The 60,948-nt window shown below is 48.7% G+C and overlaps 2 protein-coding genes across 2 annotated transcripts; one reads left to right on the top strand and one right to left on the bottom strand.

The window, feature by feature from the left end:
• Positions 1–294: 294 nt before the first annotated feature.
• LOC112880924 lies at positions 295–1,369 on the bottom strand. Its single transcript, XM_025945651.1, has one exon. It carries the CDS (start codon positions 1,337–1,339, stop codon positions 440–442), a length of 900 nt encoding a protein of 299 aa, XP_025801436.1. The 5' UTR covers positions 1,340–1,369; the 3' UTR covers positions 295–439.
• A 1,675-nt stretch (positions 1,370–3,044) lies between these two features.
• LOC112883234 (phosphoglycolate phosphatase 2-like) lies at positions 3,045–8,256 on the top strand. The gene is made up of 11 exons (XM_025948505.1): positions 3,045–3,217; positions 3,338–3,405; positions 3,868–3,960; positions 4,034–4,105; positions 4,633–4,704; positions 5,397–5,456; positions 5,543–5,595; positions 6,896–6,993; positions 7,076–7,175; positions 7,669–7,772; positions 7,857–8,256. Exons 1-11 carry the CDS (start codon positions 3,118–3,120, stop codon positions 7,955–7,957), a joined length of 921 nt encoding a protein of 306 aa, XP_025804290.1. The 5' UTR covers positions 3,045–3,117; the 3' UTR covers positions 7,958–8,256.
• Positions 8,257–60,948: the final 52,692 nt, after the last annotated feature.

Below are 60,948 nucleotides of genomic sequence, written 5' to 3'. Positions count from 1 at the left end.
CAAGTACAACAAATACATCATGGAAAACATGCATCTGCTACTCTACCATCATAATACACTGACGAGCAACCCAATTTAAGCATTCCATAGAGCAATTCCTGTCGTATGAATTGGCATGGAAAAGGGGAGGCATTCCTGATTTTTTTGAACGCGCAGGAGAGATGTGCATCAATATATTAAGAAGAAAGAAAGGGGTAGAAAACCCCAAATGATACAGTTATTAGGGGCATGTATCACGCCCTTACACAGAACACCTTAAAACTATTACAAACGAAATAGAAAGAGAGAGACCTGACTAGCTATCAAACTAGAACCTAAACCACCTAAGAACCCATGGCGAGGAGGTATGTCACTCCTCAAGCCCCGGGCTATAGACCACTGGTGTAACTCCTTTGTCGATGACAGAAACCACACGACACATCAGGTGAGGCATACCTGATTACATGAAGTATGCAAAGATTGGGTGCCCGTACTCCTGGCCGTCATCTGTCATTAGGCGATCCAACTTCCCAGTGTCCATATCGTAGGAGAAATGCCCATGTCCAAACGATCTGATGAACACCTTGCCAGTGCGCCCCGGGTCAATGTCGCCGAGCCATGTGCAGTCCATGGGCAGGTCCGTGACGGAGTCGAACGCCTCAGTCAGGCTCGCCTTTCTCTCCAGCACCCACCCGTCGACGCTGCCCGCTCGTCGCGCACAGAGCCGAAGCACCTGGCTCTCCAGCGCGGCGAAGCACAGACGGCCGTCACCCGGCGTATCTCCGATGCGGTAGTTCGGAAACCCGAGGTCGTCCCAGACCATGGGTGGCGCCCGCAGGTAGGACAACTGCAATGTGTTCGGGTCCAGCGCGAGCGCGGAGTCGTTGATGATGTGCCAGTAGATGCTGCCGGCGGCGCGCACGCAGTGGTTCTCCGCCCAGCTGAGGGGCCACTTGATGCGGAAGTCCCGCGACGGCGGCAGCCCGAGCCAGCTGCCCTCGCCGTCGCGGGACCCCGCGAGCCAGAGGCGCGGTCGGTCGGCGTGGACGGTGAGGCAGACGGCGCAGAACTCGAAGCCGCTTCCAGCGGCGCGTGAGAGGATCGCGGCGCCGAGGAACTCGCCGGCGGATAACGCGGCGGCCGGCAACGACGGGAGATGCGCGTGGCGGCGGGAGACGGGGTCGCAGACGAGGAAGCGGGGCCCCGCGCCGGTTTCCTTGAGGAGGAGCAGGAGCCCGTTGTGGGAGTCGAAGAGGGTGAACCCGGAGGTGGCGGCGTCGGCGGAGAGGAAGTCGAGGGACAGGCGCGGGGAGCCGGCGGAGAGCGGCTGGAAGACGAGCGCGGAGGCGGAACGCACCATAATGGGGCGGGCCGTCGAGGTGGGGTGGTGGAAGTAGCCGAGGAGGGAACGGGAGGCGGAGGCGGCGGACGAGGAGGAGGAGGAGGAGCTGCTGAGGAATCGGCGCGTGAGGCGGCAGGCGGCGACAGCGGCGCCGGATGGCAGCCATAGTCGGCGCCGGCGAGAAGACCGGGAGGTGGTGGGTTTTGGTGAGGCCCTGATTGCGAGTGCGCGCGATTATTAGCAAGCTCTGGAGATGGGGTTTCTCTTTACTTTTAGCAGGGAGAAGACCGGTGGGTGTCCGTAAACGAGTCCGGTGCGGTCAGCTGTGTTGTCGGATTCGTAACTGTGTCCAGAAGGGAATTAGAACTACAAGTTTAGTCTTTATCCGATTACATTTTAATTATTATCGGGACTCAAGATTTAGGGTCGTTTGGATGGATAAAGTTGTGCGTTAAATTTATAGTTTATATAATCATAGCACTTGTATCTTTGCTAAAGTTTTAGTTTTAGGGCCTGTTCGTTTCCTACTCTCTAAACTTTAGACCCATCACATCAAAAAGAAATCTTACTATTTAGAAGTATTAAATAAAATCTGTTTATAAAACTTTTTGCACAGCTGGGTGCTAATTCGCGAGACAAATTTAGGGTTTGTTCGTTTCACCCCTCTAAAATCCGAAACATCTAAACTTTAGAGATCCGGCACCGAACAGACCTCTAATTCGGCCTCTAATAACACTGCGATTCTTTAGAGGGGGGAGCACTCTAAAGATTTTAGAGGGCTCTAATGACAAACGAACACACCCTTAATGAGCCTAATTAATCCATAATTTGCCACAGTGATGCTACAGTAATCATCCGCTAATCATGGACTAATATACCTTATTAGATTCGTCTTGCGAATTAGCACTGGGGTTCTGCAATTAGTTTTATAATTAGATTTTATTTAATACTTCTAAATGATAAGATTCTCTTTGATGTGATCCCTCTAAACTTTAGGCCTCAGGAAACGAACACACTCTTAGCTTAAATTTAGCCTACTCCATTAGCACCCTCGTTTGGATAAGATAGTGCTAAATTTTAATATTCTTAGGTATTAGCACTTGGATCTAAACACCTCGTATATATAAAAAGTATTTTAATAAATAAATTATTAATATTTACAGAATCAATAATAATCTCTTGTATCTTCTGTATGTATTCATGTGCTTCCTGCAAGATACGTGAAAGGGAGAGCATTCAATTGTTGACGTCATGTTTTACAATACGTTGTACGGCTACAGACTATTAGTGTGATTTCTAAGTCTTAGGAACATAACTGCACGGTTCCAATGGAGCTGAGATAGGAAATGAGTTTAGGAAATTTTATTGACAAAAATGAACAAAGAGAAGCAATGTGTGTTACCTTTTTCGTAAAATTTAAGTGTCATATTCGGCCTCACGTATATAAGTACACCATACCATCTTGCCTACCTGTAAAAGTACATTCTTGGGTTCTCTAAAAAAGAGTATTTTCTCATAATTTCTCCTTTACTCTTCGTTCCTACTATATTCATTCAGGAACACTCTACCAATAGTAAATTTTCTTGCAAAAAAAAGGTAAGGAAAAAAAATCAAACAATTCTGAGCTTCCCTTCTTGTCCTTGAACGGAGAAACCTGTGACCGAGTTCAAACAAGGGCAAAACGGTCATCAGCCTTCGCATACTGGAGGCGGCAGGGGAGTGAATATTCGCATTTTCGCATCCAATTCCAAAACCAGCGGAGAAGAGAGCAGCCGCGGAGAAGGGAAGAAGCCGCCATGGCCAACGGGCTCTCGGACCCTCCCTGCGGCCTTCTCACCGCCGACGCCGCTCGATCCCTCGTCGATTCCGTCGACGCCTTCCTCTTCGATTGCGATGGTCTGCGATTCGTTATCCCATTTTCCCCCATTTTTTTGGGGATTTTTCCCTTGAGATTTTGCTCCCTGTTGCGTTCTGACCGTTGGTTCTTGTTACCTCCTCTGAATTTGTGTCTTCTAGGGGTTATTTGGAAGGGGGATAAGCTCATTGAAGGGGTCCGGGAGACGATGGAGCTGCTGCGGAAAATGGTACGCGGGATTTGAGAGCATAGCTTTATCACAATTTGTTAGAGAGTAATGGCTAAGTATTGGGTTCGTTTCCTTGTTTTGTGTTTAAGTTGATATAGTAAGCTTATAATAGACAGGCCCTAAGTAGAGGCACCAGGCTTCAAATACCATAATCAAATGTAAAGTATTGATGCGATTATACGTTTTAATATTATTCTGGTTTGATCATGCGAACGAACAGGCTTATTTCTTTTCTCTTTGTACGGAACTCCTACCTGAAATAATCATAACAAGCTTATATCTTTTCTCTCAGTGAATTCTGGTATGCTAGTTGAGGAACAACATTTCATTAACCAATTTTTAATCTTCATTTCCATTATTTGAGGCATTGCTCTAATATTCTGAAGCTTAGTTTATAAGAGCTATATACAGATTTCGGAACTTACTGATTAAGTAATGATACTTGTATTTGGCTTGGTGCAGGGCAAGAAAATAGTTTTTGTAACAAACAACTCTAGAAAGTCAAGAAGGCAATACTCAAAGAAATTCAGATCACTTGGACTTGAAGTTACTGAGGTAGCTTTCAATATGAGCAGACTCTTCCAACAATAATTTGTTGTGTTGTAATTATTTGTTATCTTCTTTATAGGAAGAGATTTTTACATCATCATTTGCGGCAGCCATGTTCTTGAAGTTAAATAATTTTCCCCCAGAAAAGAAGGTATCATGAATATTATAATGCCCTTTCCTTTTGTCTTATGTGAATGATTTATAATCTCTTCAGTATATGATAGTTACTAAAATTATCATCAAGAGGAAATAAGTTAAGGCACTAGCATATATGTGCTTGAGGAACTTAATAACACAACAGCCTACACATTACAATAAGATCGGCCGCCTTAAACTATCGTAAGGATTTACGATAAGATTGAAAAAGCTATATGGAGACCATATGGTTGCAATTTTGTGCTAGAAGACCAACCAAAAAGCACTTATTTGAGCCAATCAATACCTCACCATCTGATTTTTCTGGCATACCTTCACAAGATTAAACATTGAATTTTTTATGATTTTTCTCGGGACATAATTAATGATGCTGATTGAGTTCTGGTAGCAGGAGCTTTTAGCACTGCTCCTTGTACTCCTTCCACAATACTTAATGCCTTTGCATGGACATTTAACTTAATTTTCTATTTAGTTTATGTTGATGTGGTTGAGGACAAAGATTGAATTGCTTCATTTATTCAGGTTTATGTTGTTGGTGAAGACGGAATTTTGGAAGAGCTCAAGTTAGCTGGTTTTGAATGCTTTGGTGGTCCGGTAAGACTTGTTATCCTTTGCCCCCCCCCCCCCCCCCCCCCCCCCCACAAACACACACACACCCCAGCACCACCACTACCAACACAGTTACGTGTGCCTTAGTTTAACAGATAATAAATGTTTTCTTTCTTTATACATGGAGACAATGGTTTTTCTAGGGGATGAAAACAATGCTAATTTATCAATATTTTTACGGAAATCCTATCGTTTTCTTTTTTCTTAAAGTTCCTTTACTAAAATGTGAAGATGTATGGTATTAATTGCTGGTGTGATATAGTTCTAATGATGCATCCATGCTTCTTAACATTGCCATTAGCAAATTTTGTATTTTTGCATAATCATACTATGAGAAATCAATAGAAACGAAGTGGATCATTGTATGCAATCTTTCCTGGATCATTGGCCACTTCAAGGCATTACATACTATTTTCCTATGGTTTTCTATGAATAATGCAGTAGCCATCTTTTTGTCTGCTGTGCTATTTTGAAACAATACAGGCCAGAAATAATGACACATAATTGATGTTATAATATCTACAGTTGGCCAAACATGTCATACAATGCTCGAGCGTACCACTACATTCGAACAGTTAGAATATATTTTTTCTGTGATACTAGCTGAGGGCTTGAAAACATAAATATTATTAAGGTATAACCTACGTGTTGGTTTCAACTAATGATATTTCCTGCAGGAGGATGGCAAGAAAAACATAATATTGGAGGCGGACTTCCACTTTGAACATGACAAAAGCGTAATGTCAAACCTGTTTATCTGATTTTTAAACCATCTTTTTAGTTACATACAACAACTGCTGAGCTCTGATCATTTCGTTTCCAGGTTGGAGCTGTTGTTGTTGGACTTGATCAGCAATTCAATTACTACAAAATGCAGTTACTTCCCTAACCTTGGTGTCTATAACTTATCTTTGTTGTTATGCATGCTGATCAATCTATACTTTACTTTTACTCATGGCCCTTTTTTTAGTCTCAATGCGAGTCCTGATACTTTTTCCTGTGAAATATTATAAATTCAATTAAAAATGTGTGGCTTTCATAGAATATAGTTCCCTCTCACTTCTGGAAACGGAAAGGAGATAAACTACACTCAGTTCCATTAAGGGTAATTGAGCTTTCTTTTGCCCAGTTTTTTTCTGCACGTTGGATACTCCACCCTTGTCTAGGCAATTGAAAGTTTGGCCTTCCTTTATCACATAATTAGAACATGGTATATTACTATATTAAGACTGATACTTTTTTTTCTGTCATTTTGAGGGAATATGTGTTATGCTTCCTGTGTATATCTGACATGTGCAGAGAGATGGAGAGAGAGGGAATATGTGTTATGCTTCCTGTGTATACCTGACATGTGCAGGAGTGTGTGTCTCTGTGTGTGTGTGTGAGAGAGAGAGAGGGAGGGAGAGAGAGAGAGAGGGAGAGAGAGAGAGATTGTAAGGGGTGTGTGAGAGAGATGCATCTGGTAGTGGTGTAGTTTCATCTAGATTATATTGTTTATTTAGCTCTTAAAATGATTCCATATTTTGTCATCCAAACAAGATATGTAAATTAATTCATGGAAAAGGTGTTTCACATTATCCAAACAAAAACACTAGAATTGAATCACATTCCATCAGATTCATTTTCGGTTGGAAATTGAATTGGAATCTGATTACTAGTATCAAATTCATCAGGGTAATTGACCTTTCTTTTCCCCAGTCTTTTTCTGCATGTTGGATACTCCACCCTTGTCTAGGCAATTGAAAGTTTGGCCTTCCTTTATCACATAATTAGAACATGGTATATTACTATGCTAAGACTGATACTCTGATAGCTTACTCACACATGTTTGTTTGCTTAGCATTGTGGTTCTTTTTAGCATTGCTTGAAAGTTGTTGAAAGAATATTCCATATGTAATTCGGATCTGAAATTCAGAAGCTTCTAATTCAGATAATTCAGCCAAGGAGCTACAAAGATGAAACCTTTTATCCACCTTATTTTGTGTTTTATAACTCAATACATCACATAACAGTTCCAGTTTTTAATTTTGTTGCAAGGAGCCTTGTTTACCACAATAGAAGCAATAACCTTTTTCGTGTTCAGCATTCATCTTAGTCCTGACTTGTGTCCATGAACACTATTTATCTTTTGGATCATGAGTTTTGTGATGTTCCAATTATAGTAATGTTCTTGCAGGTATGCAAGAACATGTATTAGTGAGAATCCAGGCTGCCTTTTCATTGCGACCAACCGTGATCCAACTGGACATATGACATCTGCCCAAGAATGGCCAGGTACTGTTATTGAGAAATTAATTGAATTTTTTGAAGTTTCTCTCAGTATCACAATATAATTTGCAACCACTTACCTTCACAGGAGCTGGAACTATGGTTGCTGCAGTAAGCTGCTCAGTACAGAAAGAGCCCATTGTTGTTGGAAAGCCTTCAAGCTTTTTGATGGACTTCCTCTTGAAAAGGTTTGCAAAGTGTAATATGAGAAATGTACCATTTATTTGCCATCAAAAGAGCATAGTTTTATTCTTTGAGAGAGAAAAAAGAGAAATCTATTGAAATTATTCTCAAGCCCTGAATAAATTGGCAATAGATTGAATGAGAGTTTTCCAAATTTCCATGACAAATAATCTTTCACATAGCCATCCGCTTTTGTTTTCTTCTGGAGCGAAGCATGTCCTATTGTTTTCTAAAATCATTCACTATAATTCACTTTACAACTACACATAAAAATAGAGATGAAATGAATAAGGAATATTGCCATTAGGGCTCTGTGAAGTTTCCCCGCACATATCTATCTTTCCATAAATGTTTTCCTGTTCAAAGACAGCAAGAAAAATGTGCGCAAAGCATAATATGACGGGACAGTCATTGCATTCTTTGTATTGATTTCCAATGTGATAATAGCAGTAGTAGTTATGGTTAGTGATGAATTCCCTTCTGTTTCAATTACTGCAGCTTCAATCTGGAAACATCAAGGATGTGCATGGTGGGTGATAGACTGGATACAGACATACTATTTGGCCAGAGTACTGGCTGCAAGACCCTCCTTGTTTTGTCTGGTCAGAAGCTCGTGGTCTTATCTGCCCCACAATCTCTTTCACTTGTTCAATGATGTCTGACATGCGTGGGATTGCAATTTGCAGGTTGTACTACCTTACCAGAACTGCAGGACGCTTCCAATAGCATCCATCCAGATGTCTACACAAATAGCGTGTATGATCTCGTTGGGTTATTGCAGAAATAATCTGTCGGGCGTGGCATTGCAGTGACAGTGCAATGCCAGAGCTGAGTTCTGACTAGACGAACCGATTGGGCTATTGAAACGACATTAGAACGACATTAGTGTATTTTTGGGCTACCTGTTTCATTCGTAGTAACCCAGGACTGCATATTAATTGAAGTCAACTCCGGTACTCCCATTTCAAATGAAACCAGCTTCACAACCTCATAACTGTACCACGGAATTTGTTAAAGCTTCAAATTTTGCAATGGAACTGTGCTTTCCATCCCTGAAAATATATTTGACTGTGCAGTATGGAGTTGCACTGAATTGAAATTGTGGTGACTGAATTGGCATGAATTTAACCTTGATGTAATGAAACGTCGTCTCCACGGTGAAGGGAGTCCAGAAGGCTATTGACATGGGATGATTTACATGTTTTTTTTTTTTGTGAAACTAAGAGCTTGCAGTGTTTTATTGATTCACCTCTGGTTCAGTGAGATCACGAGCCAGTCATAGATACAAAATCCGGGAGGGTATCAACTAACACAACAGGTTGATCCGAGCCCCCATGACGACCAAGCTGAGCGAGTATGTGCGCACTCCTATTGCAAGATGTAGGAGCATACAGAACATGTTAGAATATTTGGGCTAGGTCCATTTATTGAAATGATAAATTAAGAATTAAAAGGCACATGAGTTAATGCTAGGCAGTTATAAGGTGGTTAATACCACATGGGTAATTGAGGAGCACCATTTGAGAATAATGGCTGTTAATGGTGTTAAATCTTGAGAATAATGACTGTTAATAGTGTTAAATCAGAGGAATGATGACTCGCTGTTAATGGTGTTAAATCTGAGGAATGATGACTGGACAATAATAACGTGAATTGATTCATCTGAATAATTGCAATTGCTATTGATGACTGTCCAGGTTCATCTCCCCTCACATCATCCATCGCATATATAAGCCAGCCTCTCCCTCTTCTTCACCACATTGAACACTCAACGGTACTCCTGTTCAGGAGGTCTCTCCTCTTTCCCTCTATTTTCTGCTTCTTGCTTCGCATCTCCATCGGTAGTGCTGCACGCACAGTCCTGTGGGAGTAGGCCTCTGAAACTCTACACACTGAAGGTCCTGCACGGGATAGCAGACAATTAGATTTAGATTTTTGGGAGTGTCTTCACATGACTGCTTGCTTGCTCCTCGAACGACTACATCATCCGCATCCCGGTGGCCCGAACAACTACTTTATCCTCAAGCCGTATGACTACTTCCAGGTGGACGTAATTGTGTTCCCCAAGTGACCATCAAGATCATCACGACTATTTCCTAACAGGCAACGGTGCTACATCGACTTAGTTCGGCTATATCGAACAGCCCGGACCGACACAATGTACGGTCCTGCCTTCGGCACCAGTCCTGCCTCGCGGTACTTTCTAAACCTTCTATGGTTTATTTTCCTGTTCGTGTTAGTTAGTGGAATTAATATGAATACAAGCACATACTTTATCATTACAAGATCACTAATTTACATTATGGAATTATTAATAATATTCAGAATTAAACTATGCCGAAATTTGCCTAAATATCTAACAGAACATTCACGGAATTAAAATGCGTCGCCATGATGAACTTGGCCTCTCTGAAGATTACTCCACCTGGTGCTAGATCATATTCTATCAACTTTAGCACGTTCACGAGAACCTGCGAATAGCACTCAAGAACAATACTCGGCAGACCCTGGTCCTTTGCTGCATTTAGGGCCGCCGGGCATGCTTGAGCTTCAGTATATAAAGCATCACTAACCACATTCAGTTTGCCCAGTCAGGACAGCTCGACCACAATGATCTCTGACTACAAAACCTCAAGCTCCAGACTTCTCCTTCTCCAGGAAAGAACCATCAATGTTAATTTAACAAACTTCCGGTGTGGAGGACACCAGCCCGTATTAGTCTCTACCTTGTTTGGGTGCATCATCCTCTACTTCATTGTCATGGATCATCGCAGCACGTGCTTTGTAGACAACTTCTTCAGCTGACTTCAGTGGCTCTCCTGCATTTGCCTTGTTCCTGGCATCTCACCAGGACCATAGCAGCCCCAAAGTTTGCCTCGTTTCCTCCTCCCGAAGAGATAGAATGTGTCTGACCACATCCATAACCGAGTCAAGTTCCAGCAGCTGCAATCTGAAAATCTTCAAGTTCATAGCCCTCCAGCACCTTTTTGACATGTTTGCACTTGAAGAAACAGTGCCCCCCATCCTCATCAAATCTCCAGCATACTGGCCTACTGGGCATCTTGTATCGATCTCATCCCTCGACGCATGATATTTGTTCTAAGTGGAAGGCTGTTATGTGAGAGCCTCCGCAGGAACTGTTTAATCTTTGGTGGACATTTAAGCTTCCAGATATCCTTCCACCTGAACTCCAAAGAATTCGAGCCTTGCACTGCTTTCACCCTGCTGGTTTCGAACAGCCTGATCCTCTTATCATCTAACACATGGTAAGCAGACTTAACCGAGAACACACCTTTCTTGTCAAAATGCCAAGCTAGTAGATCATCCATATCATGCTTCATCGGGATTGCCAGGATGCGCTTGACATCTACATCCCAGAAGATTTCTTGCACTAAGGCTTGATCCCATTTAGCTGTATTCGGATCAAGTGACTCTGAAACTTTTGTAATGACTGTTCTCCCTCTCAGAGTAATCAGTCTTCTTGACACATCATCACGGATTCAAGGATCCAACCATATGTTAATCTGTGGGCCATCTCCAACCAGCCTTCAGAGTTTGCACTCCTCACGATATACTACGCCATGAATATGAAACTCCCGGCTTCTCCACTGCATTCATTAGGTTACCATCCGGAATATATTTGGTGTGTAACACCTGAGCATAAAGGGACTCTAGGTTCAGTAATAAGCGCCAACCTTTTCTGGCAAGCCTAGCCCGATTAAAGAGATGCAAATCCTTGAAACCCAAACAACCATGCTTCTTTCTCCTGCTCAGAGTTTCCCTCAACAGCCAATGCATCTTGCTGTTCTTGTCTTGTTCAGCCCACCAGAATTGGCAACTCAGATCATCACAGAGTTTTGGTGAGATCAAAGGATGACATTGCATAACTAGGAATTGCTTGAGCCACTGCCTTTGCCAGTGATCAAAGGATGAGCTCCTGGCTAAGCAGCGCACCGGGGTCCAGCGGATTGCCAACTGGGTCGGTGAAGCAAGTACCGCCCTGGAATCCCTTGGACTAAGTCCCATCCAGGTCGCAGAGGCCCCTTCTTCCATCAGCTCCGTTCTTCCAGTGCTGGAATCCGCTGCCGAGCGTCTGCAATGCCTGGAGTCCACCCTAGTTGCTCGCCTCGAGTCCGAAGGGTGGGAGCTTGCTCGGATAGTGGTAGACCACGTCTTGACCTACTTCCGGAGCCACGACCCCGCCATCTCCTTAACTCCAGTCCTCGAGGGCCCAGTGCCAGAAGCAGAGGCCGCTGCCCGGGAGGGAATACAAGAGGTGGTGGAGATTGTGGCCTCCCGCTTTGAGCGCAACGTGGAGCCGGACCTGTAAAGGGAGAGGGCCCCTCCGGACTACCGAAGGAGTAGGAGTAGTTTTTGTTGTTTTTCTACACATTATAAGATCCAGACAAGTTATTCTGCGTACGATATATAATATAAAAACCCGAACTGAGGGGCGACATATAACTTAGCTGTTTTTCCATTTGCTTATTCTCCCTTCTGTCGTGTACTCTCTGGCCCTGAGGTCCCTTGGCCCCATAGGAGATAGTCGCAAGGGATTGGGGCTAGCTACCACGAAAATGAGGTTTAGTCCTGCACATGACTTAGGATCGGCGCTTAGCAACATTCCCACGGGGTCCCGGATCTCGCTGGCAAGAGTCCTTTGAGATGTAAAACTAAGCTTAGTGAATCAGAGCACCAGGACCCAGCCTTTAGGATTGAAGGGATCCGGACTTCCGGATCCGCAGTTCTAGGTACTACGGTACTTATCCTAGGGAGGTAGAGCATGCAGGCTTAGGGTACGGAACCAGGCTAAGCGGCTACACGACTCCGGGCCCCCCCGAGGACAAGTACACTTCCCTGGAGCCGGTCCCTAGAAGGCCGGACCCCTCCTTCCTGTGAAGGAGGGGTCTTGTGCGGAGACACAACCGAGCAACTCAATTCGGGCCTCAAGCACGGCGCAGGAATAAGGGACCACATGGGGGTTAGGGTAAGCGGGAGGCAAGAAAAAGAACTGAATTGCATCAACCTCAAAGACAGACTGAGAATAAATTTTTTCTTGATAAGTTGGTACAGATAGAATGTGCGATGAACGCTAGGGGCCGGGTTTACGAGGGCGGACCTCTACCTCTTTGGTCCGCAGGGAGGTGCTACCATATTATAAAGGAAAAATTTATTCTCGGCTAAGCCCCTAAGGATAAAACTTACGGAGGTACTCAATGTTCCATGGGTTGGGTAGTTGCACGCCCTCCTCCGTAGCTAAGCGAACAAAATCGGGTTGGGTAGTTGCACGCCCTCCTCCATAGCTAAGCGAACAGAACCAGGTTGGGTAGTTGCACAATGGTAGAGCTTGTGGAGCCCCTCTCGGTTTAGGATTCACCGCAGGACTAGGTCCCCGACCCGAAGCTCCCTACTATGCATGAACTGTTGATGGTAACGCCGGAGCACTTGGCTATGCTGTGCATTTCGGACTGCTACTCGCCATCTTCGCTCGTTGACGAGGTCTACATTTTGACGGCGCTACTGCTCCTGCAATTCCTCATCAAAAGCTTGGACTCGTAGCAAGCCCATAGTGATCTCCGGGGGAAGGCATGCTTCGGCCCTGTAGATCAGGAAGAAAGGGGTCTCCCTGGTTGCTCGGCTGGGTGTGTTCCGGTTCCCCCATAGTACGCTCGGAAGCTGGTCGACCCATTTTGCACCATGCTTTTCGAGATCGTTGTAGGTGCGAATCTTGAGCCCCCTGAGTATCTCAGCATTAGCCCGCTCTACTTGGCCATTGCTTCTGGGGTGTGCCACAGAAGCGAAGCAGAGCTGAATGCCGATATCCTTGCAGTATTCTTGAAAGTGCCGGCTCTTGAACTGGGTCCCATTGTCGGTGATGATTCAGTTCGGGACTCCGAACCAGCACACAATTGACTTAAGGAATGCGATAGCAGATGCTTTGGTGATGTTGACCACAGGGGTAGCTTTCGGCCACTTGGTGAACTTGTCGATGGCAACATACAGGTACCGGTACCCGCCGATGGCCCTGGGGAAAGGTCCCAAGATATCCAACCCCATACAGCGAAAGGCCAAGAGGGTGGAATCATTTGCAGAGCCTGAGCCGGAGTGTGTATCTGCTTTGCATGGAACTAGCATGCTTTGCAGGACTTTACTAGCTCAGCTGCATCCTGGAGCGCTGTCGGCTAGTAAAATCCATGCCGGAAGGCCTTACCGACCAGTGTGCGGGATGAAGAATGACTTCCGCACTCGCCTCCATGGATTTCTGCAAGCAAGTCGCAGCCCTCTTCCTGGGTGATGCACCGCATGAGGATGCCATTGGCGCCACGGCGGTAGAGATCCCCTTCTACCACCGCGTATCGCTTAGCCAATCGCACTATACGTTCAGCGGATACATGGTCTTCAGGAAGGATGTTGTCTTTTAGGTAGTCCCGGATCTCAGAGATCCATGCATCGGGACCCCCCTGAGAGTTTGGATGCGGCTCCTCGAGGTCTTCAGGACCCTCAAAGGTGCACACAATCTTTGGCGGACCCCACGGATGGAGCACCACCGGCACCGCTAGCTTCGAGGTGCTAGACTGATCCCCTTCGCCCTGTTCGGCAGGCTGGGCGGATGGCTTCAGCCGCCGTCTTTGAAAGACTCCCTCCGGCACAGATGCCTGAGTTGATGCCCTCGTGAAGAGTGCATCTGCCGCTGATTTGTCTTCACGTGGAACATGTTGCAGTTCCAGTATGTCGAAATCCTTCTCCAGCTTCCTCACATGGATGAGGTATGCTGCGAGCTGGGGTTTGTTGCAACTGCACTCCCCCCGGAACTGCTTGATGACAAGCTGGGAGTCTTCCTTGACCAGAGCTGCTGGACCCCCAGGGATAGAGCCACAGCCAGTCCAAAGATCAGGGCCTCGTATTCCGCCATGTTGTTGGTGGCCTCAAAGTCGAGGAGTTCGCCATTTGGGTCGATGAGGACCACACCAGCTCCAGCCTTTTTGTTGCGTGCGGACCCGTCAAAGAAGAGTGTCCAGTGGGGTCTGGTGAACACCGGAGCCCTGGCTTCTGGAAGTGGGGGCCCGAACCATGGTCCGGACCCCCAGGAACGCTTGGTGTAGGAGTCCACTCTGCTATGAAGTTGGCAAGGACTTGACTCTTGATGGCGTGGCGGGGCTGGAAGTCGAGTTGAAATCCAGCAAGCTCTGCAACCCACTTGGCAATGTTGCCCGTGGCATTGAAGTTGCGGAGGATGGCCCTCAATGGATAAGAGGTCACCACCACAATTTTGTGGGCCTGGAAATAATGGCGGAGCTTCCGGGACACAATGAGTATAGCATAAAGGAGCTTATGCGTCTCGGAATACCTGGCCTTTGCTTCATGTAGGACTTCGCTGATGTAGTAGACTAGCTTTTGGACGGTCTTGACTTTAGCAGCGGGACTGGGCTCTTCTCCCTGAGCTGGGGATTCTCCGGACCCCAGGTCTTCCGGCTTTTTCTCGGATCGGGACCCGGCCGAACCCCCCAAAGCAGGGTCGGTTGTTAGATTGGTGATGGTCGGACCTCCACTTTCTACAGGGGGAACTTTGGGGCCCCCTACATGAGTTTCTCAAACCTCTTTGCGACCAGCACCATGCTGATCACCTCAGTCGTTGCTGCAAGGTACAGAATAGCATCTCCCTCGACTCCGGAGCTACCAGTACTGGCAGGGAGGTGAGATAGCGGTTCATTTCTTGGAAGGCTTGCTCCGCCTCCTCAGTCCATGTGAATGGACTGGACCTCCTCATCAACTTGAAGAAGGGGAGAGCTCTCTCTGCCAGCCTCGAGATGAAGCGGCTAAGGGCTGCAAGCGACCCCGTTAACTTCTGCACGTCCTTGAGTCGAGCAGGGGGCCTCATTGCTTCGATTGCCTGGATCTTGTCCGGGTTTCCCTCGATCCCCCGGTGTGACACCAGGAACCCGAGGAGCTTCCCCGCTGAAACACCAAAGACACATTTCTCGGGCTAAATTTTCTAGAAGGGAATTCGCTTCTCTAGTCTTGACTATGATATCATCAACATAAACCTCAACTATCTGTCTAATCAAGTCACCTAATGTAATGTTCATTGCGTGAGAAAAGGTGAGCAAGGCATTAAGCAGTCTATGTGGCATTACAACATAGCAATAAAGACCATCCACTGTTACAGAAGCTGTATGCTTCCTATCTGCCTTAGATATCTTAATTTGATGAAAACCAGAATAGGCATCTATGAAGGATAGCAATTCACACCCGGAGGTGGAATCTACAATTTGATCTATACGTGGAAATGGATAGGGATCTTTTGGACATGCCTTGTTGAGGTTGGTATAGTCGATGCACATCCGAAGCTTCCCGTTGGCCTTTGGGATGATGACCGGATTGGCCAATCACTCGGGGTGGTGGACCTCTTCGATGAAACCAGCTTGTAGCAGCTTGCGGACCTCTTCACAGATGAAGTTCTGCCACTCGATGGACTACTTCCATGGCTTTTGTCGCACCGGCTTGGTGTCGGGGTGGATCTTCAGATGATGCTCAATCACCTCCCTAGGGATCCCGGGCATCTGTGACAGCTCCCAGGCGAACACATCGACATTTGCCCGGAGAAAGGCAATGAGAGCGCTTTCCTATTTCTCTCCCAAGTTCCCCCAGTGCGGGTGGTCTGGGAGGGCTCTGCTCCAACTTGGTTGGTTTTCACGGGGACATCATCCGTATCAGACCGACGAACTTTGAGCGCCCTGGCTGGTGCCCTAGCGCGTGAGGTTGAGGGCTCGGACCCCCCTGCGTTGGCAATTGGGACGAGGCCCGTTGCCAGTGCTTGTAGCTTCTCAACTGCCACTACAGCAGCGGTCCGATCACCCTGCACGGTGAGGATTCCTGCAGGGGATGGCATCAAGTGGACCAGATACCCATAATGGGCAACGGCCATGAACCGGTACAGAGCCAGCCTGCCAATGATGGCATTGAATGGGAGGTTCACCTTCGCAACATCGAACTGTACGTTCTCTCTACGGAAGTTTTCCTCAGTCCTGAATGTGACCGGCAGGGAGATGGTCCCCACCGGGTAGACGGGATGTGGGCCCACTCCAGAGAATGGGCGAGACGGGTCCAGCTTGGACTCTGGGATCTGCAGCTGCTAGCTGCATAGCTGATGACATTGAGACCGGCACCTCCTCGATCAGTATGTGGTGGAGCTTAATGTTGGCGATGGTGGGGGCGGTAACATGTGGTTGCACCCCGGACCCGCCATGTTCTCCAGGCAGTCGGATGGCCCGAAGGAGATGGTGGTGCTCCTCCACCGTTGGTGGGGCGCCGCTTTCGGTGCCCCCGGCTTCACCAAGAAAACTTCCCGGCGAAGAGTCTTGATGTCTCTCCGGGAGACGAGCTCCGAGCTGCCGCCATACATGATGTACAGCTTCTTGCGGCGCTTGTCACCCCGGACTCGGAGTTGGACTGGGCGTAGAGGCCCTTAAGGTCCTTCTTTGGGGTTTGGTACCCCAACTCCTTCTCCGCCGTGGCAGCGTCGGCGTCGAAGACCTTCTCCTTGCCAGACCGCTGCGGCGGGGAGGAGTCATCCTTGGAGGCCTGCTCGCGCCTCTTGCTGACGCGCTCCGTGAACTTTAGGATCTCGCAACATTCGGAGGTGCTGTGACGGGCTCTAGGATGAACAGGGCATGACCCAAAGTCACCACACTGCTGGCACGGATGTTTGCCGCGCAGGTTCTGGCCCCCGGCTGCTGCCGCTGCAGCGACCGGAGCTCCAGTCTGCGGCTTGTTTGCGCTGTGATTCTTCTTGTTCTTCTCTTGCTGCCGCCAGGGGTAGTGACACTGGAGCCCCCCATCTGGGTGGGCCCTTCTTGAGGGGCTGAGTGCCATGCACGGCCCTTAGCAGCCCTGGCGCGCTTGTCCACCAAGGCAAATAAGGTGGTGACAGTTTCCACCTGATGGGTCACCAGCTTCTCCAACATCTTCCTGTCACGGACCCCTTGCTGGAAAGCCATGATAATAGATGCATCGGAAATACGTGGAATGGTTCCACGTACCTTGGTGAAGCGGGAGATGAAGGCTCAGAGGGTTTCCCTGGGTTGCTGCCTCACAGCGTGGAGTTGGGCCTCCACACCGTGCTGCTGGTATGCGCTGGCGAAGTTCGCCGAGAACAGCGCGCAGAGTTCTCCCCAGGATTGGATGGATCCCGGGGTGAGATTCATGAGCCAAGTCCGGGCTGGCCCGGTCAAGGCCACGTGGAAGTAACTTGCCATTATGGCGTCGTTACCCCCAGCCGTCGTGATGGCGGTAATGTAGACTTGCAGGAATTCTGACGGGTTGGTAGACCCATCTTACTTTTCCGGCAGGTGGGGCCGAAACTTTGTGACGCCCTGGAAACTCACCAAATTAAATCGCGCGCTAAAGTGTTTCAATGAAAAACCACTCGCCGTCGAAACCCTAAACCTAACCTTTCCGGTCCAACAGCGGACTAGACCGCCGTCACATCTCGCACCGCCTACGCGCGACCGCCTTCCGCGATCAGCGCCGGAGCAATACTGTTCTTCTCGCGCAGCGCGAGAATCTCGCACGCGTGGCCACGGTCGCCGCCGCGATCGGCGCCGGCACCCCCCCCCTCCCTCCTTTTCTTTCTCTCTTTCTCCCTATTTCTCTTTCCTTCTTCCCTTTCCTTTTTCTTTTCCTTCCCTTTATTTCCTTTTTCTTCTTTTTTCCCCCCTTTCCCTTCTCCTCCCTGCTTTTCCTCTCTTCCCTGTTCCCGCGCGCCGAGCACCGAGCGTTCGAGCCACGACCACCCCCCCCCCGTGCTCGCGCCGTGCGCCACCCGCCCCGGCCGTGCCGCGACGCGCGCACGCGCACCGCGTGGCCGCGTGCCGCGCCGCGCCTCGGGCCCGCACCACGCCGCGACATCCGGGCACGCTCACGCGTGGCCACGTCGGCCGTCGATGGCACCCCGTTCTCGCCGCCGCCCGCCTCCCTGTGCATGCCACGCGCGGCACAGCTGCCCGCGCCGCCCGCCGACCGGACGGCCGCGACGTCGCGCCGCCCGCTGCTGAGCCACCGCCCCACGTGCGCACGCCGTGACACGCGCCGCCACGGCCCTCTTCCCTGCGCGCGCTCGCCGTGCCCCGCCGCTGACGCCCCGCTCGTGCCGCGCTGTGCCTGCGCAGCGCCGTCGCGTCACTCCGTCCTCGCCGGCCGCGCTGTCGCGACACGGGCGCCATTAAAGCGCCACGCCGCTCACCGGCCCCCCCCCCCTCCGCCGACCTCCACCACCGCCGCCCTTGTGTGCCTATAAATAGGCCCCCCCGGCATCCCCGGCATCCCCACCACCCGCCCCGCCGTCTAGCCACGCCTTCCCCGAAGCTCTGGCGCCGCCCCACCGCGCTCTGCACCCGCCGCCGTTCGCGCCCGTCGCCCCGCTCCCACACGCCACCCCGGCCCGAGGTGAGGCCGGGGATCGAACCCCCCTCTCCCCCTCCCTCTTTTTCCCCTCCACCCCGAGCCGCCCGGACCCCGGCCGCCGGGGATTGGCCGGCGCCGTACTCCCCCTTCCCTCCTCTGTTCCTTACTGGCAAGAGGAGGAAGAAAAGGGGCGGTTTTACACAAAACCCCCCCTTTTTTCCTGTGTTCCCAAAGAGAAACCCCCCCCCTCTCTTAATTACTTCTTTTGGTTAAATAAACCTTACTCTTTCTGATATTTCAAACCAAGTCCTTATTACGCAAACCCAACTACGCCCGACACCCTTTTGCATACTCCGGATATTTCTAGGATTCACAAATAAACCCCTGCCCTCTTTAGATAATTACGACCAAGCCCCTGGACCCCCGTTTAAGCCCTGAAACCACCTTTAGCGCGTCATTTTATGTGCGAAACGACCTCCGATTGACCCGAAACTTTACCACGCCCCTTCTAGTATAGTTTTAGCCATGCCATTAAGAAATCACCCAGAGATATTGCCCCGACCTCCGTAACTAAATTATTTCCGATTCGAGCTCGACGATAAAAGCTTTTACTTCTTGTGCTTGATTGTGCGCCTGTTTGTCTGCGTCGTAGGACACGGAGTGAACGACGAGGTTCCCGACCGCGACCAAGCAACTGAGGACTAGTACTGCGACCCCGAACCCGAAGGGCAGTGCTTCGATCAGGACTTCCCGCAAGGGTTTGACGATGGCAAGTTCAATTCCGCCCTTTGATGCATATTTCTGTCCTAGTTTTTATAAACACGACCCAATGGCCTGTTTTATAAACTTGCATTGTTTTGTGTGCTGGAAACCCGGTAGGATAGCCACCCTTGCTTGAAATAACCATACCTTGGCTGCCTGATTTATAAAGAAAATGCGTGTGTGTGGGAAGGGATACAATGTGGTTTTGAAAAGCGAGTTAGATGAGATGGATGGCATTTCTGTGTGAATTGCCGCTGGTGTGCTCGTACCTGTGTGGTTGAGCGTGGATGGGAGATATCCATCTTGTCACCCCTAAGGACCGAGTTGATGTGACATCTCACCTAGCTTCTCGTAGTGCGAACCACTTGACCGTTGTATGGGCAACGGCTTGGCCTAACCCCACTAGTTAGTCTGATAACCATCAGGAGAGCTGGGAGCAACGGGTGATCAAGGAGACGGGATAAGCTCTGTGTGACTTATGCCCCGGTTAAACCTCAGTGTTAGGTCGAATGACCCCTTGATAGATCCCGTGGTGGCTAGTCAGGCCTAGCTAAGGTGGGTAAGGGCTTCGATGGGATCTGCACCGGCACTAAGGTGTTCGTGCTGTGGTACCCCGCCTGTGGGTAAAGTTGCACACCTCTGCAGAGTTAAAATCTATTCGAATAGCCGTGCCCACGGTACTGGGCAAGTTACGGTGTGGTCACATAACTAGTGTTTCTCTGGGAAATGGTTGAACTGGTGTGAGTTGTTTGAAAAGTATCCGGCAATGGTGCTGTGTGCTACGACAGACGGGGAGTCCGGTAGCGGCTTGAAACTTGGATCCGTGAGGGTCGACATCGTGTGTTCTTAGACACTTGAAAACTTGTTTTGAAAAATGCTTTTAAAACAAACCCTTGCATACAATTGTGTTTCCGTAAAAGAACCGTAACTTTATCCTTGGATTATCCTGTGCATCTAATTCTGTTATAACCCCCCCCCCCCGTGGGTGTGATTGGACTTGCTGAGTACGTTTGTACTCACCCCGTTTTTACTTTACAGTGGAGGATCCCGACTACATCCCCGAGAACGACGAGTAGGGTCCCGTCCTGCACCCAGTCTTGCCTGTGGGTGAGGTCACCGTTGGAGCTCCGCATGGCGCAAGACTCTGATGATCCTTTGTTCGTAGCTAGTGTAGTTGTGTGGGTTCTGGTTGTAATCCTCGCGATAGTGGCGCTTCACTGCCCATTACCGCGTAGAGTTGTACGGTGATGTACCATCTGATGTAATAAAAGTGTTATCAGCCTCCTGGGACTGATAAAGTGACACTTTTAAGTCTTCCCTGATGGGGGGACGCTTCAGGTGGTATCAGAGCCGTAGGCTGGCCGTAGGACGTGACCCTAGGAGCGAGATCCCTTTTTAGGCCCTAGAGCTTGTCCGGATTTAGAAACTTTCTACACAAACACTCACCACTGGTTTTTACCCTGTTCCAGATGGCTGACAACGGATGGGTCAACGGAGTCTGCTACGCAGAGCCTGGCCTTCCTAAGTTATTGTTGCTCAGTCTGGAACGCGTTGGGGTCATGGAAACGCCGGAGTACGCCTACCGAGAATACATCTCCGGTGGCACCCTTCGGTGCGACACGATGATCTTTGTGGAAAGAAGCCCCCGTTACCCTGAGGTGGACCCTTGGTTCATCTCCACAAAGGGCTTCCGCTTCCCCGACACCTACCGAAAGGCCGCCCGTAAAGCCCTACGCCGACTGCGTGTGCTCTACAGGCACCACCTTCAGCGGACTCCTATGGGATTTTTCCCACCCGCTGAAAGAAGTGGACGCACTTGGATTGCCCGGATGAGGGGACTTGGACGAGAAGAAGAAGATTTAGAAGATGCGGTCTCCCACCTATCCATCTACCTTACTGGCTTGGATGCACTCTGCCGCGAACAGTCGGCACAAATGAAGAAGCTGATCCATGGGGTCGAAAAGTTAACCCAAGAGCTGGAGGAACAACGGACGAGAGCCGCAAGCGCCGAGTATTCCTTAGCCGCCCTCCAAGCCCAGATGCAAGAATACGAGAACCGCAACGGGATAGGCGGATGGATCGAAGAAGAAGAAGAAGAACCCATGGAAACCCATTGGGATAAGGGTACTCAGACCGAAAACGAGATGGATCGGTTCCTTCCAATAAAGAAGCGCTCCATCAGGACCGAGGAAGAATCCCCATGATAGGATTAGCACCCCTAGCAAAAACCCTACCCTAATGACCACGTATCCATAAAAACTGTACCACCCTTGTTGTAATAATAAGTATCATCTACTCGCTTTTGCACCTATACCATGTTGTTTACCCTACTCTGTTTCAGATGGCTGAGGAAGGATGGACCCAGGGCGATTGCCAAGCTGCACCTGGATTCCCCAGCCTCTTGATCAACACCCTGGAGGACCTTGGCGTGACGGAGCGCCCAAGGTACTACAGCCGAGAGTACGAGCACCAGGGTACCCTCCGCTGCAGGGTGATCCTGGTCATCGCCAGGAGCAACCGCTACCCCGACATCCAGCCCTGGCGCGCGACCGCCACAGGGTTTAGACACCAAGACACCTACCCCTTGGCCGTCAGGAAAGCGCTCCGTTATTTGTGCCAGATTTTTGAAGAACACCTCGCCCCTACACCAGCGAAGTTCTTCCCGCCGGCCATCAGAACCCCAGTCTGGGAAGCACGTATGAGGAACCTGGAGCGACGTCGCCACGAAGAAGGCCCCCTGTACCAAGTAGCGACTTACCTAGCCGCCCTGGACCAACTCTTTGACGAGCAAGCCAACCTTCTGAGGAAGCAGACTCACCGAGCCGAGCAAGCAGAGCTCGCGGTGAGGATACAGCAGATCCGAGCCGCCCATGCCGAGGCGAGAGCCGCAGCCGCGGTCAGTAACGAAGCAGTTGCCCAAGAGAGCCTCAGGCAGGCCCGAGACCGGCGTATGCAGGATTGGACCCAAAGTGGAACACCAGTCCCGGCTATAGGGGAAGACCACGTGTTACTCGGGACACCCGTCATAGGGTGGGGATCACTTTTCAGGAGCGCACGAGCCCCACCCGAGAACCCTGAAAGCTCTGCTGCCGCCGTCGAGGGAGATGCTGCAGCGCAACCCATGACCAGTGAAAACCCAGAAGACGGCGAGCAAGGATCACTCACGCTTTCCGCCCCAGAAGAAGGCCTGCCCGCGAGTAGAATGATCGACGCCACCCTAGCGGTGTACACCCCAGCCCCTTTTGTCTAAGTCGTGCCCTCGAGCGTGACCCTGGACGAGTAGTGCGAGACCTAGCCTACCCCAAGTTGTACCCCCTTCCCGCAGTAATAAAGTTGTTTGTGCCTGTTGTGTGTGATGTTGTGTGCTGTGTGCTGCTTGTTTAATTATCTACTGGCGGGAAGTAGATTCCGCCGTATATACGTATTAAACAATTTAAACATCACCTAATCGTAGTCCCACTCTACCCAATCAACAGATGATTCCCCGGAGCGTCACGAGGGCCTCCCGTAGCCGGAACCCCGCAGCCGCTGGTGCCAGCGCACAGCCTGCTGGGCAGAACCCTCCTCAGGCAGAACAAGAAGTAAGCCAGAACCAAGGGGGAAGTCAAGAAGGAGAACAACTACCGCCACCCCCACCCCTCGGAGACCTGGCACAAATCATCCATAACCAGACCCTCATACTGGAGACTCTGGCGAACGCCCTCATTAACCGGCAGCCGCGAGGGCAGAATATGAACGACAAGCTGACGGCCTTTCTAAGGACCAAGCCACCAACCTTCGCCGGATCCTGCAACCCGTTGGATGCTGACGACTGGCTGCGAGTAATTCAGAGGAAGCTTGAACCCTTCGAATGCCAGGACCGGGATAAAGTCCTTCTGGCAGCCCACCAGCTCACCGGAACGGCATTATCCTGGTGGGAAAACTATTGTGCTGCAGCCGAAGATGCCTCTACCATCACCTGGGGAGAATTCGTAAGGGAGTTCCGCCGCTACCATATCCCTTCGGCCACCATGAAACGCAAGGCGGACGAATTCCGCGCACTACAACAAGGGAATATGACGGTGGAAGAATACACCCACCGGTTCATAGAATTGGCCCGATATGCGCCGGAAGAGGTGAACGACGACGACAAAAAGCAAGACATGTTCAAGAAGGGGCTAAGCCCAGAGCTCCGGACCTTGCTTACTCCTCAGATCTATCCGGACTTCAACACCCTGATGAACAAGGCCATCCTCACAGAAAGGGCCAAGGCCGAAGAAAGAAAGGACAACAAACGCAAGTTCTTGGAAAGTAAGGCTCGCCAACAAGACCGTTTCCAGAAGCCGAGAAATTCCAGCTATACTGCACCAGGAACTCAGGCCCCAATGCAGTATAGAACTCAGTCCCAGGTGACAGGATCACAGGCCCCGCCTAGAAGCCAGAATACCTCGAGGGCCCCACAAAGCAGTGCAAGTCAGACCACCACCGACAACAACAATGTCAGGGCCTGTTTCAACTGCCGTGAGACGGGGCACTTCATCGCCAATTGCCCCTACGCCAAGAATAAGCCGGCCACGTCGGCCTTCTCCAACACGGTGAATGGGCCCAGACCAGCCCTGACTGGTGCTAACCGAGTGCCCGTCCGCAACAACGACGGCAGCCAGCAGGGGAAGCAGCAGTCCTTTGGACGAGCCCGCGTCAACCACATCGACGCGCAGGAGGCTCAAGAAGCTCAGGGCGTAGTGCTCGGTGAGTACTTAGTCAACTCAGCTCTGGCGACAGTATTATTTGACTCTGGAGCATCACACTCATTTATATCCTCGAGCTATGTGGAGAAACACAAAATACCTACAGTACTACTAAAAACACCCCTATTAACCCGGACGCCTGGAGGCGACATCAACTGCCAATTAGGTTGTTCACGGGTAAGGATCAATTTAAGTGGGGTAGACTTCCTAGCAGATTTGGTAGTACTTAAGCCTGGAGGAATAGACGTGATCCTTGGGATGGATTGGTTAAGCCGACACAATGGTCTCATAGGCTGCACCGACAAAGTGGTACACCTAACAAACCACGAGGGAGTACAAGTGATCTGCCGTACCCGGGATAGTAAATATGACCCAATGGTGTTTAGCATGGAAGCCAAGCCCTTAGAAGGAGTCCCGGTAGTAAACGAATACCCAGATGTGTTCCCCGAAGAGCTTCCCGGTATGCCGCCAGATAGGGATATAGAGTTCGTCATAGACCTTATCCCCGGAACATCCCCGATAGCCAAGAGACCCTATAGGATGGCAGCCTCGGAGTTGACGGAATTAAAGAAGCAACTAGAAGAACTGCAACGAATTGGTTTTATCAGACCAAGCTCGTCGCCTTGGGGAGCCCCAGTCCTGTTTGTCAAAAAGAAAGATGGGAGTATGAGGATGTGTGTAGATTACCGGGCACTGAATGAAGTTACCATTAAGAATAAGTACCCCCTCCCGAGGATTGATGACCTTTTCGATCAGCTAAAGGGAGCCAAGTACTTTTCCAAGATTGATCTAAGGTCCGGGTACTTCCAGCTCAAGATTAGAGAAGGTGACATCCCCAAAACAGCTTTTGTCACCCGCTACGGGCAGTTTGAGTTCACCGTAATGTCCTTCGGACTAACCAATGCCCCTGCCTATTTTATGAACCTCATGAACAAAGTGTTTATGGACGAGCTGGATAAGTTTGTCGTAGTCTTTATCGACGACATACTTATCTACTCTAAGAGTATTCAGGAACATGAGCAACATCTGCGGGTAGTATTAGAAAAGCTGAGGGCACATAGGTTATATGCCAAGTTCAGCAAGTGCGAATTCTGGCTGGAGAGAGTAGCTTTTCTTGGTCACATTCTAACCGCGGAAGGAGTAGCAGTGGACCCAGAAAAGGTCGAGGCAGTATCCAATTGGCAGCAACCGACTAATGTTAGTGAAATCAGGAGTTTTCTTGGACTAGCTGGGTACTACCGGAGATTTATCGAGGGATTCTCCAGGATAGCCCGACCCATGACGGAACTTCTTAAGAAGGAGAAGAAGTTCGCCTGGACGGAAAGTTGCGAAAGAAGCTTTCAAGAGTTGAAAAGAAGGTTGACGACCGCCCCAGTGCTGACTCTACCAGACATTCATCGGGACTTTGTCATTTATTGTGACGCATCCCGACAAGGATTAGGGTGTGTGCTGATGCAAGGCGGGAAGGTCGTTGCATATGCCTCCCGCCAACTTAGGACCCACGAGCAGAACTATCCGACCCATGATTTGGAACTAGCGGCCGTAGTGCATGCCCTTAAAATTTGGAGACACTACCTGATCGGAAATAAGTGTGAGGTTTACACCGACCACAAGAGTCTAAAGTACATCTTTACTCAGCCAGATTTAAATCTAAGGCAGAGAAGATGGTTGGAGTTGGTCAAGGACTATAATCTGGAAATTCAGTATCACCCCGGAAAGGCGAACGTGGTAGCCGATGCCTTAAGTCGGAAATCCTATGGGCCCACGAATGACCCTCTGCGAGAGGAAATGGCACGATTAAACGTGCACATTATACCTCGAGGTTCCAGCCAAGTGCTAAACGTCCAATCGACATTAGAGGATAAGATTAGAGAAGCCCAAAGCTCGGATCAAGAGTTAGTAAAAATTCGCAAACAAACTGGAGAAAACAAAGCACCGGGTTTCAGAGTGGACGATAAGGGAACATTATGGTACGAGGACAGAATTTGTGTACCCCAGGATGAAGATTTCCGGCAAGTGATCATGGACGAAGCCCATAACTCGGCCTACTCTATCCACCCAGGATCCACCAAAATGTATATGGACGTAAAGCAAAAATATTGGTGGAATGGGATGAAAGCGGATATTGCACGATTTGTGGCTCATTGTGATACTTGCCAAAGGATCAAGGCCGAGCATCAGAAACCGGCGGGATTATTGCAACCCTTGCCTATTCCGGTATGGAAATGGGACGAGGTAGGCATGGACTTTGTAGTAGGACTGCCCAGAACACAGAAAGGACACGATTCCATATGGGTAGTTGTGGATCGACTCACTAAATCGGCACATTTCATACCCGTAAGGACCACTTATGGCGGAGAAAAGCTGGCAAAACTTTACGTGGAAAATATAGTGAAGTTACATGGAGTGCCCAGCAGAATCGTCTCGGATAGAGGGACCCAATTTACATCTAGATTTTGGAAAAGCCTACATAAAGCCATGGGCACTAAGTTAGATTTTAGCTCCGCATACCACCCACAGACGGATGGTCAAACCGAAAGGGTAAATCAGATCATGGAAGATATGCTGAGAGCATGTGTACTAACCTATGGGAATGATTGGGAACAGAGTCTGCCTTACGCGGAATTCTCGTACAATAATAGTTACCAAGCCAGCCTGGGTATGTCGCCATTCGAAGCCCTCTACGGAAGAAAGTGCAAAACTCCCTTAATGTGGTCGGAAGTCGGAGAACGTGCCCTAGAAGGACCCGACTTTATAAAAGAGGCGGAAGAAAAGGTAGCGGAGATCCGCGAGAAATTGAAAGCAGCTCAGTCCCGACAAAAGAGTTACGCAGACAGAAAGAGGCGAGAGATAAGTTTCCACCCAGGAGATTTTGTTTATCTCAAAGTCTCACCCATCCGAGGAACGCGAAGGTTCCAAGTACAAGGAAAATTGGCCCCCCGATACATTGGGCCGTATCAAGTTCTAAAGAAAGTCGGAGCCGTGGCGTACCGACTAGAGTTACCAGAAGAAATGTCAGATATACACCCAGTGTTCCATGTCTCGCAATTAAGAAGGTGTCTGAGAGTACCCGAAGGAGAACATGTGCTGGTGGAAACAGTAGACCTGCAGCCGGATTTGCGATACCAGGAGGTGCCAGTCAAAATCCTAGACACCGTCACTAGAAGGACAAGAAACTCCGAAGTACGGATATGCAGAGTTCAGTGGAGCAGACACGGAGTAGAAGAAGCGACCTGGGAACGCGAGGAGGCTCTAAAGAAAGAATTTCCCCATCTGTTTAGGAGCCAGCCGAATCTCGAGGACGAGATTCATTTAAGTGGGGTAGGTTTGTGACGCCCTGGAAACTCACCAAATTAAATCGCGCGCTAAAGTGTTTCAATGAAAAACCACTCGCCGTCGAAACCCTAAACCTAACCTTTCCGGTCCAACAGCGGACTAGACCGCCGTCACATCTCGCACCGCCTACGCGCGACCGCCTTCCGCGATCAGCGCCGGAGCAATACTGTTCTTCTCGCGCAGCGCGAGAATCTCGCACGCGTGGCCACGGTCGCCGCCGCGATCGGCGCCGGCACCCCCCCCTCCCTCCTTTTCTTTCTCTCTTTCTCCCTATTTCTCTTTCCTTCTTCCCTTTCCTTTTTCTTTTCCTTCCCTTTATTTCCTTTTTCTTCTTTTTTCCCCCCTTTCCCTTCTCCTCCCTGCTTTTCCTCTCTTCCCTGTTCCCGCGCGCCGAGCACCGAGCGTTCGAGCCACGACCACCCCCCCCCCCCGTGCTCGCGCCGTGCGCCACCCGCCCCGGCCGTGCCGCGACGCGCGCACGCGCACCGCGTGGCCGCGTGCCGCGCCGCGCCTCGGGCCCGCACCACGCCGCGACATCCGGGCACGCTCACGCGTGGCCACGTCGGCCGTCGATGGCACCCCGTTCTCGCCGCCGCCCGCCTCCCTGTGCATGCCACGCGCGGCACAGCTGCCCGCGCCGCTCGCCGACCGGACGGCCGCGACGTCGCGCCGCCCGCTGCTGAGCCACCGCCCCACGTGCGCACGCCGTGACACGCGCCGCCACGGCCCTCTTCCCTGCGCGCGCTCGCCGTGCCCCGCCGCTGACGCCCCGCTCGTGCCGCGCTGTGCCTGCGCAGCGCCGTCGCGTCACTCCGTCCTCGCCGGCCGCGCTGTCGCGACACGGGCGCCATTAAAGCGCCACGCCGCTCACCGGCCCCCCCCCTCCGCCGACCTCCACCACCGCCGCCCTTGTGTGCCTATAAATAGGCCCCCCCGGCATCCCCGGCATCCCCACCACCCGCCCCGCCGTCTAGCCACGCCTTCCCCGAAGCTCTGGCGCCGCCCCACCGCGCTCTGCACCCGCCGCCGTTCGCGCCCGTCGCCCCGCTCCCACACGCCACCCCGGCCCGAGGTGAGGCCGGGGATCGAACCCCCCTCTCCCCCTCCCTCTTTTTCCCCTCCACCCCGAGCCGCCCGGACCCCGGCCGCCGGGGATTGGCCGGCGCCGTACTCCCCCTTCCCTCCTCTGTTCCTTACTGGCAAGAGGAGGAAGAAAAGGGGCGGTTTTACACAAAACCCCCCCTTTTTTCCTGTGTTCCCAAAGAGAAACCCCCCCCTCTCTTAATTACTTCTTTTGGTTAAATAAACCTTACTCTTTCTGATATTTCAAACCAAGTCCTTATTACGCAAACCCAACTACGCCCGACACCCTTTTGCATACTCCGGATATTTCTAGGATTCACAAATAAACCCCTGCCCTCTTTAGATAATTACGACCAAGCCCCTGGACCCCCGTTTAAGCCCTGAAACCACCTTTAGCGCGTCATTTTATGTGCGAAACGACCTCCGATTGACCCGAAACTTTACCACGCCCCTTCTAGTATAGTTTTAGCCATGCCATTAAGAAATCACCCAGAGATATTGCCCCGACCTCCGTAACTAAATTATTTCCGATTCGAGCTCGACGATAAAAGCTTTTACTTCTTGTGCTTGATTGTGCGCCTGTTTGTCTGCGTCGTAGGACACGGAGTGAACGACGAGGTTCCCGACCGCGACCAAGCAACTGAGGACCAGTACTGCGACCCCGAACCCGAAGGGCAGTGCTTCGATCAGGACTTCCCGCAAGGGTTTGACGATGGCAAGTTCAATTCCGCCCTTTGATGCATATTTCTGTCCTAGTTTTTATAAACACGACCCAATGGCCTGTTTTATAAACTTGCATTGTTTTGTGTGCTGGAAACCCGGTAGGATAGCCACCCTTGCTTGAAATAACCATACCTTGGCTGCCTGATTTATAAAGAAAATGCGTGTGTGTGGGAAGGGATACAATGTGGTTTTGAAAAGCGAGTTAGATGAGATGGATGGCATTTCTGTGTGAATTGCCGCTGGTGTGCTCGTACCTGTGTGGTTGAGCGTGGATGGGAGATATCCATCTTGTCACCCCTAAGGACCGAGTTGATGTGACATCTCACCTAGCTTCTCGTAGTGCGAACCACTTGACCGTTGTATGGGCAACGGCTTGGCCTAACCCCACTAGTTAGTCTGATAACCATCAGGAGAGCTGGGAGCAACGGGTGATCAAGGAGACGGGATAAGCTCTGTGTGACTTATGCCCCGGTTAAACCTCAGTGTTAGGTCGAATGACCCCTTGATAGATCCCGTGGTGGCTAGTCAGGCCTAGCTAAGGTGGGTAAGGGCTTCGATGGGATCTGCACCGGCACTAAGGTGTTCGTGCTGTGGTACCCCGCCTGTGGGTAAAGTTGCACACCTCTGCAGAGTTAAAATCTATTCGAATAGCCGTGCCCACGGTACTGGGCAAGTTACGGTGTGGTCACATAACTAGTGTTTCTCTGGGAAATGGTTGAACTGGTGTGAGTTGTTTGAAAAGTATCCGGCAATGGTGCTGTGTGCTACGACAGACGGGGAGTCCGGTAGCGGCTTGAAACTTGGATCCGTGAGGGTCGACATCGTGTGTTCTTAGACACTTGAAAACTTGTTTTGAAAAATGCTTTTAAAACAAACCCTTGCATACAATTGTGTTTCCGTAAAAGAACCGTAACTTTATCCTTGGATTATCCTGTGCATCTAATTCTGTTATAACCCCCCCCCCGTGGGTGTGATTGGACTTGCTGAGTACGTTTGTACTCACCCCGTTTTTACTTTACAGTGGAGGATCCCGACTACATCCCCGAGAACGACGAGTAGGGTCCCGTCCTGCACCCAGTCTTGCCTGTGGGTGAGGTCACCGTTGGAGCTCCGCATGGCGCAAGACTCTGATGATCCTTTGTTCGTAGCTAGTGTAGTTGTGTGGGTTCTGGTTGTAATCCTCGCGATAGTGGCGCTTCACTGCCCATTACCGCGTAGAGTTGTACGGTGATGTACCATCTGATGTAATAAAAGTGTTATCAGCCTCCTGGGACTGATAAAGTGACACTTTTAAGTCTTCCCTGATGGGGGGACGCTTCAAACTTGGACGGCCAGGCCACCGCTCGGAGGTGGTCTGCGAGCGCTGCGCAGCCCACCCCAGCCACCGGGGCCTAGATGTGTCCCTGCGGCTTCGGTACTGCCGCGTCAGGCTCGGCGTCAAGGTTCTGACCCTTGATGTTGAACTGGCACTCACGCGCCCACTCCATGGTGACGCGAGCGTCATCTCCTGCATGCCTGCGGTTGAGTTCCGCCCATAGATCTTCGGTCCGAGCACTCCTCACTGTTGGAGAGTCCACAGAGCTGGATGCGCCGCCCTGACGCTGACGCTGCCTGGACGCAGATCCCCCCGCCAAGCCTGGGGTGACCTATGCCAAGTTGAGGAGGCGGTCGACGTTGTCACGCCATTGCCTCAGCACATCGGGTGAGGCCGCTAGATCCAGCGGGTTGCGGAGCAGCTCCCTGGCCGCCACCAATGGTCCGTTTGGTGCGGGCTGCATTGGGGCCTTGGAGGCCTGCTCTGTAGCACGCTGTGGCGCAACGCGCGCCACAGCCCTCGATGGAAGACGGCGAGAGGCATGCGGCGTAGATGACGCCACTTCATCCCCCATCGGGTGGTCATGGTGCTCGACTACCCATGGCATTGTGATCTTGAGCCTTCGATCAAGCGCAAACCAAATTGACCCCTACCTGGCGCGCCAAATATCGGAGAATTTCTCCAGCCGGGTGGCAGAGTGCACCCGCCTAATCATAGCTTAGGATGAATTTGGGGGTAGTCAAGAAATGCTCAATCTAGAGGCGTATGAACACGAGTAGCACTCACGGGTGTCGAGTGGTTCAGGCCGCCTGAGTATAATACCCTACGTCCACAGTGTGATGTATTGTTTGTAAGTTTGGGGGAGGAACTGCTGACCCTGCGTGATTGTGAACCTTCTTCTAACGTGCGCGCTCTCCCTTTTATATGCTCATGGGGAGTGCGTACACTGAGCGGGGCCCCGACAGGTGCACCCGGTGATATATTAAATAATGTACACATTGGAGCCTTAAATGCCTCAGATCCGGAGATCTTCCTCGTCGGCCTCCGTGCGTATCCTCCATCTGGATATGGTCTTGTGCCGTCTTGTTAGCATAGGGTCTGCTGCCGCTGACATGCGTAGGGGGAATCGTGCTGTCGGTGTAGAGTCAGCTCCCGCTGATAGGCGAAGGGGCTATACTGACCTGCTGAGATGTAGCCTTTGTGCACTGTAGCAGCGCACATTGTAGCCTTCCTGCAGCAGGTCATAATAACTCTTCGCCCACGCGTGCGGCGCTGTGATGTGACCATACGTCCCAATGTCCTGCGAACCACCTCGTAACTTGCATGCCGCCTCAGTAACTGGCAGGCTTACCGTGCTGTCACCCATACCTACCCAACATGTTAGTGGGCAGTCCATGCTCTGTCTTGGGTGCGCGCATCCCAACCACCCACATTTGATGCGGTAGTTGGGCTGGCTTCTCGCAGAAGGCTGGTATCCACCGAACACGTGGCGGTGCTGGTTTAGCGGCCGCTTCCTCAGGGGCACGTGGCGACACCGGACCCCCTCCCTGGTGGGGTGGGAGGTCTGGGCCCCTCTGGCTGGCCCAAGCGCTCAGGCCCCCTAGGGGTCCGGCTTCCACATGTGGGGGCCCAAGACCATCCCGTGGAGATCCGGGCCCATGGTAGCTGTTCTTGAGCACTTTGTCCTTGCGGGCACGTGGAGGCACCGGACCTGCTAGTATGTGGGAGGAGGTCTGGAGACTGTGCCCCCAGTTGTCAGGCCTGGGCCTTATACCCTGTCACCCAGAAGCTTAGTGCGAGGTTACGGATAACCTCGCACCCCTTGGACTGGATACTCTAGTAGGAGGTACCCCTGTCTGTATGTACCGACACCCTTACCTCTATCCACTGTGGTATCCTTGGACGAACCTGAACTGTAGATAGTATACTCATATTTGCCAGTGGATATGATACTCTGAAATACTTCTGCGTGAAAGCTAGAACGGTATCTGTATGCTTGCAGATTTATTTGTGATCGTAAGAAATACCAACAAGCTTTCTAGCACGGTTGCTAGAAACGATAGTTGTATAATCTTCAGACCTAGTTCGTCCTCGTACTTTTTCACTTTCTTTGATTCTACCTCTACCCCCACTATCATGGAGCAACTATGCATCCAATAGCTCTCCACTCCAAAGGGTGAGTTCTGTGAGCCACCATCCTCTTCAAAACATATCATCTTTGCTAGCTATGAACTCAGCTCTGGCTTTATAGCCATGGTTCAGGAACAATACTTCTTGGGTGAAGAGAATGAAAATCCCGACCATCACCTGCATAACTTTGAGCAATTGTGTTCATGCCTGATGATCTCAAGCATGCGACATGAAACTCTAAAGTTGAAGTTGTTTCCCTTCTCTCTCATCGAGATGGCGAAGCAATGGTACACACATGTCATGAAGAGTAGGAACAGAAATTGGAATGATCTTTTTGACAAGTTATGTCTTGCGTTCTTTCCGATATCCTGTATTATTGCTTTGCGAATGGAAGTCTTAAGATCACAAATAAATCTACAAGTGTACAGATACCATTGTCTAGCTGAATGGAAAGAGATCTTAGATCGCATCTTGGAGAACACTTCCTTTGTCTGTGAGAATGAGCCTCTCCCGGTGGAAGCTAAGGTACATCATGAGGAAGCTTTAGCAATCGAATCCGAATCTTTACCATCCACATCTCAAGATTTGACTCCAAAATCCTCACCTGATCTAGAAACACCAAAGGAAGAAGAAATTCAACCTTCGGTGTTTCTCTTTAGTTTCGAGGAAGATATCTTTGAAGATTATGGAAAGACCTCGAACTACCTCTACACCAAGAGACCACTGGTTCCTATCACTCCTTTTGATCCTAATGAAGATAAATTCCTCAAAGAAACCAATAAGGAGTTGACTTCTATCTCGAGCAATGAGTGGTTAAGGGAGGTGGAGCTAACACCTGAATGCCAAATACAAGGAACCACGATGAATGCTCTCTATAATCCCACGGTCGGTGCTAACATCATGTCTGATTTTGTTGCATTAACCTTCCTAGGCAATGAGAGCTTAGCATCGACTAGCAAAATCTTCAAGAGTTCCTCTGGATCTCGTGTAGAAGGCTATGAGATTCTATAGAATGTGTCCGTACAACACAACAATGTCAAGGCAGCCCTAGATTTCTATGTCTTCGAAGTCCCTGACTTCAACCTTTTGATCGGTCATCCCATAGAAAAGCTCTTCCTAGATGTGCCAAGATCAGGGAACCTCGACATCAAACAAGGGAAGGATTCTTCTATCCTGATCTCTTGATCAACCAATCCTTTGACAGAACTTCTCCCTCAGTGTGAGCCGATCGAGAAAGTGATGGCCATTTCTCCCTTTGATCTTAAGAAAGACGCAGAACACTTCAAGGAGGATGATTCAGGAGGAAATTTTCAAGCCCTCACTAAACAACCATCATCACCCTCGATCAAGCTAGAGCCTTTTCGTGCTGGCCCTCAATATGCAAAATCTCTTAAGGAGAATCCTTGGGCTAGGAATAAACTTGAGGCGTTGACTCTGGTGTCCAAGGAAAGGATCCCACATGCGAGCATGTAAGCTCCTTTCTTGGAAAATCACAAGAACCATGCTCATATAATGCATCTCCAGAGTCAATCAAGCTTTACAACTGCCTTAAGGTCCTTGTTAGCAGAATATTCAAAAGGCTGGTTGTAGACGTGTTCATTTATCATAAATCTTGCAAATTTTGTGTTTGCACTTGTAGAACTAACTTTGCAGCTGAAACATCAACTTTAAATCAACAATTGGCAATGAAGCTAGGGACTACATCGCCAATGATAGCTGCAACATGAAAATTCCCTATGGTCCTGCATTTGACCATAAACAAAGCTCTGCCGGGAGGTAGCCCAAGGTTCACCAACCCTACACTCATGTTTATCTCCATTTGAATATAGCTTGATCATGTTTGTGCCTCATTTATCCATTCTTGTATGCTCTGGTTTGAGTGGATGCTCGGGGTACACTCATAGACATTTTTAAATGAAGCATAGTGCTTAGATTAAAAAACATTCTTTAATCAAATTAGATATGTTGTTGTGTTTGATTAATGAACCTTAGAGTTAATACTTATATAGATATTAGTTGTATATTTAGACTAACCCCTGCATGAATATTGTTAAAATTGTGTGGGTCAGTCTTCGAGTTCAATTCAAATTAGATATAAACCAAGGGCATTGGATGCACTGCAACAACTTTGCACAACATACAAAGGAGGTACATAGCACCCTCCAAGGGTCCACGATGAGTATACAACAAAAACCTCCTGCGTTCATTTTGATGCAAGTTATCTTTAGCCTTGTTTGAGTTAGATTTCAATAAAAGTGGTGAAAATGAAAATAAAAATGAAAAAATTAAAAACAAAGTTTTCCTTCCGCACACAATAAAAGCAAATAAGCAAGAACATGTTTGTAGGATAAGTCACCCTCGGTTATTTTCGTCGCTAACCAATCCACGTTGAAACCAAAATGAATGATGGAAGAGTGATGCCTATGAACATGGGAGCTACATTAGCTCGAAGACCTTGGTACCTTTTGGTGGAACAGGTTCGAAGGAGGCTCCAACACCACACTCTTGATTTTTGGTGTCCAGTGACTCAAAAATCTAGGAGTGGGGGAGGTTTGTATGTATCTCGTAACAAGTTCCCTCCAAAATTCCATCCTGGTCTAGAATTGAAGTTAGCTCTGTAATCTTGCATTGCAAAAAAATATTTGAATTCCAATAAAATTTAGGGCTCCCTGGTTCTTAGAACCGATAGAGCTATTGTTTTGTTTCCTCCATGTGGTAAATAAAGTCAGGTATAAGAATAAGTGTGGGGGAGATCTCTCGTAGTTTTGACGCACATACACTCGAGATCACCCACAACACATGCACAAGACAGAAAGAACAAGTACACAAAAGGCCAAGACGAACGGATGGTATCCTGGCTCGCCTGGACCCCAGGTTCGGTCAGACCAGTAATGGCACCGCTTGCTCCCCATCGCGACGGTTTGTGTACTCTACTGCTCAATCTCCCTAGTCTATGTTATCAATCACTAAAACTAAACTCAATGGCGCTCTCTGATCACAAATTTCAAGCTTAGTCTGCTTGCATATATTTTATTCTTTGCTAAGTCTGAACTTTTGAATCATATCTTAGGGAACTCATAATTATTAATTTTTTGAAAAGTGAGATATGGGTTGATGAAAGAATCCTTGCTTTCTCTTCTTATATGTCTGGGAAATTTTATATAAAAGAGACAACCCTCTATATCTTTACAAATTCTTCGTGTTTGTCCTACCAAAGCCATATGTCGATCTTTATGAAAGTAACCATATACATATGTGCCTTGTTTTTTGCATTGAGCTTTATCAAATTTTGCAACCTCAGGTTACACAAAACAGTCATCAAGCAAGTGGACAAGTGTAGAAAGCATGGTGAAGACACAATGCTAAAACACCCCCAAAGGCTGCATGGGAGTTGGTTTGCCTACGAAAGCAGAAAGGAGGCTTAGGTGTTTTACAGCTTCAAACTCAAAATGATGCTCTATTGCTCAAGCACCTACACAAATTGTTCAATAGGGAAGATGTCCCCTGGGTTCAACTAGTCTGGGAGAGTTATTATAATGATGGATCTTTGCCCAGCAGTGTTAAGAAAGGGTTTTTTTTGGCGGAGAGACATTCTACGGTTGCTAGATTTCTACAAAGGTATTGCTGTGGCCAACATTCAGAATGGCCCCCACTTGTCTCCTTTGGGAGGATATGTGGCAGCAAGTCACATGCCACAATTTTTCTTTCCTGAACTTTATTCCTTTGCCAAAATTCAGCATATTTCAATTAAATGGGCAAAGGAGGTTGAGGGTCCGAAGTTTCTCTTTCACTTGCCTCCGTCTCAGATTGCCTACCAACAGCTACTGCAGTTAGCTCAGCCTCTTGACTCTCCTAGTGACTCCAGATTCAGATATTTGGTCCTACATTTGGGGTTCTCCTTTCTTCTCTTCTGCCAAAGCTTATAGACAACTGCGGGGCCATAGAGTTGTTCACCCAGCGTTCATATGGTTATGGAAGTCAAATTGCTAGAACAAGCATCGATTCTTTTTTGGTTGCTTCTGGTGGACAGATTGAGCACCCAAGCAATTCTCCAGAGGAAAAATATGTTCCTGCCTACTTACAACTATGTTTGTTGTGTTAGAGGTGATCTTGAGACGTCAGTGCATCTTTTCATCACTTGCCCGTTTGCAATTGCTTGTTTGTCAGCTATTGACCTCCTTGTTCGTTTTGATAACCCCTTCCTGGTGCTTGAGGACTTCAGATTGCAGCTCCAGGTCCCGTTTTTTCATGGATATCATCATAACCATGTGCTGGTGTATCTGGATGCAAAGGAATGATTTTATTTTCAGACAAATTAGCCATCGCTACAAGGCTGTGTGCTTCATTTTAAAAGGGAACTTGCTCCATTATTCTTATGCTAGAACCTCTGTTGTAATCTTCTTTATTTTCTTCGTTTCTTTCTTTGTGTCTTGAGGCTGCTATGTAAAACCAAATCTTTTGTTTCTTTTCCTTTAATATATTTAACAAGTAGGGGGAATACCCCTCCTGTTTCCTAAAAAAATTTTGCAACCCTAGTGAGATACTTTTCATACTTGCTTGATTAAGATCTCGTACACTCCACATGCTAAACTTCTATACTGGAAGTTAGCAATTCGCATTCCATCTATCTAGGAAATAAAACTCCATGTTTAATGATCTCTCTCCGGTATTCCTGCAAAAGAGACATGGTCTACCTGAAAAAAATATGCTAAAATGGCATAAAAAATAAAAAAAGAGATAGTCATGTCCTCAAGTCTTCCAAATAAACCTGAGAGTAAAAGGAGTCTTTTATTTCATGATGCACTTTCCATACACTTGCACAATCTTGATCAGCTCGTATGCTATATCATCTCCATGGATCCAATCATTGATTTTGCAAAATATGTGAAACAAATTTATGCTTTCAAAATCTTCTACCATAAGTCTCACACACTCCTCTCTTGTGCATGGTATGGAACTATCCCAAAAGTCCACAACAATTACAGCAAAACTGCCACCGTAGCCTCCCTAACGCCCTGTGCTAGTACCGCTTTAGGAGCCCTTGCAACACATCGCCTCTTTGACGAAAAAAAATTACACTAGTATATGACAGGACACTACTTATTAGTTAAGCAATATTCCTATTTGTTTATCTTTATGTATTTCTAAAATATGTAATATTTCCACCTGTAATTTTAGTTTGGTCCAACTTATAACATCGACTCTATCCATTCTGACGGTATTATTCTCAATTTTTCTGGAATATTAATTGTGCAAATATGGAGTTTTAAAAAATTTTCGTGCAACATGTGCAATTCGATAGATCACTATAAAACTGCCTTATGTGACCTTCCCAAAATTTCTAGATTTAAATTTAAAGTTTAAATTTGAATTGTTAGGAATATTTAAATGGTATTGTGAGTTGGATTTTATTTGGAGTTTGTGTGTGCTTCGAATTCAAATTCAAATTAATTCTAATCATGCGTCTGACCTAACGTAGACCCTAAGCTAATCCAGCCATAATTTACGTCCAGCTCTACTGCTCGACAGCAAGCAGTCCAGCCTAATTCTTCTCTCTCTCTCTCTCTCTCTCTCTCTCTCTCTCTCACGATCCTTACTTCTCCAGCATCAGGTCTTATCTATTTCTCCTTGTTTCTTTGTAACCTTCACATGAAGCCCACGTTGCAAATCCAGCTAATTGCTTGCTCACGCCAGCGCCGCCGATGCATGCTCCTGTTGCATTGCCGCGCGAGGACGCCATGCCGGCGTGGAGCTGCTTCCATTTTCTGCCTTCGCCGAACGCCCGAAATGGAGCCGCAACACGGTGTAAGCATGTGGGGCCCCAAACCCGTGTTCTTCTCCTCCAAGCCTGGCAGCCTGCGTACGCGGGGGCACCAGCGCCAGCCCCGGGCTCACGCTGGAGCTGCCGCGCCTCCTTCGATGCTTCCGCGCACTGCACCAAAGCAGCTCAATTTCATAGATCACCTCTAATTTCGTCGGCCTAAGACAAGCTGACGAAAATTATCAAATTAGTTTGTCGGCTTGTGTAAGCTGATGAAATTAGACGTATTTTTGTCGGTCTGGCCCGAGCTGACGAAACAAAATCTATATTTTTATCGGCTTGGTCCGGGCCGACGAAACGAAATCTATATTTTCGTCGGCTTAGCTGAAGCCGACGAAAATACGTATAATTTCATCGGCTCAAATCTGGTCGATGAAAATAGCGGTGCCCTAAGTAGCTGCCTCCTCACGTTTTGTTTGTCTGCCTTATCACGCCTGCGCCGCCAGCGCCACCACCCCAAGTGCCGCCGCCCTAGCGCCCCGCCACCGCCTCCGTTTCTTAGTCAGCATGGTTACATTGATAAAAGTTCTTCACCTTTTCAACATGCATGATGCAAAGCCTGTTAGTATTCCTATGGCACCGCATTTTAAATTATCAGCTAAGCAGTGTGCTAGTACAGTTCAGGATATTGAGTACATGTCAAAGGTTCCCTATTCCAGTGCTGTTGGTTCTTTAATGTATGCTATGGTTTGCTCTCGTCCGGATTTATCATATGCTATGAGTTTGGTTAGCAGATATATGTCTAATCCTGGTAAAGAACACTGGAGGGCAGTTCAGTGGATTTTCAAGTATCTCAGAGGGACGGCAGATTATTGTTTGAAGTTTGGCAGAACTGAAAAGGGACTTATTGGCTATGTGGATTCAGATTTTGCGGGTGATTTGGATAGGCGAAGGTCGCTCATAGGTTATGTGTTCACTGTTGGTAGTTGTGCAGTGAGTTGGAAGGCTGTTTTGCAGCCTGTTGTTGCTTTATCTACCACAAAGGCGGAGTATATGGCTATTGCTGAAGCATGCAAGGAATTGATTTGGTTAAAGGGTTTGTTTGCTGAGCTTTGTGGAGTTGATTCTTGCATTAACCTATTTTCTGACAGTCAAAGTGCTATATGTCTCACCAAAGATCAGGTGTTCCATGAGAGGACAAAGCACATTGAGATCAAGTACCATTATGTTCGTGATGAGATCCAAAAGGGTAAGCTAAAGGTATGGGTAAGCTAAAGGTATGCAAGATAAGTACTCATGATAATCCTACTAATATGTTGACAAAGCCTGTCCCTGTTGCTAAGTTTGAGCTATGCTCAAGCTTAGTTGGCTTATTGGATTAGCCTAATAGGCTGTTTGGCGCCAGAAGTTTTTTCTTTTCTTTTGATGTGTTCAGGATGAAAGATTTATTTATGCTACAAGAGGAATTTGTCTCAAGGTGGAGTTTGTTGAGTTGTGTTCCAAATTCAGTTGCACATAAAAGGCCGACTTGTGACGGAGCGTAGCGGAGGCCCGTCGCCGGAGGCTTGGGCCGGAGCGTACCCGATTAGGGTTTCTCCTTGATGACAATCTTATTGTAAGCCGCCGCACGGCGTTGTAACCCGACTCTTGATATATTGAAGTTCTTGCTGGCTGGCGCCCATGGTTTTTTCCTTCCGTATTGGTTGGGTTTTCCACGTTAAATCTCGTGTTCTCTTTCAGTTTGATCTATTTACTTTCATCGTTTATTCGTCATCGTTTATAACAATTTCTGACCGACGAAAATAAGCTATTTTCGTGTAGCGGCGGACCTTCCCTCGGTGCATCTCTCTCATGCAAGAGTGCATGACCTGCTGCTGCTCCCTGGCTCTCCTTTTCCCTGGCTCTCGCCTGCGCAAGACCACAGAGAGCGGACGCGCGCGCTGCATTCCCCGCCCGCCCTCTGTGTGTGGGCCACTCGGGCCCTGTGGAGCAGTGCAGCGCCCGAGGCGTCTTCTGATCGCATCGGTCCCCTCGGACTGCAGCTCCGATCAGCAGAGCCGCCCCAGCCTTCACCTGCCCTCCTGCGCTCTCACGCATCGAAGCCGACCACGTGCCCCAGCCGGCACACGCCCCGAGGATCACCGCCCGGCCCAAGCTACCGCTTGCACGGTTGTGTCACCTCATTCAATGATGGCTGTAGTTTAGCCCAAACTACCTTTTCTAAAATTTCTACTTTTGATTTATATTGACAGTACTTAAGTACTTCCTCCCTTATAAAAAATACAACTATCGCTTCTTAAAAAATTAAATAATTTTATATTTGATCAAATTTATATAAAATAATATTAATATTTAAATTTAAATAAGATTTGGTCAAACTTAAACTGGTTTGACTTTTAGAAAGTGAGAGTTGTATTCTTTTTTGTATGGAGGGAGTACCAATTTTGACCGTCAAATCCTACGTAAATAATACAAAAGGTGAAACACCAAATCTAGTGATAGGGTTTATTTCTAAACATTTCCACAAGTGTTGGTCAATATTTATATGCAGCTGATTTATACTAAATTAGGAGGAAAAAATAAATGAAGAAATACACCTCCAACCAATCAGAGAAAAGTACATAAATTTATGGGCCCACATAGTAGTAAACCGTCTTAGTTTTCCATGGATCACCTGAAACCGTCACGAGGGCCTATTGGGCAGTCACCCATGAAAAGGTGGTGCCAGGAGGTCAGCCAAACCCCAGAACTCCCCATGGCCCCGCTCATCTCCAGCTTCCATGTATCGAGTGCTAGTGCCTTTCCAAGGTCAGTTGTGATTGTTGTGGTATTTTTAACAGTCACAAATAAATTCGCATGCGTATAGATACTGTTGTAACTTTTATCTGAAAGTATTTCAAGGTATCCTATTCTAACGTGAGTGTATTATCTAAGGCTCAAATTTGTGCAAGGACGCCATAGGGGAGTAGAGGTAAGGGGTAGAGAGAATTTCTAAAGCTAAGAATCTAAAGGTAAGATAGAACTATCCTATTGCTTACTTCGGGCTACTGGCTTCTTCCTGGTAAAAACTTGACAGCTCCAGTGCTTCAGCGCTACGATGTTCCCGGACATGGAGGATTACAAACACTTACTTTGATTGATAAGCATCCATCAAGATACATCAACATACAAGCTGGAGAAGAGTGCTGATAAATCCGGCCACGCCTCTCTAGAAAGCCCCTTGGCCACGTGTCACACCCGATTTATAAGAACATAAATCGAGCAATCATATATGCGCCAGGATCAAGTCACGCATATATACAACAGATTATCAAGATATCACAACACATGTCACGAATAAAAGCGTATAAATTAATAAATGAATATCTTTATTACAACTGAATCAAGAATCAGTTCAAGGAATGCGGAAACGTAAAATGAATACATGAAGAGCTGGGCGCCACAGGGACGTCGACTGGGAGACAAACGCCTAGAAGTCGTCGAAGCCGCTGACGTAATCCTCCACGTTGCCGGGCACTGAGCAGCAGTCGAAGATATTCGAAAATAGAACAGAAGAGTAGAGAGGCAAGTGTGAGTACAAACTCGTACTCAACAAGTATAACACGAGCATGAGGCTCTAAGGTTAGCTGACTCAACTGCATTAGCTTTTAGTCTTGGCAAATTTTATTAAAGCTAATTACTACAAGTGAATGAATTACCATAAACCCAATTGCATAATAAATTAATCAATATTAATTAAGAACTACTGAGATCCACCCAAACCAACCACCCGGGGAATCGCCCTCGTCAAAGGTTGATAACCCCACTAATCAGACGGAGGATCTGGGCCGCTCATGACTGTGAGCACAGCTGATATATCAGTTTTACACTCTCGAGAGGTTGCACAACTTTACCCACAAGTCGTGAGCTACGCTAGTTGTTCATCACACTTCCTTAGGTGAGATGGCTAGCAAGCACACTACGAGACCGTTACAAAGGACACGTTGGTAAGGTGTAACCGCTAAGGATTCTGGATCAGCGACGATGGGGCCCACCTCCGGGGGTACAAGCACACAGCACAGACCAAGCCGGAGGAGCAGGGACCATTGAAGCCTACCACCCCTCTTGCCCACGCAGGTAAGTTACTCCCGAACCAAAATGACCTAATTAGTAAGTCAAGACCGTCCCATTCCAGTCTTGTGGTTGCGCGGTTGTCCCAGGTTGTCGCTCTATGAACCGGTCCTTATGGAGAGTGGCCAACCAAGCACTAAGCACCGTGCCGGCCCCCTAAACCATGTTTCTAACAAAAACATCTTTTAAGGACGCACAAACCACTCAAGCACACAGCACAGAGGGTCGGCTCCAGAATTAAGTTGCATAAGACCATTAATCCAATTAATTAAAAAGGACCCAGATACGTTATAGCGCAGCAACCTAGCACAACTAACCAAAAATGCAACCCATAGGATATATATAAGGATATAAAGGTGGCTAGGAAGTCCTTATAGGTATACAGTATTAAAATGCAGTATGAAATTGTATTTAAAAGTGATAGGAAGTTCATGTTATACTTGCCTTCCTCGTACTCTCCCGGCTGCTGCTCAAACTGCTCGGAAGACGGCTGCTCCTGGTACTGGTCCAAAGGCTCCGCGTCTACTCACGATCATCAAACATAGTCCACACATACACACATGCACAAACAATAGCAAGCTATAAGAAAACAGTACACCAATACAATAGAACAGCACATGAAACTAGCCTAGAACTATCCTACGCGTTACAATGATCGCGTGGATATAAAGAACGCCCTAAACGGAGCTAAAACGCGAAAACTACGCTTAACACAGGATCCAGGGACCTATTTGTAAGAAAAACAGGGCAACCAGGGCTTCTGCACAAAACCCGAGGGCTTAGACGTAAATAAACCCTACACACATGGGCTAGCGCATGAAAACACGAGGCTTGGACTGCGGGTTCAAAATCCAGGAAGCTCAGGGAGTCAAACGTGAAGGAAAGGGCCTGCCTGCAAATACTTTTTAACCTAAGCGGGACGGCGGGTTGATTTCAAACAAACACAAGGACTCTTTAGCAAAACTGCCATGGCTGAAGGGGTATGCGGCTTCTAATCTGGGCGGTTGGATCTAAATCGAATGGTTCGGACGCATCCTGGTTCGGACGGTCCGATCTGAACAGCGGGGTCCGGACGGTCCGATCTGGATCGGACTGGTCCGATCTGGCTGGCTCGCGGGGACGGCGGAACGGTCGCCGGAACAATGGGCAACGCCGGCGAGCGGCGTTCCAGAGATTACGGCCTGCCAAAGACCACGGGATCTAGCGCACTACGGCCAGGGGGGTGACGTGCTGCTCACCGAGGCGTCGTGGGGGCCGGGGACGCGACGGAGGGTGGTCGTCGACGATGACCGAGCGGCAGGGCGGGCGGCGCTCGCGGAGGCAGGTGCTGCAGGGGTGGCCGGGTCCTCTGGATGGCGGGAAACGCTCCGGGAGGTTCCTGCGGAGGTGCAAAGGGAATCAGCAGGACCAGAACGGCACCGGCGGCGACGAATTGGAACGGCGGGGCGGCTCACCGGCAGCGGCTTCTTCGCGAATTCCCGTCGATACCGAGGCGCAGGGCTTCGGCGCTGAGCTCGGGGAGCTTCGGGATGGCGAGGGGAAACTCTTGCGGGGGATTTGGCGGTCTGAAGCACGGCGGGGCGGCTGGACCACGGTGGAACCGAGGTGACCGGAGCGGAAGAAGAAAGGGGCGGCAGTGCTGGGATCTTCGGGTTGCAGGGCTGGGATTAGGGTTCTGAGGGGCGTGGGGCCGCTACTTGTAGGGCGGCGGCGCTGCCCTGGGCGTGCGGGCCCGGATAAGGAAGCTCGCCGGAGATCTCGGGGGAAGTTGAGCGCCGGGGAAGAAGGAGGAAGGAGAAGGGGCCGACAGGTGGGGTCAGGCTGAGGGAATGACTGAGAATAGAAAGAATGACTGAGAAAAGAAAGAATGACTGAGAATAGAAAGAATCACTGGGAAAGGAAGGAATGACAGAGAAAGGAAAGGAATTACTGAGAAAGGAAGGAATGACTGACCTACTTTCCCGCTTCTTCCCTTTTCTTTATCAACCCAACTCAATTCTATTTGAATTCGGCTCAAATTTGAATTCAAACCCCTATGCACTCAACCAAATAAAACTTATGCACCAGCATGAATGCACAAACATGTTGAACCTAAGATAATAAATTTTATTTTCTTGTGTTATAAAATTACTTTAAATGCGAGATAAATTAGGGAAAACCCTGGAAAATTTATTTAAGCCCAAATAAATTCACCAAAATTTAAGGAAAATTACCTGCGGGTGTTACAAACCTACCCCCCTTACAGGAATCTCGTCCCGAGATTCGGATAGGCTAGCTAGCAAAGAGATCGGGGTATGTCTTCCTCAGCTCGTCTTCTCGCTCCCAAGTAGCCTCATCCTCCGTGTGGTGACTCCACTGAACACGGCACATCTTGATCTTCTTGTTTCTAGTAACTCTCTCAGATGTCTCCAGAATCTTCACCGGATGCTCGATATAGGTCAGATCCTCCTGCACATCCAACCCTTCTATCGGTGCCTGCTCTTCTGGCACTCTCAAGCACTTCTTCAGCTGAGACACGTGAAACACATCGTGCACTCCTGAGAGATTGAGTGGCAACTCCAGACGATATGCCACCTCACCTTTCCGTTCCAGCACCTTGAACGGACCAATGTATCGAGGAGCTAGCTTCCCTCGTACATTAAACCTGCGGATTCCTCTCATCGGCGAGACCTTCAGATATACATGATCACCCACTGCAAAGGTCAAATCTCGACGACGCACATCCGCATAGCTCTTCTGACGAGTCTGAGCGACTCTCAGATTCTCTCGCACCTGCTGTACCAACTGCTCTGCCTCTTCCATAATATCTGGACCAAATACCTGCCTCTCGCCAATCTGATCCCAATACAGTGGAGTCCTGCACTTCCGACCGTACAAAGCCTCGAAAGGGGATTTCTTCAGACTGGCCTGATAACTGTTGTTATACGAAAATTCTGCATACGGCAGGCATTTATCCCAGCTGGTACCATACTGAATAGCACAGGCTCGAAGCATGTCCTCCAACACTTGGTTGGTTCTCTCTGTCTGCCCATCTGTCTGAGGATGATAAGCAGTACTGAAACGCAGCTTCGTATCCAACGAATCATGCAACTGCTCCCAGAACCGTGAAGTGAACTGAGATCCTCGATCAGATATAATCTTCTTTGGAACACCATGCAGACAGACAATCCTGGAGATATACAACTCTGCGAGTCTAGCACCGGAGTAAGTAGTGTTCACCGGAATGAAATGAGCAACCTTCGTCAACCGATCCACTACTACCCATATAGAGTTGTACCCTTTCTGAGTACGAGGCAAGCCAACAATGAAGTCCATAGTGATTTCCTCCCATTTCCACTCTGGAATCCTCAACGGCTGCAATAACCCTGCTGGCCTCTGATGCTCTGCCTTGACACGCTGACAAGTGTCACAGATAGCCACGTACTCCGCAACGGAACGCTTCATTCCATACCACCAGAATCGTTCCTTCAGATCGTAATACATCTTCGTGCTGCCAGGATGGATAGAATATGCTGTATCATGGGCCTCACTCAGAATCAACTTCCTGAGACCTGCCACATCCGGCACACATATACGACCCTTGTACCATAAGGTACCCTGCTCATCCTCTCTGAAATGAGGAGCCTTGCCCATCTTGAGCAACTCACGAATCTCCTGCAGCTTCTGATCCTCCTTCTGATGCTGCCTAATCTCAGCCTCTAGAGTGGGTTCTGCCTCGAACGATGTACCCGAGGTATGATGCAAGAAGCCCAGACTCAACTGCTCAAACTCCTCGCATAACTCCTGAGGCATCTGAAAAGCCACGGCCATGTTAACATAGCTCTTCCTGCTCAGAGCATCTGCTACAACATTAGCCTTGCCCGGATGATAGTGGATCTCTAGGTCATAATCCTTGACCAACTCTAGCCATCTTCTCTGCCGCATATTCAGCTCACTCTGAGTGAAAATATACTTGAGACTCTTGTGATCGGTGTAAATATCACACCTCTGCCCAAACAAGTAATGCCTCCATATCTTCAGAGCATGCACAACTGCGGCTAACTCCAGATCATGAGTGGGATAATTCAGCTCGTGCCGGCGCAACTGCCGCGAGGCATAAGCTATCACTCTGCCTTCCTGCATCAGAACGCAACCAAGACCATCCCTCGAAGCATCACAATACACTGTGAACCTCTTGCTCTGGTCTGGCAGAGTAAGGACTGGCGCCGTAGTCAACCTCTTCTTCAACTCCTCGAAGGCACTCTGACGCTCATCAGTCCAAGAGAAACCCACATCCTTCTCCAGCAAGGAAGTCAAAGGCTTCGCAATCTTGGAGAAATTCTCGATGAACCTCCGATAATATCCAGCTAAGCCCAGAAAAGAGCGGACTTCCTTCACCGTCTGCGGTACAACCCAGTCGAGCACATCCTTCACCTTTCCGGGGTCCACAGCAATACCTCCCTTGGAGATAACATGACCGAGGAATGGAACCTCGTCAATCCAGAACTCGCACTTGCTGAGCTTGGCATACAGCTTGTGCTCTCTGAGCCTCTGCAACACAAGTCTCAGATGCTTCTCATGCTCCGCTTCTGACTTGGAATATATCAGGATATCATCAATAAATATCACCACGAAGGTGTCCAGATAATCCATGAAAACCTTGTTCATCAGATGCATGAAGAAAGCCGGAGCATTGGTCAAGCCGAAGGACATGACCGTATACTCGTATAACCCATACTTGCAGGTGAATGCCGTCTTCTGAATATCCTCAGGACGAATCTTCAGCTGATGATAACCCGAACGCAGATCAATCTTCGAAAATACACAAGCACCCTGAAGCTGATCAAAGAGATCCTCAATACGGGGCAATGGATGCTTGTTCTTGATGTGACTGCATTCAGATCCCGGTAATCGACGCACATCCTCTTCGCACCATCCTTCTTCTCTACAAGCAACACGGGAAAAGCCCAAGGAGAGAAACTGCGACGGATATAACCCTTAGCTAGCAACTCATCGACAGTCTTCTTAACCTCCTCATGCTCGACAGGAGCCATACGATAGGGCCTCTTAGCAATAGGAGCTGTGCCAGGCAAGAGATCAATAGAAAACTCAATGTCGCGATCAGGCGGCATACCTGGCAGATCATCCGGAAAGACATCCGGGAATTCAGACACCACGCGAATACCATCCGTGGGTCTAGCCTCCATCTGATGAAGAAATCCAGAAGGCTCCGTAGCTCCAACGGTAACCTCCTGACCATCCGGTGCTGACAGAAGAACCGTCCTCTGAGCACAATCTATCCGGACTCCCCACTTAGCAAGAGTCTCCATCCCAAGGATCACATCAATGCCCTTGGAGTCTAGCACCATCAGATTTGCACTGAAATCTACCCCCCTTATAGCCACACTGACTCTGGGGCAGAAGACATGAGACCTCAACTGCCCTCCCGGTGAAGACACTATCATGCACCTCTTTAACGTGCTAGTAGGGATGCCATGATGCTCAACAAAAGACTGGGTGATGAAAGAATGCGTAGCACCAGTATCAAAAAGCACTGTAGCAGGATGGGCATTAACCATGAACGTACCAATAACCACGTTGGAAGCCTCGGCCGCTGACTCGGCCGTCACGTGGTTCACCCTGCCCTGAGCTGGAGCCTTGGGCGGTGCTGCACGCCCCTGCTGTCCTGCCTGCGCCTTCCGAGGGCAGACGTTGGCGTAGTGCCCGGCTCGCCGCAGTGGAAGCATACTCGAGGAATGCAGCGGTCTGCTGCCCAGGAGGAGGAGTGGGCGCTCCCTGCCTCTGAGCTGGTGGAGCCGGAGGCGCTGGAAGCCTCTGACCCTGTCCGCCTGCTGCTGCTGCTGAGGACGAGGTGGAAACTGCTGCCGCTGCTGGTACTGCTGGGGCGGCCTCTGCTGCTGCTGCTGTGGAGGGTACTGGTAGCGGGGACGGGTGTTGCTGCCCGAAGAGGATGGAGCCATCTTCCTCTTCTTATCCTCAATCTCCCGGCGCTTACGCTCGGTGTTGAGGGCCGCATCAACCACTGGTTGAAGTTGTCGAAGCGGTGGTTCAGCAGCGCATACTGGATGTGATCATCCAGTCCCTCCTTGAAGTACTCTGCTTATCGCTATCACGAGCGACGTCAGCAGGGGCGTAGCGGGCAAGCTGAAGGAAGCGGTCACGGTACTCCGTCACCGTCATAGATCCCTGAAATAACGAATACGATAACAAGGATGGAAATCGCTCAATTGGTCAGGTTTTACGAAAGAAATCAGGATAGATCAAGCTCAAAAGGAATGGTAAGGAATTTCCGTTAGATTTTACCTGCTTAAGAGCACGGAACTCCTTCTGCTTCATCTTCATGATGCCCTCAGGAATGTGATGGTTCCTGAAACGCTCACGGAACTGGTCCCACGTGAGAGCGTCACGATCCCGAACTGGGTAGGACTCCCACCAGTCAAGAGCGGAGCCTCGCAGCTGCCCTGCTGGCGTAAGACTCGCTCCCGGTCGTCGCACTGCGCAACAACCAACTGGCGCTCCACCGAACGAAGCCAGTCGTCCGCCTGGAGTGGGTCCGTGGCGTGAGAGAAGGTCGGCGGGTGACCTCTAGGAAATCCGCACGCCTGTCACGGGGCTGAGGCGGCGGAGGAGGCGGTGGCTGAGCATGGATCTGCTGCAGAGCCTGAACGGTGTTGTTCAGGGTGCCATCATCTGCATCTGGAGCTGGAAGAACTGCTCCGGGGTCAGTGGTGGCGGCATCGGAGCGGCTGACCAGTACCTGGTTGTTCTGCTCCTGCTGGTCAGAACTGGAACCGGTGCGTCTGGTGTTCACCATCTGATTGCAACAACCTAAATTTGTGAGAACGAGATATGGCAGCTGCGGAAATGAAACTTCGGAAGGATATGACAGAAAGAAAAGGAATATAGGTTTTACCCCCAACGTTCTAACTCAATTTTATTGTTTAGTTCAGTGGGTTAGGGTCGATTTGCATGAAAAATTTAACTACTAACTATGCAATCAACCAAAATCCAAATCAAACATTTGCACAATAACAAACATTCAATATTCACAACTTAGTCGAGTTTTCCACACTACTCGACTAACACACTCGTTCTAGCGTATTTTATAGGGACAACCTAAACTTATAAATCATGAGATTAGGCGACTCAGGGCCAACGTCTAGGAAAACTCAAGCTTTTTCTCAGAAAGGACGGGAGAGAGATAGCAAATCAAGCTTAAGACTCAAGGAATAGAAGCAGAAACATGATGGTTGAGGATTTGCGGAGGCAAGCAAGAGAAAAGAATCCTAAACTCGACCAATTCTACCTAGGCTTCGTCCTACAGTCGACACGGCTCTTATACCAATCTGTCACACCCGATTTTAAGAACATAAATCGAGCAATCATATATGCGCCAGGATCAAGTCACGCATATATACAACAGATTATCACGATATCACAACACATGTCACGAATAAAAGCGTATAAATTAATAAATGAATATCTTTATTACAACTGAATCAAGAATCAGTTCAAGGAAGCTTAAAATGAATACATGAAGAGCTGGGCGCCACAGGGACGTCGACTGGGAGACAAACGCCTAGAAGTCGTCGAAGCCGCTGACGTAATCCTCCACGTTGCCGGGCACTGAGCAGCAGTCGAAGATATCCGAAAATAGAACAGAAGAGTAGAGAGGCAAGTGTGAGTACAAACTCGTACTCAACAAGTATAACACGAGCATGAGGCTCTAAGGTTAGCTGACTCAACTGCATTAGCTTTTAGTCTTGGCATATTTTATTAAAGCTAATTACTACAAGTGGATGAGTTACCATAACCCAATTGCATAAGAATTAATCAATATTAATTAAGAACTACTGAGAACCACCCAAACCAACCACCCGGGGAATCGCCCTCGTCAAAGGTTGATAACCCCACTAATCAGACGGAGGATCTGGGCCGCTCATGACTGTGAGCACAGCTGATATATCAGTTTTACCTCTCGAGAGGTTGCACAACTTTACCCACAAGTCATGAGCTACGCTAGTTGTTCATCACACTTCCTTAGGTGAGATGGCTAGCAAGCACACTACGAGACCGTTATAAAGGACACGTTGGTAAGGTGTAACCGCTAAGGATTCTGGATCAGCGACGATGGGGCCCACCTCCGGGGGTACAAGCACACAGCACAGACCAAGCCGGAGGAGCAGGGACCATTGAAGCCTACCACCCCTCTTGCCCACGCAGGTAAGTTACTCCCGAACCAAAATGACCTAATTAGTAAGTCAAGACCGTCCCATTCCAGTCTTGTGGTTGCGCGGTTGTCCCAGGTTGTCGCTCTATGAACCGGTCCTTATGGAGAGTGGCCCACCAAGCACTAAGCACCGTGCTGGCCCCCTAAACCATGTTTCTACAAAAGCATATTTTTAAGGACGCACAAACCACTCAAGCACACAGCACAGAGGGTCGGCTCCAGAATTAAGTTGCATAAGATCATTAACAAATTAATTAAAAAGGACCACGATATGTTATAGCGCAGCAACCTAGCACAACTAACCAAAATGCAACCCAAAGGATATATATAAGGATATAAAAGTGGCTAGGAAGTCCTTATAGGTATACAGAATTAAAATGCAATATGAAATTGTATTAAAAGTGATAGGAGGTTCATGTTATACTTGCCTTCCTCGTACTCTCCTGGCTGCTGCTCAAACTGCGCAGAAGATGGCGGCTCCTGGTACTGGTCCAAAGGTTCCGCGTCTACTCACGATCATCAAACATAGTCCACACATACACACATGCACAAACAATAGCAAGCTATAAGAAAACAGTAAACCAATACAATAGAACAGCACATGAAACTGGCCTAGAACTATCCTACGCGTTACAATGATCGCGTGGATATAAAGAACACCCTAAACGGAGCTAAAACGCGAAAACTACGCTTAACACAGGATCCAGGGACCTATTTGTAAGAAAAATAGGGCAACCAGGGCTTCTGCACAAAACCCGAGGGCTTAGACGTAAATAAACCCTAGACACATGGGCTAGCGCGTGAAAACACGAGGCTTGGACTGCGGGTTCAAAATCCAGGAAGCTCAGGGAGTCAAACGTGAAGGAAAGGGCCTGCCTGCAAATACTTTTTAACCTAAGCGGGACGGCGGGTTGATTTCAAACAAACACAAGGACTCTTTAGCAAAACTGCCATGGCTGAAGGGGTATGCGGCTTCTAATCTGGGCGGTTGGATCTAAATCGAATGGTTCGGACGCATCCTGGTTCGGACGGTCCGATCTGAACAGTGGGGTCCGGACGGTCCGATCTGGATCGGACTGGTCCGATCTAGCTGGCTCGCGGGGACGGCGGAACGGTCGCCGGAACAATGGGCAACGCCGGTGAGCGGCGTTCCACAGATTACGGCCTGCCAAAGACCACGGGATCTAGCGCACTACGGCCAGGGGGGTGACGTGCTGCTCACCGAGGCGTCGTGGGGGCCGGGGACGCGACGGAGGGTGGTCGTCGACGATGACCGAGCGGCAGGGCGGGCGGCGCTCGCGGAGGTAGGTGCTGCAGGGGTGGCCGGGTCCTCTGGATGGTGGGAAACGCTCCGGGAGGTTCCTGCGGAGGTGCAAAGGGAATCAGCAGGACCAGAACGGCACCGGCGGCGACGAATTGGAACGGCGGGGCGGCTCACCGGCAGCGGCTTCTTCGCGAATTCCCGTCGATACCGAGGCGCAGGGCTTCGGCGCTGAGCTCGGGGAGCTTCGGGATGGCGAGGGGAAACTCTTGCGGGGGATTTGGCGGTCTGAAGCACGGCGGGGCGGCTGGACCACGGTGGAACCGAGGTGACCGGAGCGGAAGAAGAAAGGGGCGGCAGTGCTGGGATCTTCGGGTTGCAGGGCTGGGATTAGGGTTCTGAGGGGCGTGGGGCCGCTACTTGTAGGGCAGCGGCGCTGCCCTGGGCGTGCGGGCCCGGATAAGGAAGCTCGCCGGAGATCTCGGGGGAAGTTGAGCGCCGGGGAAGAAGGAGGAAGGAGAAGGGGCCGACAGGTGGGGTCAGGCTGAGGAAATGACTGAGAATAGAAAGAATGACTGAGAAAAGAAAGAATGACTGAGAATAGAAAGAATCACTGGGAAAGGAAGGAATGACAGAGAAAGGAATGGAATTACTGAGAAAGGAAGGAATGACTGACCTACTTTCCCGCTTCTTCCCTTTTCTTTATCAACCCAACTCAATTCTATTTGAATTCGGCTCAAATTTGAATTCAAACCCCTATGCACTCAACCAAATAAAACTTATGCACCAGCATGAATGCACAAACATGTTGAACCTAAGATAATAAATTTTATTTTCTTGTGTTATAAAATTACTTTAAATGCGAGATAAATTAGGGAAAACCCTGGAAAATTTATTTAAGCCCAAATAAATTCACCAAAATTTAAGGAAAATTACCTGCGGGTGTTACACTTATACTTTTATAAAATTACATAAATACCCTTGTTTTTACTACTTTACCCAAAATTTTTACACACTTCAACGCACACATTTCAAATGCAACTTTCGGATAAATATATATTTTTACAAGACATAAAGTAAGAAAAACATATTTCACTTATTTTGAAATTACCCTAATCCAAATACATTTTGCAAAAACAACCCTAGGTTTTTCTGTAATTACAAAAATTCCCTTTTTACTTGCACTTTAAATTTTCAAAAGCTTCACATAAACATACACAAGCTTTACACTTAACAAACATATATTTCACACTAACAAAATATATGCCTAACATTACAAATACACGAACTGTCACATCCTCCCCCCCTAAAAAGAATCTCGTCCCGAGATTCGGACGAAAGGCTCTAAGGGGAAGAGATGTGAATCACACACCAAAAGTGGCAAAAGCAATTACACACCAGAGAAGATTGAGGTTGATGACGAGAGCATGACGAAATAAGTATAACGAGAACATGAAAAGATTGTACATAGATGAGTTTGACAAGATAAGAGATTATACATAAGGACGATAAATGTCGATGACATTCATCACAAAACTCATGGATAACAAGTAAGGATAGTACAAGGGATTGACAAAGTGATGTTTGAAATATTCTTGCTCAGAGTTTGTTACCTGAATAATTTTAGATGATGTTATTGCAAAATATGCCTATTTAGACCGATGTAATCAAGGGATAATGACAAAATGTTCTACTCCGAGTGCAATGCTCGATATATAACCATGAATGTGATGTACTGTTTGAGATGTATGTTTGCAATGATAGTGCAACATGAGGATGAGGGATCTCATGCACGACCAAGATGATGCATATGACACAATGCAATTACCATGATGTTGACCAAATGATGCATACACCATGATGCAAGGATGATGATACTTGCAATGTATGCACGTATGAAATGCATGAAGTATGATGCATACCCTTATGAGTTGATGATGCATATGAATCGCATTCCACAACTGTTCGCTCGTAACTAACACCTGGGTAGGTCTATATCCTTAAGTAAGGATCAAAAGTTAGGACACTAGTAAGGTTGCATAAGAAAAGATTGCAGTGGGGTTACATCACATAGACCTAGTCACCAGTGCGCTCCTAATGGCTCAATCATATGGCTGCAGCGCACATGAGGCCTTAGGTTCCGACACGGCATCATGGTCATGTGATTAAACACCACCACAAAAGAGGAATAGCAACCCTGTAGTGCCAACAGCAGCAAGATAGATCTTAGGAAACCCAAGATACCCGAAGTTGTACTGGAGGCACACCTGTTAGTTAGTCTACGGGTTGTTGATGACGATGTAACACCATGCACTGACCAAAGATGGTATGGGTTATGATGCATGACTGTTGCCATAAGATTTGTATGCAAAAAGTAATTATTGTCATACTTCTTTTAAATTTATCCAAGATCATCTGAGCAAAACTGAAAGTGTAATTTTCAGATGTTGTAACCAGAATAGCCAACAATATAAGGTACAACATCATGAAAGGATAGATGAATCACTGAATGATGGATTGAAGGGTTTGATGATAATCATCAAGGTTTAACCATCAAAGAGGAGTTCAATGATTCTGCCGAAACAGATTCAAAGCAAGATCAAGGATTTGATTTGGCTGTCCAGCTAAGATCGGTGATAGGGTTCAAAGATAACCCAATCCACTTGATTCATAAAAGACTTTCTTAACTCTAAGATAGCCCAGCAGATTACATTAACTCCTACAACACAAAGTCAAAACAGGCATTCAAATACAAGCACATATTTCAGTACATCAACGTATCAACCAAGGCAATCAGGTCAATCCAAGATGTCATAATGCATGCACGTTCTACACGTCCTCACAAACAAAAATAACTGCCAAGTAACCTTGGACTTACGTGGTTAATTACGGTGGCATCATATAGGTACGTCTCTCCCTATATATATACTAGTCGTTCTTACGTTCAAGCTTACGTAACGAGGTTAGCATACCTGCAGATAACCACGAGATATATACCGAACCTTTCATGCCAGCATGTCATGAAAGCGTTCCCATTCATTACTGTTCACTATAGAAACAGCATCTGTACAATTACCGCCGTACAGACAATGTTAACATACGTCATCGAGATAACGTATTCACAGGGGTACCGCAAAATGCGGAGATGCTGCTGTTCTTACCCCCTTACCTAACTATATACTCCCAATGTAGTCAACCGAAGTTGGTACATTGGCAGCATCTCAAGTAGGCCACTGCTTGAGAAACAGCGTTCAGTTCGCATCACCGACGGGAAGGCCAAGCTCTCTCAGTTGGCTGAGGATCCTTACCTCCTTACCTCATCATCGAAGATGTCGTTACAGAAAGTAAAGTTGGGTTGTGCATGAATTTAAGTTTTGACAGAAAGTAATGCTGGTAGTGAGGGTTATATATATATACACACTATAGCCACCTCTAGTTCCCTTATAAGCATTACCCTAGGGCTTTACGTACTAAGCTCAATCCTTATCGAATCCAACGTAGTTTTGCCAAATACTCTATTGGTCAAACTTTTATACTGAAAATATTTTTAAGGTAAAATGTATCTCCAGAGTAACCTTATAGCTCTGATACCAGCTGTGGCAGAACCAACCTGAATTATACCGGCTCAAGTACGCGAGTCCACTCCAGAGGGCTCCAACGTGCTTCAAACGGTATAATCCCTTGGCCTGTCGGGTAACGTCCCGATAAACCACCGATACACAGGATCAAATAAGGTTACCTCACACGAAGGTGAGTCCAGAGATACAATCACCATCACATTTTACATTACAGAGGAAATTACGTTACAAGGGTTCCAAAAGAGGTACGAAGATTTAAAATTCAGAGAAAAGATTACAAACTGTTAAAACTATAGTTTTTAGCAGCGGAAAACATATGCGATGATTACAACACGTCATTAAGACGGATGTCATGCTAAGCCCGAGCACGACATCGCTCGATATCACCAGTGCTGGCCGGGGACGGATCCCATTCCTCGAACCAATCTTCTGGAAAAGCACAGGGCCATGACAAGGAAAGGGTAGGGTCTTCAAAGGCTTTACCTGAAAAACATAAAGCTAGCAAGGCTGAGTATACTAATACTCAGCAAGGCTTACCCGGGATTGGGTATACTTTAGCCCATAACTAGACTCATGAAGGCTTATAATAGCTCTGGGTTTAGTTTCAGCTGAAAAGCAACTAAGAGTAGATCCTTAATTTCAACTTTTAGCTTTCAGATTCTAGTTGATTATCCATTCTAGGTAAGCACGTGTAACTACTCAAGCATGGTAAAATCTTTGATCAAGCATCATCTTTGATAATCATAAGATTGCTCTTATTACTCAATGTGACAAAGGAATTAAGCAGTCTCAATCATCGTGAGAGGCGGACGATTCGAATCGAATTTAACCTTGCAAGGTAAACCTAACACACACGCTTGGAACACCACAGGGTCGTTCCGAAGCAACCGTTTGCCTTTCATTCCGACTCATGGATCAGATCCACCACAAGCGACTGCAGGTCATACGCACTTCCAAAGTGCAGGACGTACGTCTGTAGCGCGACTACAAAACCCGTACTCCTGGTTGCCCAGCAACACGTATGCCTACACGTCGAACATAAGTAACCAAAAGAAGCAAGACGAGTGGTGGGAGGTATGTCCACTACTCGGGCCGATTGGCTACTAGGCTTACCGCTTACCATATTTCGCGGCATGTGGTTAGTACTTTCAAACGCTTAACCCCGATCACCACACGCTGCGACCTTATCAGTAATTTTAACAACACAGACGGGGTATCACCTCAATCATGATACCTCACAAAACTCCCGTCCGTCATCCTTATAGTGATAACAGGAATGTAAGCATTACAATTCCTATATCGCGCGAGTGACAGGAAATCACCCGACTTCTACCGGTCCTATTAGCATAGCAGCTAGTCGAACTCAAGTGCTAGTATCCATTACATTGGTTCCTAGGAGAATGCAACTAGGGTTTCAAGCAATTCCTAAGAACTTAGTGCATAGAATACGTAAATAGATATAGATTGCAGTGTAATAAAATAGTAGGTTATGTCCGGGGCTTGCCTTTACTGGTGGGTCTGAAGTCAGAAATGTTAATATCTTCCGAACTTTGGTTCGGTACTTCAGTTAATTCCATTGGCGACATTTACTTGATCTTCAGGAACATCCTCCGTAGACTTTAGGGAGATCTTGTAGATACCGTTGCCGAAGTAGTCGTATCTACATGCAATGCGACATCACATTCAAATGTGCACACAAAACTATCTTACTTCACAATAAAGTTGCAATCTAACACTCATTTAACACATTATTCACATAACAACCAAAAAGATCTGAACTAAACCTAGACAGAGCTTTAGGGGGACAACCAACTAGAATCGGCTACTCGTTGAAGATTACAATAAAGCCGATTGGAAACAACAGGGTTTAGCTGATGGAAAGGTGTATCGATTTCCTAGGTGATCGATGAAAGCATCGATTATTTTGGTAGAAGGATGATTCCTAAAACAGTTGTGTTCTATTTGAGATGTGCTTAAGGATTATGCTGGGTAACTAGGTGTGGTTGTATCGACTCGATTACGTCAGCACAATTATTGAGTGACGCACAGCCGATGGGAGTGTGGTTGAGGATACATGACCGATAGATATAGATAGCCGATCTCTCAATCGATAAATCGACTGATAGGGGTGTGTGGATAAGGATGGGAAAACTAAAGATTGATCGGCCGTGTTTGACCGATATGGAAAAGCAACCAAAATCGGCTTGGGTCGGCCGATGGCAAGAACCCTAAGATTGTGTGTATACCTTTGATACATCGACTCTGTGCAGTCGATGTAGGACAGATAAAAGAATTGTATCGACAGTAGCCGATACTAGAAAGGTAACAACCGTATCAGTTAATCAGCCGATGGTAGAAGTATCGACTGACAGCTGTTACACAGAAACATCCTAGACTCAAGGAAAGCGGATGCTTAGCAGTTGAACAGATAGTCAATGCGGAAGCATAGCCGCAGAGATGTTTAAGCTAAGCAATAAAAGCACATAAACTAACAGGGATCCTTTTACGAAAAGGATCTTAAGGAAACGGCAATCAAGACCAGGTTAAAGTCTTGATGGCAGGAATAAGAGCACTCATATGAAAAGATTGACTAGATATCACACATCTGCACTTAAGACATATACCCTATGATCTATATTCAGTTACAACACATGCATACAACACAAGATATAATAAAGCACTCATTTCCTAACACTTAATCTAGATCAAATCAAGATTTTCAATTCAAGAGCACAACATAAAACTTGTAAACGTTTACAGAAAACACCCTAGAACTTTCTAAAGCGAAGCAATCAAGTCCCTGGTCTGGGAAAACAGATAACAGGAAGTTAACGGCGATATTCCGGCAAAGAAATCGCCGGCATTAAAAAGATTAATGAAACGGGGCAAACCTTGGGTAGCTTTGGTTATGAAGGGGAATACGCGGAAAGTGAATTCCCGCGGTGAACAGGATCGGCGAAGAGAAAGGCTCGACGATGACGAGATCCCGTGGATGACGAAGAAGTTTGCCGGGAATAGTGGTCGTGGGTGGAAGATGGCCGAAGAGGTAAACTCCATGGTGACTTGTGGTCTTGCTCGGCGATTGACGAGGAAAAGGTGCTGATGGATGCCGTGAATTCATGGGAGAAGCCGATAGGGCCGGATTGGTTCGCTATACCATCTCTTCCGCGAACCTCAGGGTTTTCCGGCTCACGGGCTGAGTCTTCTCTGCTTATGCACATGCACTGCAAAAACATATCCGGTATGCCTGTGCAGTCACTTGCAGGGCCGCCTTACCTGGCTGCAGCTCCTGTGCGTCACTCTCGCTTGCACAAGGTGTAGCTCTGCCTCCTTTTTCTGCTAGCTGTGACGCCATCCGAATTGGCCTACCACTGCCACGGCAGAATGCTTCTGCTCCATACTTGCGGATGCGCTAGTCCAATTCATTTAGCCGTGCCACACTCGCCCCTTCTGCCACCGCGAGAACCGAAGCCCGCTCACACCAGGGCCATCTCCATATCCTCCGCGAGCAGTCCGCAATGCCGCTTGACTTCGTCTGCGGTTTCCTTCTCAATGATCCCCGACGTTCTCCACGCGCGACTCTACTGCTTCCTGGGCAGGTCCGCCTGCAGCCGCCGCATTGCAACTTCTCTCGCATCTCGCGTGATCTCCCTGCACATCGTTGTCCAGCACGCCGTGCAGCTGCTCTTCCGCTTCCTGCTGCCGAACCCGTGTTCGCCCGGCCTTGCCGCGTCACTCCCGCGCTCGCACACGCGTTCCAGCGCTGCTCGCGCAACATGTCCTCCGGTCGCCCAGCGCTTGCACTCCAGTGCGCTGCGTGCCGCTCGCTCCTGCACGCGCCGCCACGTCGTGCTCCACCAGCTCCCGTACGCCACCGCGCGCACGCCATCGCCCTGCGCTGCTAGCTCCTGCGCACGCCGTCGCGCATGCCTCCCGCGCGCCCGCATCTGCACGCTCCATGCCGCCCGCCCGAGCCGTTGCCGCTCCGCCAGCCGAGCTCCGCTCTTGCTTCGGCCGAACCGCTCCTCGTTCACCCAATGCACTAGCGCCGCGCCGCTCTGCCGCCCGGGACCTCGCCCGAACGCTTGCACCACGAGCTACCCTCGCTGCGTCGCACGACACCCGCTCGCTCCGCTCCATCCGCGCGGCGTTCACCCCTTGCTGCCGCGCACCTGCGCTCCGCACCCGAGCCAGCGCGTCCGCGCGCCGCTGGCCTGCTTCCGCTCGCCCCAACGCCCGGCGCGCGCGCCTCCTGGGCCCTTCACGCGCTTTCTTTCCCCCACTCGCGCCACCTCCTGGCTGCGCTCGCCGCCGTCGCTCGCCAGTCGCCGTGCCGGCCCGCTCCTCACGCTGGCGCCCGCAGCCTCCCGCGCTCGGGCCGCGCGCGCTCGCCTGCCTGCCGTTCGGGCCAGCCGAGCCGCCGCCGCTTCAACGCCCAGTGCCTGGGCCGCGCGTCCGTGCGCTTCGCCGCGTGGGCCGCTCGCCGCTCGGGCTGGCCCCGCTCCGCGCGCTGCCGCCTGCGCCGGCCTCCACAGCTTCCGCGCCACCGGCCCGCTTCAGCCCAGCACGCCGAGCCGCCGCCCGCGCCTGTGCCCGCGAGGGTCCGCCGCCGCTCGCGCCCCGCTCGGGCCTGCCTTGCTCTGGCCGCGCAGCCTCCCGCGCCTGAGAGCCGCTGGGCGCCGCCCGTTCTGCGTATGCGCCCGCGCGCAAGGAGCCGCCCGGGGCTGCGCTACCTGCTGCTGTGGCTGCCTGAGCCAGTGGTGGAGAGGGAGACGGAGGAGAAAGAAGGAACTGATGCAGCCGTCAGTGAAGGAGAAGGCCAAACAGGAGAAGAACAGAGAGAGAGATAAGGACGGGGCTGCCAGTAAAAAAAAACAAAAGGGGCGCCAGGATAAGGGAGAGCAGAGGAGAAAAACAGATGGAACTCTCCCAAGGACTTATGCATAAATATAGAAAACTACAAGGGCCTATCTGTAAAACAAAATTTTCTGTTGATTTAAAATTCAAATGAAGAAATGCCCAAAACGAAAGTTGGAGAGTTTTTCAAACTCTACAACATTGCTTTAGGGCTCAAGTTCAAAAACTCAAAATTTATATTTTTACACATGAATTTTTGAACAAAAGTCGGATTTGAATTGCTTTTGTCCTAGAAATGTAATTCGTCAAATTTCAGGACTTAAATGCAAGTATTTATGACACATCATAATGACGGGATAGACTCGTCATAATGGTTGGATAGACATGTCACGATGACTTGCACTTTTTACACTTTAGTCCTGAGTAACTTTGGAAATTACTTTTGTAAATCAAATATTTGCGTAAAAGGACTTATACTTTTATAAAATTACATAAATACCCT

The sequence above is a fragment of the Panicum hallii genome, chromosome 2 (assembly GCF_002211085.1).
Source record: "Panicum hallii strain FIL2 chromosome 2, PHallii_v3.1, whole genome shotgun sequence".
NCBI lineage: Eukaryota > Viridiplantae > Streptophyta > Magnoliopsida > Poales > Poaceae > Panicum > Panicum hallii.
The sequence above is the reverse complement of the archived record's forward strand: the minus strand, read 5'-3'. Positions and strand labels throughout refer to the sequence as shown.

What these genes read in the sequence shown, in the direction of transcription:
- LOC112880924 (XM_025945651.1), bottom strand. Translation starts at nt 1,339, where the DNA reads ATGGTGCGTTCCGCCTCCGCGCTCGTCTTCCAGCCGCTCTCCGCCGGC.
- LOC112883234 (XM_025948505.1), top strand. Translation starts at nt 3,118, where the DNA reads ATGGCCAACGGGCTCTCGGACCCTCCCTGCGGCCTTCTCACCGCCGAC. An exon ending in ATTTTCCCCCAGAAAAGAAG is followed by an intron (nt 4,106 to 4,632) that starts GTATCATGAATA and finishes TCATTTATTCAG; the next exon opens with GTTTATGTTGTTGGTGAAGA. An exon ending in ATCTGCCCAAGAATGGCCAG is followed by an intron (nt 6,994 to 7,075) that starts GTACTGTTATTG and finishes TTACCTTCACAG; the next exon opens with GAGCTGGAACTATGGTTGCT.